Source organism: Pogoniulus pusillus, chromosome 8, assembly GCF_015220805.1.
Source record: "Pogoniulus pusillus isolate bPogPus1 chromosome 8, bPogPus1.pri, whole genome shotgun sequence".
NCBI lineage: Eukaryota > Metazoa > Chordata > Aves > Piciformes > Lybiidae > Pogoniulus > Pogoniulus pusillus.
In genome coordinates this window covers 24022884-24093903 of record NC_087271.1, presented here as the reverse complement: position 1 = coordinate 24093903, position 71020 = coordinate 24022884, and the positions used below count along the sequence as shown (strand labels likewise).

Below are 71020 nucleotides of genomic sequence, written 5' to 3'. Positions count from 1 at the left end.
ATAGAATCAACCAGGTTGGAAGAGACCTCCAAGATCATCCAGTCCAACTTAGCACCCAGCCCTAGCCAGTCAACCAGACCATGGCACTAAGTGCCTCAGCCAGGCTTTTCTTGAACACTTCCATGGACAGCGACTCCACCACCTCCCTGGGCAGCCCATTCCAATGCCAATCACTCTCTCTGTGAAGAACTTCCTCCTAACATCCAGCCTATATTTTCCCTGGCACAACTTGGGACTGTGTCCTCTTGTTCTGCTGCTGGTTGCCTGGGAGAAGAGGCCAACCCCCACCTGGCTACAGCCTCACTTCAGGTAGTTGTAGACAGCAATGAGATCACCCCTGAGTCTCCTCTTCTGCAGGCTAAACAACCCCAGCTCCCTCAGCCTCTTAAGTGTGCTTAAGTTGAGGTACTTGAAGTGATGCTGGAGCAGATTTGGTTCTTCTCTTATGGAAAAGTAAAATCAGAATGAGAATAACATGACAATTCAAAACCAAATCCCTCTCTATTCTCCCTGCATTAGAAAAGAAAACTCAACCATCTTTTCCATGACAGATTCTTAAAAACATCCCCGGGCTTAGCAGTTTCCCTCTGACAAGTCCCCTTTTTTCCTGACTGCTGCAGAGGGAGAGGCAGCTGCACTTCCACCCCGGGCTTTGCTGCAGGTGTTGCGGCTTTGTGTGGGATGCTGGCTCCCAGCTCAGCACCTTTCCCAGGAGGCTGTAATGCAAAGGGGATTGGTGGATTTCCCTCCTCTGCAAACAAGAGGGGACTAGATGCTTGGAAATTTGAGGACTTGGTCTTTTCTGTGTTTGACCGTTTGCCAGCAGAGGTGGGCTGCAGGCTCAACACCTGCCTCTCCTCCTGGGATCCTGTTGGGATGGTGCTGTGTCCTCAAGGAGGACTACAGGACTTTCTAAGCTGGTATCTGGTTGTTCTGTATCCTCACAGAGACTTAAGTTGGTGAAGAAGGGCTAGAGACCTGGGAGAGGGCTCACGTCCCGCTCTGTCTCCAGCAATGTGAGGGCTCACTCTATCTTGCCCAGGGAGGTGGTGGAGGCACCGTCCCTGGGGGTCTTCAAGAAAAGACTGGATGAGGCACTTAGTGCCATGGTCTAGTTGATTGGTTAGGGCTGGGTGATAGGTTGGACTGGATGATCTTGGAGGTCTCTTCCAACCTGGTTGATTCTATGATTCTATGATTCTATCTCCCTGCCTAGAGGGAGAGGACAGCATTGATTGTAGTCAAATCAGCATGCTCAGCAGTGCAGCAGGATAGCAGCTGGAATGCTACTTGCACAGCCTTATAGATGGGGAAGAACTGTTTAATGCTTGGAGAGACATTAAATAATATGCCACAATAAACCCCAATAAAATCTGCTGTTTTCTGCAGGTAAAAAGCAGGTTATATTTAATTAGCTGCAAAATCACTGCTGCAGGTGGTGAAGAAGCTTGTCACCAGGTCTGCAGCCTGACACAACATGAGCAGATGTGAGCAATACCCCAATAATAATTTAAACCTACTGAAGGCTGTGTTGAATTGCTTTGTTTTTAAGTGCATCAGGTGAAGCAGCATAAGGATAGGATGAACCTGATTCAGGACATAGGGCTGATGGATGAGGCAGCACATATGCAGGTGCCTTAAACAGGAGGTGGGAGCATGGTAGAGCTGCACTCAGTCTGCTCAAACTGTGTGGACAGTAGCCTGGCCCTGTCTGAAGCATTTTGTCAGGTCAAGAACTGAAGTGCAAGTTCTTGGTGGGACTGTCCTGGAATTGTCTTCTCTGACAAGCTCCCTGCTCAGGCAGCAGCCTGTTAGAAGCCAAGAAGTGAAGAGCAGCCAAAGAAATTGGACTCCAAATGATTTACATGGAGCATGAGGGGCACCAGAAGGGCAGCCAGCCCAGAAAATGAGATTATAAATAACCATCCACTATTACATGCTGGGACATGGCTACAGGGTGGCCCTCTGGCATCATTCAGGGAGGCAGCCATGGTCTAGTAGTGAAAGCAGAAGGCTTTTGTCTCCTCAGATTGGAAAATCCTCCATTCTGAGGAGTGTCTGAGAATACATTTGGGGTTCTGCCTTTCCTCCTGCATCTCTTTCCTGACCTATGTGCAGTGCCTAGCACCTTTGGAGGCCACAGGAACATCCAAACTGGTCAGTGCTGCATTGTGCTGTGGCATGGTCTGGAGATGTTTGTGAAGTCAGCGTGGGTGCAGCAGTCTTGTGGACTGAGATGGTGAAAGGGAAGAAGCCCTTTCTCCAGCTGATGGGGTCCTACTGAGTGTAGAACCTGAGATGGATCCCTTTCTGTAGCTCTGGGGCGCATAGTTTAAACGTGATCCTGTCCTTGAGACACAGCTGCCACTGAAGAGCAGGAGGTGTCAATGCTTCAGGGCCCCCCCTCCAAGAATGGAGGTAAGATACTTTACTTTGTAGCCCATTTCTGTTGTGCCATTAGAGTTAAGAGCAAGTTTCTTCACAGAGAGAGTGATTGGCATTGGAATGGGCTGCCCAGGGAGGTGGTGGAGGCACCGCCCCTGGAGGTGTTCAAGAAAAGCCTGGCTGAGGCACTTAGTGCCATGGTCTGGTTGAGTGGATAGGGCTGGGTGCTAGGTTGGACTGGATGATCTTGGAGGTCTCTTCCAACCTGCTTGATTCTGTGATTCTTGTAATCTAACATTGCCTCTTCGGGGGAAAGGAGGAGAGAAAATAAACTTGAAAGTGGATATAGGAGCCCTAATGTGGATGCATCCTTCTGCTTAAACTGGGTTCAAGCAAGACCAGTGTTGCATCTTTGCATGCAAAGTAGCCTGTTCATGTAAGTGTGAGACCTACTGGGAGAAGCTTGAGTGCTCGGTGTTCTTCACCTCTGTGACATGAACTGATTGGAGAGGGATAGAAGCACTAAAAGGAGTCCTCGGAAGAGGCAGAGCCCAATGGTTCATCTGTGCTGGCATGGAGGTGGTTAATAAGATAATCTCCAGGCCCTCTAACACAAAGAGAAAGTGAGTTTTCTGATCCATAAAGGATCAGTCTGCAGGAAGCCCCATCAGACTCCTCAGCGTGAAATTACACCACAGCAGGGGGTACCGTCCCGCTACTGTACAACATTAAAGAGATGAATTAGGACTTGACATTCATGTGCTTAATATGTCTATTCCTGGCGTTATCCCACAAGGACCAGTCACTGCCAAGGACTTACGGTCACCAGGTCTAGGAAGGTATTTAGGGTTGCTCATTTGCTTGCTTCCAGAGCCAGACTATCTGGCTTCCCCATCTAATCGGTTGGCATTAGGAGCAAAGGGAGTGCAGCCCAGCTCTTATATCTCACAGCCATCTTGTCCAGTGAATAACCATGGGCTGCACCCTTGTTGCTGGAATAAATCACAGTGGTCCCCTGGACTGATGAGTATCAAATGAAGGGAAACCCACGATGCACATAAAATCACCACTTGCTCCTCAAGAGGCTGAGAAAGGGGGAAAGAGCTGCTGCTGCTAGCACAAAAGTTAGCTTGATATCAGGATGTATGAGCCCAGCTGCTGCTGCTAACAAAAAGTGTCTATTTGCTGGAAAAGAAAGCCTCAGCAGATCTATGTTAGAAGTTATTTCAGCAGGGTTATCCTCTCCAGTGTTAAAATAGTTGGAGGTGTACCAAATGCGGGGACTCTGAGCTACTTTACTGAACAGGCTTTGCCAAGAAGCCAGAGCTTTTCCAAGCCCCAGGTCTGGGCTGTGCGAGAATTCCCGCCTGTTTGAACTCCATGCCAGGGCAGAGTGCTTTTGGTTTGCTTTTTATCCGTGAAATATTTTGTTGAGAACAAAATTTTAGAGGGAGGAGGGAGAATCCACTCCAAATTCTGGAAGAAATAAAAAGGGAAAATGTTGGCTATGAGATAGAATAGTTCTGTTTTGGAGCTGATCATTTTCCAAGAGAAAATCCAATCTTTTCTTTTCTTTTCTTTTCTTTTCTTTTCTTTTCTTTCTTTCTTTCTTTCTTTCTTTCTTTCTTTCTTTCTTTCTTTCTTTCTTTCTTTCTTTCTTTCTTTCTTTCTTTCTTTCTTTCTTTCTTTCTTTCTTTCTTTCTTTCTTTCTTTCTCTCTTTCTCTCTTTCTCTCTTTCTCTCTCTCTTTCTCTCTTTCTCTCTTTCTCTCTTTCTCTCTCTCTCTCTCTCTCTCTCTTTCTTTCTCTCTCTCTCTCTCTCTCTCTATTTCTCACTTTATCACTTTATCTCTCTCTCTCTCTCTTTATCTCTCTATCTCTCTCTCTATATCTTTCTTTCTTTCTTTCTTTCTTTCTTTCTTTCTTTCTTTCTTTCTCTCTTTCTCTCTTTCTCTCTTTCTCTCTTTCTCTCTTTCTCTCTTTCTCTCTCTCTTTTCTCTCTCTCTTTCTCTCTTTCTCCCTTTCTCTCTCTCTCTCTCTCTCTCTTTCTCTCTCTCTCTTTCTCTTTCTTTCTTTCTTTCTTTCTTTCTTTCTTTCTTTCTTTCTTTCTTTCTTTCTTTCTTTCTTTCTTTCTTTCTTTCTTTCTTTCTTTCTTTCTTTCTTTCTTTCTTTCTTTCTTTCTTTCTTTCTTTCTTTCTTTCTTTCTTTCTTTCTTTCTTTCTTTCTTTCTTTCTTTCTTTCTTTCTTTCTTTCTTTCTTTCTTTCTTTCTTTCTTTCTTTCTTTCTTTCTTTCTTTCTTTCTTTCTTTCTTTCTTTCTTTCTTTCTTTCTTTCTTTCTTTCTTTCTTTCTCCTCCCCTTCCTCCCCCTTTTTTTTTAAGAGGTAGCTGTCCTGCAGGAAATTCCTGATCTCATGGGTGTGCCATGCTTCTGGCGAGAGCACTTGCAGTCGAAGCGATTGAAAAGTCATTTCGTTGGAACTGTTTTAAGAACAAAATAGATTTGGCAACGTTAATGGGGTGAAATAATGAAGAGGCCCAGGAGAAATAAAAGAGAAGCAGAGGCCTCCCTAAAGAGGATTTTGCAATGGTCTGGCGTAGAGCAAAGGCAAGATCATCTCTGACACGAGGACGTGCCTGTGGCTGTGATCACATTGTGCGGCACGTGGGCGCTTCGCAGCTCACGATCCCTGCTCCTCTGAGTCTTCTCTTTGACTCTTTTCCCTGGGGAAGGGGGAATTGGGAATAGGGTTGGGTTCTGGGGCTCATCTGCACATGGAAATGTTGCTTAACCTGAACATACTGAACATATAAAAGCAACTCTTGTGTTGGACGCACTGAATGCCCAAATTCGTAACCCATTTCTACAGCACATTGAATACGGACACGACCTCATTTACTCTGCATCAGAAGGGATGTGGCAGAGAGGTCACTAAGCAAATTCATGGGAAAGAGGTGAACTGGGACCCTAAAGCACAAAGCTGCAGTATCACTATGGTGACTGTACTACCATGCCTCTATTTTGGATCGCCCTGCCCTCTGTTAAGCTCATGGTAACCTGTGGGGGTGGAGATAAGGATTTCTATTTGTCTGGTTTTTGTTTCTTGTTGTTTTTTTTTTTTCCCTTAGGCACAGACTTGTTTTTCTACTTAAATGTAAATCAGAGCTAACCTTGTCATGGGTGAAATCAAATAACTTGTACCTGGATATCTTTACTCTTTTCCATGTGATAGAAGTTTTGGTGTTGGGCTCATACATGGAATCATAGAATCACAGAATGGTTTAGGTTGGAAGGGACCTCAAAGATCATCCAGTTCTAACTCCCTGCCTTAGGCAGTGACACCTCCCACTAGAACAGGTTGCTCAAGGCCTCATCCAACCTGGCCTTCAACACCTCCAGGGAGGGAGCACCCACAGCCTCCTTGAGCAACCTGTGCCAGTGTTTCACCACCCTCACTGCAAAGAACTTCTTCCTAACGTCCAGTTTAAATCTCCCCTCTGTCAGATGAAACCCATTACTGCTCATCCTGTCATTACAAGACCTTGTCAATAGTCACTCCCCCGTGCTCCTGTAGACTCCCTTCAGATACTGGAAGGCTACTCCAAGGTCTTCTTGAAGCCTTCTCTTCTCCAGGCTGCAGAGTCCCAACTCTCGTTGCCTGTCCTCATAGCAGAGCTGGTGCAGTCATCTGAGCATCTTTATGGCCTCCTCTGGGTTTGGTCCAGCAGTTCCATTTCCTCTTTGTGTTGGGATCTCCAGAACTGTACACAGTATTCCAGGTGGGGTCTGAGGAGAGCAGAGTAAAGGGGGAGAATCCCCTCCCTTGCCCTGCTGATATCAAGCCAAGCATGGAGGTGATTCTTGGACTTACAGGGCAACTTCTGGTGTAAGCAGTTGCCAGCAGATAAAGAACAAGTGGAGTTATTGGTTGAGATGGCTGAATACCCCATCCCTATGAATAGGACATTACTCCCACCCTTTGCTTTCTCTGCCTAGGGGAACCATCTATCACACAGAATCACAGAATCAACCAGGTTGGAAGAGACCTCCAAGATCATCCAGTCCAACCTAGCACCCAGCCCTGTTCAGTCAACTAGACCATGGCACTAAGTGTCTCATCCAGGCTTTTCTTGAACACCTCCAGGGACAGTGACTCCACCACCTCCCTGGGCAGCCCATTCCAATGGCAAATCACTGTCTCTGTGAAGAACTTCCTCCTAACATCCACCCCACCTGCCAAATTTTCAACAAACTGGAGCACAGGTTCACATAAACACATTCAGGATGAATAAAGAAAGGAACTCTGGCTGCTAACAACTGCCCAAAGTTTTGGTTGTCTCATTGTCCAGACAAGGCAGACACAAAGCGTTCCCAAACCCATTCTGTTGATATAAAATAAACCCCAAGAAAAACAACCCTAACTAAACCAAGGTGTGGAGGCTGATGGAGCACTTCACACCTGAGTGATAAAACCTCACTCTTCAAGAGAACAACATTTTATTTTTGGTATGCTTGACTTTTGTCTCCTATGAAAATAGAAGTCTCCTGCTGAGGGTTAGGTTTCATGTCTGGGTCACAATTTCTACAGAAAGGAATTTTCATTATGGTCTTGGAAACACTTAAGCCTCCCTGTGCAACTGATCTAGCTGAGCTTTTCATAACCAGCAGAACCATGGATGCCATCAGCAATCAGGGGTGAAATCTCAAGCAACCTGAGAAGAAGGTATGAGCCTTAAGATGAGGCAGGATCTCATAGCAAGATTAACATGGACTGTGAGGGTAATTAGGCACAGTAACTATTTGCTGAAGGTGAGGGGTAGCTCCTTGCTGGCAGACTTTAGGCTGAAGCATGGATTTCCTGTTTCAAGGGGGAGTTAATTCACCAGAGTCCTTTGCCTTGTGATGTGCAGGCTAGATTATGAAGCTGGAACAGAGGTTTGGAGATCAGTCTACAATAGCTGAGTCCTCCGGCCACACAAAGCGTGAGAAGTAAACAACTATTCCCAACATATCAAATGACATGGGAGAGAGATTTTGTTCCAAAGAGATAGGAACTACTCAGAGGGCATAAAACCTCAGATATAACCTGGCCAGCAAAATTCAAAGAGCATACATATTTTGAGGCCTGGAGCTTGCCCTGTTTTCTGAGGACACAGTGAAGGGACCCATTCCTGCTCTACAGCAGCCAGCTCTCCAGTTAAAGCACAGTGTAACAGTCTCAGCTTTTCCTTGTGGATGCTGTTTTCCAGCCATTCTCATTATTTTCCTTTGGACTCTCTCCAGTTCATAGATATCTTTCTTGAAGTGGTGCTCAAAACCAGACATGTTTTATCCATCTCAGGTCTAACTAGAGACGAGTAGCGAGGAGATGAATCCCCCATGTCCTATGGGCTCTGTCAGGGTTGTCTGTGGTTACAAAAGTACCTCTTTGGTATCATATGGCCTAAATCAAGCAGTCACACTGAAAATCTGTGACAGCAGTTGTGTTGGCTGGAAATGGCACACTCTTCTGTGAGTGTTTTTTCCCCTTGCTGAATGTGGTGAAAATGTGGAATGTGTCTCCTCCCCCCCGAGAGCTTTCTCTGCATAGGCAAGATGCCAAAACACAAAATGAATTAAAACAAAGCAAAACAACTGTTGTAAGGTGGACCTTACAATGCAGCATTCAAAGGTTTTCTGCATTCAATAAACCAACTTTTGGCATACAATCACAAGACAAAAGAGCTGTGAAGGCTCTACCATACCTCATACCTTGATAACAGGTGAGGACCCATTGCTATCCATCTGGGAGTTGTGAATCTAGAGCATCAGTGAACGTACAAAGATATTCCATCTTCTTTGACAAACAGGAAAACCAGAACCAAGAATGTGAAGCCTTTTCTCCAAACCTCATGCCACGTGGCAGTAGAGACACAGTAGCAAGACAGCATCTTTGATGTGCTCGGAGTCAAGGCTGCCCTGTTTCTTAAGTGAAAGTTAATCCTTTAGTGTGGGTGGTAGGAGCTCTATTTTTAGGTATCTCTATTATTTTACTTTTCTACAGAACCTATTTGATTATTTATATATATGAAATATTTGGCAAGTGAGGAGCGTGCTTGAGTGGTGCTGAAGCATCTCTGGGTCTTCAGACCTGCCTCCTGCCTGGAGCAAGTCTGTTACTGATACCAAGTCAGGTTTACCATGACTGTGTTTGGCCAAGACTTGAAGTTCTCCAAGGATGGACATTCCCCACCTCTGGTGTCCTCCTCCAGGACTGTTACCACCATCACTGTCAGTAATTCCTAATGTTCAGTGTAAACCTCCCAAGATGTGGTGGCTTTTGTCCCTTGTCATGCTACCACCTTATACCAAAAAAGTTTGTCTCCATCATCTTTGTGCCCTTCTTGGAGCAGCTGTCAGATGCAGCTGCTTGAATTGGCTGGGAAGAAAATGCTGATGGAGCTACTGTGAATGCGACTGTGAACCATAGGCAGCAAGAGAGATAGTGGTTCTGGGAGAGCTAGTAAGGGGATGCCTTTGAAGTGCTGGAGATACCTGAGTTCTCTTAGTAACCTGCATTCTCTTTAATAATCCTTTAATCCTTTTGTTCTGTGTCTGGTTGTGAAGCATTTTCTTCTGAATCACTGTACTTAGAGCAGAAGTTTGAGTTGGAACATGTCTTTGGAGGGCATGTGGTCCCTAACTCACCCTGGCCATGCTGGACAGCATCTGGAGCTGGGGTAGAGAGGAGCTCATCCTTCTTCATCAACTGCATTGGCATTGTCCTCAAAATCACACCTTTTTTCTTAGCTCCAGGAGCATAGCAGAAGGTGATGTTTCAGTTACACAGTAGATGAGTCTAATGGCTCTATGACAAATATGAATACTTCTTATCAGCTCAGATGAAGGATCCTTCCATGCAGGAACTCGTAACTTGTGTTGGGATGCTCTTCAGGACAGACCTGAGCACCCCAAGTTTTGAAGCCTCTTGCTTCTGATGGGAATTACTGGGAGATCCCAAGTTGTGCTGCTTCATTTCAATTTCTACAGCAGACTTGTTGCATGCTACTGGACAAGTCACAGGATCAGAGGATGTTAGGGGTTGGAAGGGACCCAAAGAGATCACTGAGTCCGATCCCCCTGCCACAGCAGGACCATACAATCTAGCTCAGGTCACAGAGGAAGGCAGCCAGACAGGTCTTGGAAGTCTCCAGAGAAGGAGACTTCACAACCTCTCTGGGGAGCCTGTTCCAGTGCTCTGCAACACTTACAGTAAAGAAGTTCCCCCTTGTGTTGAGGTGGAACCTCCTGTGCTGCAGCTTACATCCATTGCTGCTTGTCCTATCCCAGGGAGCAAGTGAGCAGAGCCTGTCCCCTGCCTCCTGACCCCCAGCCCTCAGATACTTATAAACATTTATTAAATCCCCTCTCAGTCTTCTCTTCTCCAGACTACAGCCCCCCATGTCCCTCAGCCTCTCCTCATCAGGCAGTGTCCCACTCCCCTGATCATCCTCATAGCAGCAAAATGTCCTTTCTTCTCCCACCTCCATCTTCACACAGTATCACACAGTATCACACAGTATCACCAAGGTTGGAAGAGACCTCACAGATCATCAAGTCCAACCCTTTACCACAGAGCTCAAGGCTAGACCATGGCACCAAGTGCCACATCCAACCTTGCCTTGAACTGCCCCAGGGACGACGACTCCACCACCTCCCCAGGCAGCCCATTCCAGTGTCCAATGACTCTCTCAGTGAAGAACTTTCTCCTCACCTCGAGCCGAAATTTCCCCTGGTGCAGCCTGAGGCTGTGTCCTCTCGTTCTGGAGCTGGCCACCTGAGAGAAGAGAGCAAGCTCCCCCTGGCCACAACCACCCTTCAGGTAGTTGTAGACAGCAATAAGATCACCCCTGAGCCTCCTCTTCTCCAGGCTAAACAACCCCAGCTCCCTCAGCCTCTCCTCGTAGGGCTTGTGCACCTCACTGATGAAAGTGTTATTTTTACACACAGCACTTTTCACCACTGGACTCTTATCTTCTGGGGAGGCTGGGGGGGGGAAGCCTCAAGCAGGCTAAAAAGTAAGTACTAAAACCTGCCTGCTGCTGAGCAGGTTAATGGGACTGCTCTGCAGAGAGCCAGCGAGGCAGCCCTTAGGAATGCCTCCAGAAAAGGACACGGGGCAAGGGGGGAGGCAGCCCTCTGCACTGGCCCCCACCTGCCTCTCTTTCCCTCCTATGTGAACCTACTGTACATTTCTTGGATTTCCCTTTGATGTTTATCTCCCCCCAGTAATTCTCTTTGGGGGATTTGCCAAGGCGACAGTTAGAAGAATACAGCCTGGAATAGGGCGGCCGAAGGGCGAAAGAATGTCAGAAACAGGATTAAGATCATATTCTACAAGCGGTTGTCAGCCGCTGAATGGGGCTAAAGTTTCTTATCGGGCCAGGGTGCCAGAATGCCTTTGGATTCTTCTCTCCTCTTCCCCTCCCCTCTGCACACAGGGCTTTCAGCCTGGCAGGGAAAGCATAATCGTCACCCTCAAGAGGGAGGTCAGCTCTTGGAAGCTTTGCCCCACCACGCAGAGCCTGAGAGAGGGGGTCAGGGAATTGCTGTGGGTGTCATGGGCAGGCAGCCTGCTTCCTTGGGAGAGATGAAAAAGGCAATGCTGGTTCGTGCTGGAGTGGCTGGAGGATTCTAAGGTGTAAACCTCTCTGTTAAGGGGAGACTGTTCCCTCTTCAAAGGCCTAAGCTCATTTTCTTCTATTTTTACTTTCCTACACGAGATTTAATAGCTTTCACGGAGTGTTTTAGTTGTTGTTGCTGTAGTTTCTTTCTCTTTCTGTTTTTGGGGTTTTTTTTAGGTGGGATTGGCATCCTGGTGGGAACTTGATTAGAAATATTTGGGACTTGCTTCTGAATGTTCCAGATAATAGGAAACAGAAGTTCCAGAAAAGCAGAAGAATTTGGAATTAAGAGGGGGGGCAGGAGGAGAGGAAGAAAGTGTATTTTGAAAACCAACAGAGTCAAAAATAGTTGTGAAGGCAAAAAAAATTTGGAAGTTTTTGAAAGTGCTTTCAACAAAAAAAACCCAACAAACCAAGAATACAAACACACAGAACTTGCCTGGGCAAGGGAATGGAGTAGTATCAAGTTCCACTGTATGCTCATTTCAGGAAGCTGAAAGTGTACAGGCTCTATATGCTTCCAACTGTAAGATGCTTTTGTCTTTTCTTACAGGTTAAGACCTTGCAGTAGAGAACATTTTGAAGGGGGACAGTGCCCTTGCCTTTCCCAACCTGCCACACAACAGATCATAGAATCATAGAATCTACCAGGTTGGAAGATACCTCCAGGATCATGCAGTCCAACCTAGCACCCAGCCCTATCCAGTCAACTAGACCATGGCACTAAGTGCCTCATTCAGTCTTTGCTTGAACACCTCCAGGGACGACAACTCCACCACCTCCCTGGGCAGCCCATTCCAATGCCATCACTCTCTCTGTGAAGAACTTCCTCCTAACATCCAATCTGTACCTCCCCTGGCACAACTTGAGACTGTCCCTCATTCTGTTGCTGGTTGCCTGGCAGAAGAGACTGACCTCCTCCTGTCTACGACCTCCCTTCAGATAGTTGTAGACAGCAATGAGATCACCCCTGAGCCTCCTCTTCTCCAGGCTAAACAACCCCAGCTCCCTCAATATCTCCTCATAGGGTTTGTGCTCCAGGACTCCTGTGAGTCCTCTCAGATGTGTGTGTTCCAGTAGGAACAAAGGGTTGCTAGTGAAGTTCAAATTCATCTGGGGAAATGTGGTTTTGTTTGACTAATGTATTTAGTCTATGCGGGTGTGGAATATTTCCTCACTTGCTCTGCACAAAGCAAACAGAAACCTTGCCACCATTTCTGGTTTGTGTTGGAAAAGGAAGTCTTGCAGGTGATATGGTTTCTGGGCTGATCAGAATATCTGGAGGAAAGGACATTATTAGTTTTCTGGATTGTGGCTGCATGTAGGTATTCTGTAATGAGAGATTGCATTTTTCTGTAGCCCTTTCTTGATTTAAAGTGCTGGGAAAGCTGTTGATGAAAAAGAGCTCAGCAGAAGCAGTAGAAATTGAGCAAGAGGAACTGTTTCCTCAGAGTCTTCAATATTTGGGTAATGGGGGGAATGAAAGCCAAAGGACTTAATATTCAGCTACCAGAGACATTCCAATATGAAAGCGTCTCTGGTTTTAAATGTGGTTAACACTAGGGATTAGAGTTAGGGTTAGGAGGGGAAAGGTTAAAGTTAAGAGGTAGGGATAGGGTTAGAGTTAGGAGTAGGGTTAGGGCTAAGGATTGGGAGGGAAGGGTTAAAGTTAGGGGTTGGGGTAGGGATAGGGTTAGAGTTAGGGCTTAGGGTTAGGGTTTCAGTGAGTTAGGGTTATGTTTAGGGATCAGGGTCAGAGTTAGGTATAGAATTAGGAGTTAGGTTTAGAATTAGGGGTTATGGTTAGGGTCAGAGTTAGGTTTAGAATTAGGAGTTAGGTTGTGGGAACTGAGGAAGGGAGTCAGCTAAATGTGATAAATGACTTATCTCTGGAGCTCGTCCCTGTGTACCCTTGATGCAGTAAGACTGAGGTTAGAAACACTGTAAGTTCACCTGCATTTGTGTAACGCTTGTACAGACACATAGTAGAGTTAGCATAGCAAACTTTGAACTGGAAGTAGTCTGTGCCAAGATAGCCAACACCTCACTGTTATCCAGTAAGAATGGTAAAAACAATATTTTACCCAATCAATGTCTTCCACAGCTTGTAGAGTTATCACAATTGGTAGAATGGCATGTAAAAAGACTGCTGCTATAGTAAGAAATAGCTTCAGATTCGACTGTTATGTCCACATAGAATCATAGAATCAACCAGGTTGGAAGAGAACTCCAGGATCATCCAGTCCAACCTAGCACCCAGCCCTATCCAGTCAACTAGGCCATGGCACCAAGTGCCTCATCCAGTCTTTTCTTGAACACCCCCAGGGATGGTGACTCCACCACCTCTCTGGGCATCCCATTCCAATGGCAAATCACTCTCTCTGTTAAGGACTTCCTCCTAACATCCAGCCTATACTTCCCCCCGCACAACTTGAGACTGTGTCCCCTTATTCTATTGCTGGTTGCCTGGGAGAACATATTCTTCTGTTACAGTTATTTTGTCCTTCACTAACTAATATGTACAGCGACATTAGGTTTAGAATTAGGGGTTAGGGTCAGGGTCAGGTTTAGGATTGGGAGTTAGGTTTAAAATTAGGGGTTGGAGTTAGGGTCAGAGTTAGGTTTAGAATTAGGGGTTAGGTTTAGAATTAGGGTTGTTCTTAGAGTTAGGAGTGTTAGGATTAGGAATTACATTTAGTCTTAGGTTTACAAAAACTTAATGGCCAAATACTGAATTCGAGGAGTCGTTTATCCACATGAGAAAAAGCTCATTAATTATTTTGGTGACTCAAGAGAAACTTTGTTGATGCTCATGATTGGTAATATTGTGAAACATGGGGGAAACGCTTGGTGAATGACATTACCATGCCCAAAAGCAATGAAGTTGAGGAAAGTTACAGAACTGTGCTAGTTTGAAGCTAGCTAGAATGTTTTGGTTGGAAGGATTAGATAATAGTGCTGATGTCTGCTTCACACATAGGCTTGCTGAGAGGTATAAGAACAAGAATCTAAACATAGATAAGGGAGTTGCACTTCTTCTTGGGGCTTTGCCCAAGCTACATTTCACTCTAGCCTCTCTGCCCTCTCTCTGATTAATCCACTTTGCTTCCTAACCCCCTGGCTGAACCTCCATTCTTCCTTGGGACTGGGGTAAGGTTGAGAGGGGTGGGAGAAGGTGGAAGGTCAGTTTAGAGCCCTTCCTGGGGACTCAGGTTCCTAGGAATCATAGAATCATAGAATCATAGAATCAACCAGGTTGGAAGAGACCTCCAAGATCATCCAGTCCAACCTAGCACCCAGCCCTATCCAGTCAACTAGACCATGGCACTAAGTGCCTCATCCAGTCTTTTCTTGAAGACCCCCAGGGACGGTGCCTCCACCACCTCCCTGGGCAGCCCATTCCAATGGGAAATCACTCTCTCTGTGTTTCTGTATTACCTTTTACCTTGTCTATTTCTGTCTATAACTGTATATACTGTAAATATCTGCTTGTATATTGTGCTAGCTGTAAATATAAGCTTCATTCAGATTTCCAGAGCTGGCTGAGTCTAGTCTGGGTGATTTCCAAAGTGTGCGGGGGTTGGGGAACACCCAAACCATCAGAAGAACTCACACAGAAGGATGTAAAATGAATTAGATTTTGAAAACTCCTCCGTTTTTCATAGTCCTCAGCAAATAATGCGTCCAGTCCAAACTGCGAGGCTCCCTTCTGTAGCTCTTATTGATTTCAATTGGAAATTTCTCTAAGTAAAATGGGCCTGCTTTTTTTTCTGGCTCTCTAAATCCGTCATTCCTTGCTATTCCTCCTAGACTTCGTCACGTTGCTCCTTGCTATGATCAGCTCTCCTTGCCTGATTGGAATCTGCTTGCATGCCGTAGAGCTCCTGCCCCAAGACGCTGACAAACTGCTGTACTTTTGTGCTTACAGTTCACACTTCCAACAAGCCTCACTCGTCTAAAGTACCAGAATACAAACAATCACTCTTTAGTCAAGGTGAGCACAGGGGAAACAGGGAGCTGGGGTTGTTCAGCCTGGAGAGGAGAAGGCTCAAGGGTGACCTCATTGCTGTCTGTGACTACTTGAAGGGAGGCTGTAGTCAGGTGTGGGTTGGTCTCTTCTCCCAGGCAACCAGCAACAGAATGAGAGGACGCAGTCTCAAGTTGTGCCAGGGGAGGTATAGGTCGGATGTTAGGTGGAAGTTCTTTCCAGAGAGAGTGATTGGCATTGGAATGGGCTGCCCAGGGAGGTGGTGAAGTCACTGTCCATGGAAGTGTTCAAGAAAAGCCTGGATGATAAACTTAGTGCCATGGTCTAATTGATTGGCTAGAGCTGGGGGATAGGTTGGCCTGGATGATCTTGGAGGTCTCTTCCAACCTGGCTGATTCTATGATATATCAGGCAGCATCATGAGGGCTGTTTGGGCAAAATATGTTCTGTGATCAACATCACCTGTAACACCCATTCTGCCCCTGTTTTCTATGTAACTCGAGGCTTTATATAAATGAAAAGACGATGATTGGATTATTCTGGTTAAATATGGTGTCATTAATGTCCACTCATAGGTAAGGAACCCAGAGCACCTTCCAAGCCATGTCAAGAAATTGCAAAAATTCTGCTGAGCCAAGGTACAGGAGCCACCTTAATGCTGCTCCTTCAGCAAGCAACTCTGCAGGAACATGTCTAAGATCAGTGAGCCTGCACCTTCCCTCCAGTTTGCATTTTCTGTGCTGGTACCAGCCTATTCTGAACACTCATAGCCAGTTTTAACTGGGAGACATCAGGGCCACCTCTCTTGGGAATTTTGTAGAAGAGCAACATTACTTTTGGGACCCAGCTTAATGCAAAGTATGACTGGATCTGGCTCCTTAATATTCCTAATTCCAGTGCCACAGAAATGCCTCCACCCTGTGCAAGGGCAGCTTTATGTTCAGTCACTCCTGACAGATGAAGAGATATTGAATCTTTGTTCTATAATAGTTAATCATCTATATAATCTGATTGGCCTTTTTAATTGCCTTTCTTTTTTTAACCAAGGTTGAGGAATCATAAAATTAGGGACAGTACTTTCAAGGGGAGAAGTCTTTTCAGGATCCTAAATGCATTAAGGAGAAAAAGATTGATGAGAAACTTTATTTCACCTAAAAAGCTATGGCACAACCGTCTGCTGCTAGCTCCTGGTTGGTTTGGCACTGCCTGTGTGGTGCTCAGTGTTCTTCATGGATCACTCAGAGTCATCACTAAACTGATGCATGTAGAAACCCAAATACTGAGTTTGTTTTCCCGTGGTGCTGAACTGCACCATGGCCACCAAGGCTAAGGGTGTACAAATACATTAAGGGTGTCAAGAAGATGGGGCCAGTGTCTTTTTGTTGGTGGCCTATAATAGGACATATGGATATGATGCAGTGAGGGAAAACAGATAGAAGCTGGGAACTGAGGAAGTTCTACCATGACATGAGGAAAAACTTTACTGTGAGAATGGTGGAGCACTGGAACAAGTTGCCCAGAAAGGTTGTAGAGTCTCCCTCTTGGCAGTGTGGCTGGAGAGCTGCCTGGCAGAAAGGCATCTAGGAGTTGTAACAGGCAGGCAGCTGAATAGGAGCCAGCAGTGTGCTCAGGCAGCCAAGAAGGCCAATGGCATCCTGGCTTGGATTAAAACTGCTGTGGCCAGCAGGATCAGAGAGGTGATTGTCCCCTTGGACTCAGCTTTGGTGAGGCCACACCTCGAGTGTTGTGTTAAGTTTTGGGCACCGCAATACAGGAGGAGGCGCTGGAACGGGTCCAGAGGAGGGCAACAAAGCTGGGGAAGGGCCTGGAGAATAAAGCTGATGAGGAGTGACTGAGGAAGTTGTGAATGGTTAGTTTGAGGAAGAGGAGGATCAGGGGGGACCTCATTGCTGTCTACAACTACCTGAAGGGACATTCTGGAGAGGCTGCTGCTGGTCTCTTCTCACAGGTAACTGGAGACAGAACAAGGGGGAATGGCCTCAAGCTGAGGCTGGGGAGGTTTAGATTGGATATTAGAAAAAAAAATGTTTTCATAGAGAAAGTGGTCAGGGACTGGAATGAGCTGCCCAGGGAGTCTCTGCCCCTGGATGTGTTTAAGGCTGGTTTGGATGTGGTGCTTAGGGCTATGGTTTAAGGTGAATCTTGTAGAGTAGGGTTCTAGGTTGGACTTGGTGATCCTGAGGGGCTTTTCCACACTGGATGTTTCTGTGATTCTGTGTAAAATCTGTCTGGACACATTCCTGTGTGACCTGCCCTGGGTGAACCTGCTTTGGCTGGGGAGTTGGACCAGATGATCTCCAGAGGTCCTTTACAACTCCTACCACCCTGTGATTTTGTGATAAGCTTGGCAATGGCTGGAGTCAGCAGCAAATAGCTCACTGGCCCTGGGTGACAATCAGGGTGACAGCTGGGAGCCTGCGAGGGGGACAGGAGGCTCTAAACACATGCTTAAACGTGGCTCTCTTTGCCCAATAATCAGTAACATCGAGAGGGTGACATTAAACAAAATAACAAATTGTGTGCTGGGCTTCAAATTGAATCCTCTATTTTTATTTGATTTTGCTAGGATTTATTCCATTTGACAAACCATGCTGTTTAGAATACAATAGTGGCATAATCACAGCCTGGGGCCCTCATTCTTCAAGATAATGGGATACTTAGTCATCTCAGGCAGGTACAAGGCCGTCCTTGGCTTTCATTTTACAAGATTACTTGTATTTGTGTCTCATTTGCAATAGGTGGTATCTGTCAGAAAGCAATTTTCACCCAGTTTGGGGAGTTCTTAATGTTTTGTCTTTAAACTCCTTTTGCTGTTGATTTTTACTTGCCCCCCCACTGCTGCCCAACACATATTTGGCAAGCAACCTGTGGCAGAGCTGCTTTTCTTGCCCCCCTTCCCTTCCTCCCTTGCTCCCCCCTCTTGAAACAAACAAACAAAAAAATAAATGGCACCCCCAGCCCTGTTTCCATAGCTCGAGGATTTATTAGTTAAGCATTGACAACACAGCAGCTTTTCAATGTGCAAGGTGTCCTGGCTGCTGTGTGTCCCGCTTCATTCTCAAGGAAGAGAGAGCTGCTCTCTCACTTTGTTCAGCCTGACAGTCCGAGAGCTCAGCATCCATCCTCCCAGGGACATGCCAAAAAATGGTGGCTTAAAGGCTGGCTGGAGGGCTTGAGCCAAGGGCCCAATTCAGGCTTTAAGGACTTAATTTCACAGAATCACAGAACCATCCAGGTTGGAAAAGCTCCTCATCATCACCAAGTCCAACCTAGAACCCTACTCTACAAGATTCACCTTAAACCACAGCCCTAAGCACCACATCCAAACCAGCCTTAAACACATCCAGGGGCAGAGACTCCACCACCTCCCTGGGCAGCTCATTCCAGTCCCTGACCACTTTCTCTATGAAAAACCTGTTTCCTAATATCCAATCTAAACCTCCCCAGCCTCAGCTTGAGGCCATTCTTCTTGTTCTGTCTCCAGTTACCTGTGAGAAGAGACCAGCAGCAGCCTCTCCAGAATGTCCCTTCAGGTAGTTGTAGACAGCAATGAGGTCCCCCCTGATCCTCCTCTTCCTCAAACTAACCATTCACAACTTCCTCAGTCACTCCTCATCAGGTTTATTCTCCAGGCCCTTCCCCAGCTTTGTTGCCCTCCTCTGGACCAGCTCCAGCACCTCCACATCTCTCCTGTATTGCGGTGCCCAAAACTGAACACAACACTCACCAAAGCTGAGTCCAAGCAGACAATCACCTCTCTGATCCTGCTGGCCACAGCATTTTTAATCCAAGCCAGGATGCCATTGGCTTTCTTGGCTGCCTGAGCACACTGCTGGCTCCTATTCAGCTGCCTGCCTATTACACCCCCCAGTTGCCTTTCTGCCAGGCAGCTCTCCAGCCACACTGCCCCAAGCCGGTAGCATTGCCTGGGCTTGTTGTGACAACGTATTACTGAAGTAAAGGTGAATGACAAGTGAGTAGTTTGGATTGGTTTTTCGGTTTGTTTTGTTTTGGCAGGAGCACAGTGATTTTTTTTCCAGGTATTTTTTGGTAAATGAAAAGAAGAAAAATTATTGATCCACAAGCAAGGTTCTGCTTAGTGCTAAAAGGAAACATTTGGGTTTTTTTTCAGTTAAAAGTGAAGTGAAATGGGGAAAAAGATGTGATAATCTGCTTGGACCTGTGCTAGTTTGAGGCTAATTGGAATATTTTAATGAGAAAAAATAGATTATAGGCTGTGAAAAGAAAACAGTGTTGATGTCTACTTCACTCATAGGCTTGCTGAGATGTATAAAAACAAGAACACAAATATAGGTAAGACAGTGTGTGTGTGTGTCTCTTGTCAGTGCCTGTGTTTCTCCCTGGGCTGCCTCTCTGTAACTAATCTTTCTGCTTCTAACCCTTCTTGTTGATCCTCCAAACTCATCTTGTATGCAAGGTATACTCTGGGTTAAGATTGAGGGGTGGAAAGAAGGTGGAAGGGTGGTTGGGAGCCACTGCTAGGGACTCCAGTTTCTGGGAGGGCTGCTGCGTTTCTGTATTACTTTTAACTTGTATATTTCTCTATATAGCTGTAAATACTGTGAACATCTGCTTGCCTATTGTGCTAAACTGTCAATGTAAAGCTTCATTCCTCAACATCCAGCCAGCTGAGTCTAGTCTGGGTGATTCCATAAGAGGTAGGATGTGGATATCTCCCAAACCATCACAGGACCTTAAAAATATTTAGATAAACCCCTAGCTATTAGAGATTTCAGCCCTCTCAGATGCCCCACATGAAAGTCTCTTCTATTTCTTCTGCTTTTCCATCTCCCCTTGCTTACCCCTGCAGTCCCCTGTGCTGCTTTTGAGTACCTCAGGCTGATTTACCCTTAAATTTCAGTTCTGAAAATACAAAAGATCCGTCTTGGTTGATGATTTTCTTTCCTTTCCTCTTTCCCTCCTCATTCAGGCTGAAAGCTATGAGATGTGAAAGTCCCTTTCCTAGCCCTACCTCTTGTGCTGAGACCTGATGGAGATGTGACACATTCCTGCAGGTAACACAGCCCTACAAATATCCTGGGAGGTGGAGTGGCTTAAAAATGCAGGTGGAAGCAAAGCAAACAAACAGAAGTGGAGAAATGGGGCTGAAATCAAAAGCACACCTCTCAGCTCTGTTTAAGCCAGGGTAGAGGCTTCTGTGCAAAGAGGAATTACTTTGAGATGTGTCAGACACCTTTCTTATCTCTGTGGCTGTCTCTGAAGGCAAAGTTAATTCACTTCTGCTCCATCAGAGCTTTCCACCATTGTTCCCTACTAATGTAATTTTTGTGCATGTGTCTTACTTCAGGAACATTCCTGCCTGAGTAATTGTCTACAGCATGGAGAGCAAGGTGAGGAAATTAAGATGTTATTGAAAGTTTGAGAGATAGCTCATGTTTCAGGGTGGAGCACAAGACCTTTCTCCTCCTCCCTCCCTTTAAGGTGCCTGTCACAGGGAGGTGAGGCAAATATGTTGGATGGCTTAGATGAGGGGAGAGGTCTAGATGAGGCAAATATGTTGGATGGCTTAGATGAGGGGAGTAGGACTGGTCTTCAGGAAGCTGTGATGTTTCTCTCATGGCACAGCAGTAAATACATCCTTAATTCCACATACAGGTCCATCTGCAGAGGTAATCTCTCAGGGGAAGAGTCTCATCTTTGGTGGTCTCCACTGGGCAATCACAAGAAGGTTTGAGTAGGTGGTTCCCAATGTTACTAGTGGAAGGGAGGAGGGTGAACTATGGGAGGTGTAAGACAAGGTTATTTTATTTTTGGTGAGGTGAAGCAAAACTGAAGCTGATGTATAACTTTTGAGCAATTTTTTTTGGCCTTCATCTACCACAAACTGAAGGGAACTGAGCTGCTTCCAGCGGGCAAGTGATTTATCTTGTTATAGGAAAGTTCATTTTTTAACTCAGGAACGAGACTGCACACATGAAAATCCATCAGCAGAGGTTTTTCCAGGGTAACACAGTGGGTTACAGTTTTTTTCCCACATCTTTCCCAGGGCAGCTGTGGAAACCCTGCACGGAGATTTTTAAGTCAGCTTAAGAACTGCTTGTTTAATTCTGCACCTTTTCGTAGCATCCTTGGCTTTCTGTGCCCAACAGACGCTGACCACAGTCACCAAAACACTGAGATTCACCACAGGACTGAACTTGCTTTCGGTGCTTGTGACCTATTAAATGACTCCATTAGGAAGAACTAACAGGGAAATTAGCATAAATATTGCACTTGGGAATAAAATGTACTTACAGCTGCCTTAGTAAGGGGTGATGTAAAGTTTACTGTGCAGAAATGATCAGAGGGTTGGAGTAGCTCTGCTATGAGGACAGGCTGTGAGAGTTGGGGTTCTTCAGCCTGGAGAAGAGAAGGCTTCAAGGAGACCTTGGAGTAGCCTTCCAGTATAGGAAGGGGGCTACATGAACACTGGGGAGGGACTATTGACAAGGTCTTGTAATGACAGGATGAGGAGTAATGGGTTTCAACTGGCAGAGGGGAGATTTAAACTGGATGTTAGGAAGAAGTTCTTTGCAGTGAGGGTGGTGAGACACTGGCACAGGTTGCCCAGGGAGGTTGTGGCTGCTCCCTCCCTGGAAGTGTTCAGTTAGGTTAGATGAGGCCTTGAGTGACCTATTCTAGTGGGAGGCGTCACTGCTGATGGTGCAGGGTTGGAGCTGGATGATCTTTGAGGTCCCTTCTAACCTAAACCATTCTATGTTTCTATGAAATGATAGCTCTGAAGTCAGTCTTGGAATAGCAGGTGCCTTACTTGAGCTTCCTGACAGTGGTGTGACCCATGGGCATCTTTTCATATGGAATAGCTTCAGTTAGATCCAATACCATATGACTTTTAGCATCCTCATGTTCTGAGGAAAGGAATTCTTCCCTCTAGTGATGCAATTTGTCAAACAGGGCCTCCTTAGTTTGCTTCATAGGTGATGGAGTGACCTCAGGTTTGTTCATTCAGTGCCTCAGTTTCCCCCAACGCAAGAGAACAGCCTCACAGTTTGGGATTTTGCATACTAAGAACTGTGCTGGGAGCTGGATGATCACAGCACACAAGGTGAACTGGAAACCTGTTTTGCTTAGTGTCACCAACATGGAGCACTTGATGTCAGTTTGTTTCATTTTATGCTGACTGTTATAAACACACCCAGATTCCTCAGGCATGTCCCAGAGTGGACCGGTCTGTGTGATGTGTTGTTTCGTTATGATTTCTCTAAAAAGCATAAAGAAGAAGTCTGATCTCCAAGAAGAATCCAAATCCTACCACAATCACCTTTTACTGGGCCTTTTGTTATGGTTGTTGACTGACCTTGCACCCTTGTTTATCAGTTCACCCATGTGTTTTCTTGTGGATACAGTGCAATCCAACACGCTGATATTTAGCTTTACTAATGCAGAGAGAATGTGTTTGAAAGACAGCCAAGCTGCAGGAAATCTGTACCTTGCTGGTGGACTGGATATGCTTTTCCCCCTTCTATGCTGTTTCCCTCTGTGTGGGAGTGAATTAACTTGGCATTTCGTGTTCATCTTCCCGAAAAGGATCTCAAAACACTGCAGAGCAGATGCTGCTGAAAGCTTGAAGGTCTGTGATCACACCCTCAGGTCTCGTGACTTCTAGGAAGATCAAAGTGGAGGACTGGACTTGGCTTGTCCCAGCATTACCCTGATCCCAGCAGGAAAAGAATTTGGTGTGCAGGTTTGTGAAGGAAGAGTAGGTAGTAGGGCTCAAAGAGTATAATACAGGCACCTTGCTCCTAGCCCTGCAACACAGAGATGTCTCGGTTCTGATTACTATTTCCCAGAGACTCAAATATATTTGACAGAACCAATAACAATTGATAGGATGCCCTTCCCTCTTCCCCTTTCTTTCCCAAAGAAAAGGAATTAGATGGAGAGAGAGGAAAGGTATGCAGACCCAAGCAAATAACCTCACTGTGATTTGGAAGTTAAAAGAAGGAAAGTTTAACGATAAATAAAAGGCGTATGAGGTAGGGAAGTTACAAAGGTATAGGGAAAGGAAACAAGATACAAAATGTGTGAATATACAACCAGATTTGATGGCAATGGGTTTTGTCTGCCTCGTGGTGGTGATGGCCACGTGGTGAGACAAAGAGCAGCAGGAAAACAGGAATGGTGATTTCTCATGAGCAGGCAGGCAGGGGAGAGCAGGAAGAGAGCGAGAGCAGGAAGTCCACCTGCCTTTATGGATCTTTAGACAGGAAGGGGGAGTGGGTTAATCATCACCTGGTAGTGTTCAGACCCACTCCAGGGGAGGGATCAAGACCACCTAGGGGTCATGTTCAAAATCACTCCCCCCAGGAGGGTTGACCCTGTACAGAGATGAGCATGGAACAAGTCACAGGTCTTAGCTGAACTGCCCAGATGAGTCCCTGGTGGATCAGGGCTTGGAGAAAACTATTTCACCAACATCTGTTGATTTCTGTGGAGCTCAGACAGGTGGACACCTCCAGGCTCTAGGGCTAACCAGGTCAGCCTGGATGTGAGATGCAATCCTACAGCTTCTGTGCTTGGCCACTGTCCTGCTACGATACAAAGGAAAATGCTTTCCTCTACCACCTACAAAAGGCAAAGGATTGGTTGCAGTCTGACAGTGGAGAAGCTGGGATTCATCCTACTGGGCAGTCACACTCTCCTAGGGGTCTGGGGCTGACCTTACTGGGTGGTGGGAGAAACAGGGGAAGGGAGATGAAGAATTTCCCAGCCTTCATGCAAAAAGCAGCTGGAGAAACCAAGCCAAACGTAAGCACAATCTCAAGTGGTGTTCAGAGAGAAGTTGCAGGTAGTTAAGTCGCTTAGCATTATCAACATCTGCTTTGTCAAAGGGAAGATAGGATCAAAGAATCAGTCAGGGTTGGAAGGGACCACAAGGATCTTCTAGTTCTGACCTCCCTGCCATGGGCAGGGACACCTCACACTACATCAGGCTGTCTAGAGCCTCAGCCAGCCTGGCCTTAAACACCTCCAGGCATGGAGCTTCCACCACCTCCCTTGGAAACCCCCTCCAGGCTCTTACCACTCTATGGTGAACAACTTCTTCCTAACATCCAATCTGCATCTACCCATTTCTAGCTTTTTTCCATTCCCCTACCTAACATCCTAAAAAGTCCCTCCCCAGCTTTCTCATAGGCCCCCTTAAGATACTGAAAGGCCACAATGAAGTCACCTCGGAGCCTTCTCCTCTCCAGACTGAACAGCCCCAACTCCCTCAGGCTCTTTGACTTGTTTCTCTGACATGTGCCCTGCAGCAGGTTGAAGTAAAAGACCAGCATGGTCCCTTCTGAATTTGCAGCTCCTGAAAACAGAGCCAGCCTCCTCAGTGTGTAATAGGATCTTCACTGCTCTTCCAGACCTTGAATAACATTATGGTGACTTTGCATAGATTTTTGCCCTTAATGCAAACAGGGAAATGATTTTCTAATCAGGTAAGATAAGGCTGAAACATGATAGATAGAGTTGGGCTTGTTAGTGAAATACAAAGAAGTGGCCTGTAGGCTAATCTTAAAAATAATGCAACATTACAATATATATAACTAAAAAATTAATTTCTTTGGCTGAGAGTGGTGTGAGAGAGCCTTGATGCACATCTTTGTAACTGAGTGCATTTTGATGAGCATTTAGAATATATATATATATATATATATATGTATGTATTTCTTTGCATTGCTATGTTTATATGGCTTTACATACCAACTTAGTCAGGAAAAATTGAAGAAAATGTCTCAGGTCTGGGGAATGAGAAGAGATTATGAAAAGCAGATTTAATATAGCACCATTTTTTTTTTGATGTTTGTGGCACATTTCATCACATTGCCAGAGACACCCAATTACACAGCCTGCAGAGTGATCAGCAAATGGGGGGATCCGAAGGAGAATATTAACTGTGGCCCTTTTCTTCACCACCCTCCTCCTTCTTTAGCAAATATTATGTTATGCTTTATGGAAATGGATCAAAATGCCACATGTGCAGTTAATACTGAGCTCTGGAGCTCTTTCAAATCTTATTTTTCCCCTCACATTGTATTTTTCTGGAACAAACCTCCTGATAACTTTTGGACATGGTCTTTAAGACCAAACCGTCACCTAAAACTTCCTTCAAGTTTGGATTCCACTTTTAGCAGGTGGTTGACTTCACCTCACCTTGTGCAAGGGGAACAATCAGACTTATGGTTAATTGAAGACAGCCATGTGCAAGGACATGATCACAGCTCATCTTGAGTACTGTGTCCAGTTCTGGGCCCCTCAATTCAAGAGAGATGTTGAGGTGCTGGAATGTGTCCAGAGAAGGGCAACAAAGCTGGTGAGGGGCCTGGAACACAAACCCTATATGGAGAGGCTGAGGGAGCTGGGGTTGTTTAGCCTGGAGAAGAGGAGGCTCAGGGGTGACCTCATTGCTGTCTGCAACAACCTAAAGGGAGGTTGTAGCCAGGTGGGGGTTGGCCTCTTCTCCCAGGCAACCAGCAATAGAACAAGGGGACACAGTCCCAAGTTGTGCTGGGGGAAGTCTAGGCTGGATGTTAGGAGGAAGTTCTTCCCAGAGAGAATGATTGGCATTGGAATGGGCTGCCCAGGGAGGTGGTGGAGTCACTGTCCCTGGAGGTGTTTAAGAAAAGCCTGGATGAGGCACTTAGTGCCATGGTCTAGTTGACTGGACAGGGCTGGGTGCTAGGTTGGACTGGATGATCTTGGAGGTCTCTTCCAACCTGGTTGATTCTATGATTCTATGATCTGTTTGTTTTCCTTCTGGTGAGGACAGGAATTCACTGAGCTGGAAGGTGTCCAGAGAAGGGCCACGAGGATGATCAGAGGGCTGGAGCACCTCTGCTATGAGGAGAGACTGAGAGAGTTGGGGCTGTTCAGTCTGGATAGGAGAAGGCTCTGAGGTGACCTCATTGTGGCCTTTCAGTATCTTAAGGGGACCTATGAGAAAGCTGGGGAGGGACTTTTTAGGATGGCAGGTAGTGACTGGGGGGGAGTGGAACAAAGCTAGAGATGGGTAGATGCAGACTGGATGTTAGGAAGAAGTTGTTCACCATGACGGTGGTGAGGCCTCGGCTCTGGGGGGGGGGGTGTTTCCCAGGGAGGTGGTGGAAGCTCCATTCCTGGAAGTTTTTAAGGGCAGGCTGGCTGAGGCTCTAGAGAGCCTGATGTAGTGTGAGGTGTCCCTGCCCATGGCAGGGAGGTCAGAACTAGATGATCTTTGTAGTCCCTTCCAACCCTGACTGATTCTATGATTCTGTGATTCTATGATTCTATTTGGTAGTCTTGAGGTTCACAGACATTCCTGACTCACAGGATTCTTAATATTCAAAGCAAAACTGTGACTGTAGTGAAAAAGGAGACTTAGTGATTAGCACTCGTTGTGGAAAAAAAAACAACCCATAGCAATGGTTTCTGTCTAGGATAGTTGTAGCTGGCTGGCATTTTGGGTTCATGTGACCAAACAGCCCTCAAAGGCAATGATGGAACAGGGTAAAAAAAAATTTGGAACTAAAAATATTGCAGGCAGGGGTGTTCCCAGGCTCTGCTCATATTCCCACTGTCCCTGGCTCCCTGCCTGGTTCAAGACAAAGTCACTTTTTGGAGACTGTCAGAAAAGTTATTAATCATTATTACAAATGCACTTGGTTTTCCTCCCCAGTGACTTCTTTCCTACCACGTTTTTTTTCCCTCACCAATGTTTCTACAGTTGGGAATAGAAAGTAGGAGGTCATCTTGGTAGGGGCTGACATTTGGAAACTGAATAATTTGATTATTTTCCAAGAGCTTCAGGAAAATCTCAATACATTCAGGATATGTTTTCCCCCCATCAGCTTCATCAGGCATCAAATGGGGCCCATAGCCAAGGTGGAAAAGCCCTTGATATTGCTAGCAACTTCTTGCCCAAAGGCAAGTTTCGTCATCAAAATGATGTTCAAACTAGCTAAGGGAGCAGCACAATAAAGGGACAAATTTGGTTCCTCTCCTTCTCTGACTGAAGCTTCTCTGACATCTTCTTGAGCACTGCCCACCACGACTGGACCTTAAAAAAAGGTCTTCCATCAAAAGAGAAACATCCCTAAAACTGCAGGAAGCCCCAGATCATTTGAGAATGACCAAATCTATCCTGTATTTCTGACTTTAAAGACAAGCTCCATGGCCAGGCCTTTGCTGGCATCACCTCTTCAAGAATGAATTTGTCTCCTGGCTTGTGCTGGAAGTTGATGGAGAGCACTTCCCTCGTGTTTGCCTTGCACAAGGTGCTGCAGTAATTGCTCTAGTGTTTTGCAGCCAAAGGGGCCGTTTCACCCCCACCCCAGCTGGAGACAGTGACCCCAACACCAAGATGCTGATATTCTGCACCTTCCCATGCAGCCCTCCTGTGTGGTGCCAGACTCCCCTGGCCCACAGGCGATGGCACTTGCTGCCAAGGGGAGGGATGTGGCAGTGCTGCAAGGCGAGGCAGGGCAGCAGAATGTGGGCACCATTGCTTCACCCATACTCTGCATCCAGCTCCTCACAGCCACTAGTGACAGGACTCAAGTAGAAAAAAGGTCAGGCTGCTTGTACTTACACCCCTGCCAACTGGTCCAGGTCCTTGTTCATGAAGAATTTACACAATAAATTATTCTTGATGGTTTTTTTTCCTTTCCTTTTTTCCTTTTTTTTTTTTTTTTTTATTAGTGAAGTATGAAAACAGGCAATAATTTTACAGACAGCAGGACTGGCACAATTGGTACATAGCATCATGCTGCAGCTTTTTGGAAATGAATATAAACTCTTTTTTTTTTTCTTTCTCTCTTCTTCCTTTACCTAACAGAATAAATAAATATGATACACATTTGAGTTCCTTAATAGTGAATTCTAAAGCACGAGGTCTTACACTACAGCTCAATTTTACAGCGATCTGTACAGTGTTTTACTTTGACTTCCTTTTTGTTCTCCGTTAAAAGCCTTTGTTCCTTTGCAAGATAGGTTTGACACACAAACACAGTTACACTCTGGAGCTAACTGTATGCCTTGGGTCAAAAGCTGGGAGGGGGGAAAAATGAATTGATTGCCTCCTGGTGTGAGAAAATAAACCAAAAAGTTATTTTCCATTGCATGGACACATCTCAAGCTCTGTTGTGTGAGGTGGCCCTGCTCAGTTGCTAGGGCAGTTAGGAAAGGCTTTGGCCATTCCTAGGGCACCAGATGCACTATTTAACTGACAGAGGGTTTAATGTGTGTTTGTCTTAGAGACCTTCCACTGAGGGCTTTCAGCTTGAAGATCAGACCATTAAAGCCCCAAATTGTCTGGGTTTGTGTATGAAAAATGGTGCATTCTTTGAAAATGCATCTGAGGGCTACTTTGCCTTAGCTGTGGCATTGCTCCAAAGTGTAATCATTCCACTGTGGTGTCACAGCAGTGAAGAGGGTTCTACTTTCTGTAGTGTCTGAGCCTGACTTTACAAACCCTAGGAGATTCCTCTGAAGCCAGTAAGATTGCATGACCTGAGACGAGTCCTGGACTCTGTATAGGGTCCTGAGGCCACTCTCAGCGTTGACATTAATGAGAACCTTCATTAGTGAGAGGCATCCATATATAAAAGAGGCGACATTAGCATCTCAGCTTTATAAACTCTTCCTCAGGCAGCCTGAGAGCAGGGGACCATGCAGACATTGCTGCTATATGTGCAGCCAGGAATGGAGTAGCACATTTACAAAGTCCATGGAAAACAGAGGACATCAATCATGATGTGGTGGGAAAGTCACACACACACACACCAGAGCAGGGGGGGGCTGTTATTTTGCTTGTTTGGTCTTGCTTTTCTTGACATTTATTTGTTTGGGGTTTGTTTTGGGCTTTGTGGGGTTTTCTGTCCTGTTTGTTTATTTCACCAACCTTTCCTTATCCCTCTGCTATGGATTTGGGCTGAGAGCAGCCATACTCAGCTTTCTTTCACTCTATAGGAAAAAAAAATCAGAAGATGAATTATTTGGCTCTAGAACAGATCATAAAAAAGTCATCAAGGGACACATGGAGGGGTAAGGAGGTAGGAAAAGAAAAATCAACATAGCTTGTAAAAAAATCAGCAGGAAAATTCTGTAATTGACTTCCCCCCCCCCAAGCTTAATCGAGTTATGTTTCATAGCTGCTGTAATTAAACTAGGGTGGATTTGAACTTGCAGTTCCTTTCCACAGAAGTTGACTTAATCCTTTACATATGAACTCTTCAGAAGTGTCCTGAAATCGCTCAGAGCTGTCGTGTCAATGGAAGCACCACACGTGGCACACAGGGACAGAAATAGCTCCAGTTCCCTCTTCTGTATCCACCCATTTTGGTCTTTCTCCAGCAAAAATGGGCATCTGTTCAGCTGGCTGTGGTGGCAGCAGGAAGCTATTGCTGGGTAAAATTATTTACATGGGGAAATATCTAAATGAGAGATGGGATGCGGGGAGGAACTGCTTGTTGATGGTTATTCCTCTGTTTGGGAGAGCTGGTGTGTTTTCTGCAGGCTGTCATGGATTGAGTTCAAAGCACTACAGGGACCAAATAATGATTTCCCATATTTGCCATCAAGGATATTTCTACTTGTTTGCCAGAAAAGAAAAAAAAAAAAAAGAAAGGAAAAGGGAAAAAAGAGGCTCCTCTCCTGCCCCTCATCATCATTACTGGATGCTTTCTCACTGGCATTATTTACTGTTACTCCTGCACTGTTTAAATATCTCCTTGATCTTATTACAGGATCCCAGAATGTTAGAGGTTGGAGGAGACCCAAAGAGATCATCGAGCCCAACCCCCCTGCCACAGCAGGACCATGCAACCTAGCTCAGGTCACAGAGGAACACATCCAGGCAGGCCTTGAAAGGCTCCAGAGAAGGGGACTCCACAACCTCTCTGGGGAGCCTGTGTCAGTGCTCTGGGACCCTTACAGTAAAGAAGTTCCCCCTTGTGTTCACAGAATCACAGAATTAATAAGGCTGGAAAAGACCTCTAGGGTCATCAAATCCAACCTATCACCTAACCCTTCTAATTAACTAAACTATGGCACTAAGTGCCTCATCCAGCCTCCTCTTAAACACCTCCAGGGATAGTGACTTCACCACCTCCCCAGGCAGCCCATTCCAATGCCAATCACTCTTTCCACGAAGAACTTCTTCCTAACATCCATCCTAAACCTGCCCTGGTGCAATTTGAGGCTGTTTCCTCTTGTTCTGTCACTGGGTGCCTGGGAGAAGAGACCAACCCCACCTGGCTACAACCTCCTTTCAGGTAGTTGTAGAGAGCAATCAGGTCCCTCCTGAGCCTCCTCTTCTGTAGGCTGAACACTTCCAGCTGCCTCAGCTGCTCTTTGTAGAGTGTGTTGAGGTGGAACCTCCTGTGCTGCAGCATGTTAATATCTCCCAGACTTTTCTTGCAGAGTAGAAGAAATTTAGCTGCAAATTCCTTCCCTGAATATTGTGACTTGCTTGGTCCTGAGTCCTGATCCTGCAAGAACCACAGCTAAAACCTTTAAAAATTTGGAAGGTAGGGGTTGGAGTCGTAACTGACTCACCAAACCCAGGCAATGGAAGCAAAGTCATAGGAGGGGGAAAATACTGGAAGAGGAAGTCTCCAGATGCATAACCTGTGTCAAAATAGAAATTAGGGAGGTTTCCCACACACACCAATTTGTCTCTATCACTGGTTTTAAAGGATTGGGTGTATGCTTTTTGCAGCCTCCATGCTATGCTGTGCATTTATTGACTTTCCCTCTGCATTACAGAATGAAAACTTTGCCTCTCCTTTATTACCTTTATCTCCTTGCAGCTGAAACTGTACCGCGGATGCCCTGTTTTAGTACGAGGGTGGCACAGCAGTCAGAGAAGATAGATAGCAGCACTGTTTTTTCCCTGCATATTATTTCATCCATAGGATGAAGCAGGATCTCTGGGTTGTTCTTCAGGCATTTTATGCCTGTGGCAGAAGGAATTGTGTTATGTCCAACTGCCATGTTTGTTATAATATATTAGATCTCTGCCTGGACAGTGAGGAGAGGGGAACTTCATGGCATTTGGTTTCTGAGATTTCATCAACAACCTCATTTTCCTAAACAGCTGGGGTTGGGGGGGAACAAGCAGGTCTCACAATGCAAATCAGAGGAGATTTGCAGTTCTTACTACCTGGGAAAAAAAAGTCTTCTGGCTTGCAAAGTTCTGAGAGGAGTGATGCAGAATCACCCTCATTTGATTTTCCAAACACATTTTTAGTCTGGAACTGGATGGGGAGGGGGAGTTCCCCCTGTGTTTGGTCTTTGAGGTTTTTTAGGGGGATGGGGTTTTTTTTTGGGGGGGGGTGGTTATTTTCTGTCTGAGGATTTTTGTGAGGTTTTTTGTTTTGTTTGGGTTTTTTTTGTTGTTGCTTTGTTTTTGTTTTGTTTCTTGTCAGAAAAAGCCCCAAAGCTCAGAAGCATTAGAAGCATATATGCAGGAATCACTTTGTACAGCTAGTTCATTAGTAAACCTTTCTCAAGTGGAAGACTAAATTCTTGCTTTCCCCTCCCCCCCCCCCCCCTTTTTTTTTTTTCCTTTCTAAATAAAAAAAAAAACCAAAACATTAAACAGAACAAAAAATGAAACCTTCCACTGCAGATGTTTAGTTTTGACCATGAGGAGATAAAAGCCAAACTGGCTATAAAATACTTCAGGGACATATAGGATCCCTGAAGTATGACAGAATCTGTGATTCTATGATTCTCTGACATAAAATACTTCAGGGACATCTACATTTAAGGCAATATTTTCTTACCCCTCTGTAGGTATTTTCATCCTGATTTAGAATGGGAGAAATCATCTCCATGTAAGAAATATTCACTACTTGCCCTGATCCAGGACCAGCTGCATCTCAGTCAGCTGCTGTGCCATGCACAGGCAGATGAGGATGACAGTGAACAGTCATCCCTAGGGACAAGTGGAGATCTGGATGTCTCCTCACTTCTCTCTGAGATGTGCTGACCTCATCCTGATGTTTGTGGTTTTATAAGCGGGCCAGATGCGCTCTCTGGGAAGTTTCTAGTAGCAGCTCCAAGCCTTCTGTGAGGATATCAGCCATACCCTGAGGAATGAGGAGGATGAGGCATCAGGGTTGGTTGAGATGCGTGAAGATGGTGAATGTTAACATTAGTTTTTGCACCAAGGCATGAAGAGGAGTTTCCCTCCGTGGCTCAGTGGGGAAAGTTCTGTTTCCCTCCAGAGGATCGTGGCAGATATAGTCCTGGATCAAGTGAGCTTATCTCCTGCACTCCCTGTCCCTGTCTTGCAAAAGCAGGGCATAATTCCAAGTGATTTGACCTTCCTGTGGTAGATGCTGTGGTATCCATCATGACCTATGGTAGGGCTGTGCCTGCCCTGATCTGAGCTGACATTTCCCTTTTCAGTGCCAAGGTACCCAGGCAGAGGAGAAATGCTGATCTTATCTGGGATGCCACAAGGGCAACTATGACCCTTTCTTCTCTGTCTCAAACACCCACTGACAGGAGCTGCAGCTTCATGGGCATCTTTTATTATGTAAAGAAGAGCTGAAGTCCAGATCTGACCTCACTGCCAGTTACCACAACCTTGTTCACTTGATCAGCTCCATCGAGACTGGCACCGGGGAACAGCATCAGAAGGGATGTTAATTAAATCTGCAGTTGCTCTGCTCTGGCAAAGCAACTCCATAGCCTGGAAATGTGCTGAGGTTAGCAGGAAGCAGGAAAAATAAAGGTGAATGTAACATTTTGGGGAAGGAGGCACCGTCCCTGGGGGTCTTCAAGAAAAGACTGGATGAGGCACTTTGTGCCATGGTCTAGTTGATTGGATAGGGCTGGGTGCTAGGTTGGACTGGATGATCTTGGAGGTCTCTTCCAACCTGGTTGATTCTATGATTCTATGATTCTAAGGAGGCAGAGAAAAATTAAAGCTTTGTTCTGTTGCCCCTCGTTTCTTAAGCATGAGGTGGTAAGACCCTGAAAGGAGTTGCCCAGGATGGTGGTGGAAGCCCTATTCCTGGAGGTGTTTGAGGGCAGGCTGGCTGAGGCTCTAGGCAGACTGATGTAGTGTGAGGTGTCCCTGCCCGTGACGGTGGGGTTGGAACTAGATGATCCTTGTGGTCCCTTCCAACCCTGACTGATTCTCTGATTCTATGATTTGGCTGATGGGCTGCAAAACAAAACAAAACAAAACAACCAACCAACCAAACAAAAAACAACAAAAAACCTGAGACCTTCAGAGGATCTTTTTGGAGACAATAAATGTACTTTGGTGGGTTTAATCTGATCAGTCTCCTTGAAAGTGGAAGATAAAAATCTGCTTCCTACAAATGCATTTTGGATTGGGCAAAGTGAAGAACTCTGTTGGCAACAGGGACTGATTTGGCAAAGTTGGGAAAACTAAAGCAGGAGAAAACCCCCAGAATTAAGCATTTGGCACAAGAGAAATATTTAATGAAGAGACTCCATTTTCCTTGGGAGCTGGTGCAGTTGATGAGCTTTACTCTCCAAGGTTCTGCTCCTGCTGCGACTTTCTAAGGAACAAAGCACAATTTGCCATCAAACTTGGCTAGTCCCACAAATCTATTTGCATGAGTTAGATGTGTTTTCAAGGAGCATTAGTGGAGTGGAAAACACTCTCCCATGTTTAGTGAGGTAATTCCGGCCCTGGTTTCTGCCCTGGTATGAAGCAAGGTGAGAGTGAGAGGATCTGGAGGCTCTACACTTCATGCTTAAATCAAGTATGGGACTGCTGATTACCTGCAGTGAATTAGCACAGCTTTGTCCAGTGTGTTGGTGGCAAACACAGCTGAGAGCCTTGGGATAGAAACATAGAAACTGCCTGGTAATATTAGAGCTTAGATCTGGACACCATCCCTCCCTAATCATGGCCTTTCAGTATCTCCAGGGGGCCTACAAGAAAGCTGGGGAAGGACTTTTTAGGCTGTCAGGTAGTGCTAGGACTAGGGGGAATGGAACAAAGCTGGAAATGGGTAGATGCAGTCTGGGTGTTAGGAAGAAGTTCTTCGGCATGAGGGTGGTGAGAACGTGGAATAGGTTGCCCAGGGAGGTGGTGTAAGCCCCATACCTGGCGAAGTTTAAGGCCAGGCTGGATGAGACTCTGGCCAGCCTGATGTAGTGTGAGGTGTCCCTGCCCATGGCAGGGGGGTTGGAACTAGCTGATGTTTGTGGTCCCTTCCAACCCTGACTGATTGATTCTATGACTCTAACGTTCAGGATAACAGCAGCAGGTTTAAAGGAATTATTTGCTTTGGCAAACCCCCCATGATTTAAGTTGGCAGAAACATTGCCTCTCAACAAGGAAACCCACCCTAGGTTGAATGATGGATTTCCCATGAATTGAAGCTGAAACTATTCACTAGAATAATTTTGTAGCTGGTACATTTTGAATGCTTGCAAACTTGCCCTTTTTGCAAGCATCCCTTCCACCTCAGCTCCAGCGAACACAAGAACATAAAGCCCCTGCTTATCACCTGCTTTGCACCCTGCATTGTGGCATTTTCTTCTTGATACACTTTCAGTTTTTGAAGCTGCAGGGCTTGAGAGTAGAATTTGGTGATCAGAGCTTTGTTTCTTTAGCCTTTTTTTTTTCCAGACACAGCTTGCATTAATCAAGTTTTGCCAAAGAACCATATCATTCATATTGTATGAACGCTCCAGGAGTTCATACAACGTTCTTATTGCTCTCTATCATCAAAGTTAGCTCAAAATGCTGCCCAAAAAGAAAAAAAAAAACAAACCATCATTTGTAAATAGAGGAGTTTGCACATCACTGAAGATCAAAGAGGCAACAATCTAGATCAGAAATAGTCCTGTGAATTTGGCTTGCATTTTCCTCCCCAGCCAGCAGCGTTTGGTTGATATTTTGCCCTCTGTCTTTCAACAAGTGCTTAAAATGTAAACAAAAGATGCTTGCCTTATAGGAAGTGCTTAAACGGGAAATTCACCTTCATATCATTTTCCAGCTGTTATAAAACCAGCTTGAGCAGAGAAGGGAGAAGTGGAGCGGTGAAGTGCATGATCGTTTCTCTTCGTCACAAACACCTTTGGGATGCTGACCCAAGAAAGAGCAACTAGCTACGGGCTGAAGGTAGGAAGATGGCTGGTTTGTAACTTTGACACTAGCTCCTAAAATTGAGAAGGAAGGGGAATAAAAGCAAAAGAGGTCACAGTTCTGTAACACTGACAGTAACACAGGGGTGCTGTCAACATTATACAAACTATATACAAGACAAAGCAGGGCTCTTTCTCCCACCAAAGAGCGCAACGACAACGCAAAAGGGGTGTGTAAGAGTTGGCACATTGTCACAGGGGTGAGGAAAAGGGGGCTTCTCCTGAACATTACAGGCTCAGCTCACAGAGGACAGTTCATCTGTCTAAACGTACATCCTCTCGCCCTTCCTCCTAAATGTTTAGTGAAGACCAGGCCAGTAGCAATGTCTGCTGCGATCGTGGTGCTAATAGGATGTCAATAAATGCAGACTTTTCCCTCGAAGGAGCACCTTACTCCAGGAAGAGCTGAGGAGCAGTGGGGTTTCAAGGACTGACATGTCCAGTGCCAACCTCTGGTGCATCTTCTCATGGGCAATGGTCGCTCATCTGGCAGTCAGTTGGGTAGGGTGTCAAGCCCGAGGGATGCTGCATGCTGCTTTGCCCGGAGCCTTAGGTTCTCAATACTTGTTGTTTTACTGTTCAGGCTTGGAAGGGAGCTGGAGGCCTGCAGGATAGGTGAGGACCAGACCTGTTGAGCGTGGGAGAGCGACTGGTAATAGGACTGACAGTGCAGAGAGCTCAGCGGAGCCATGTTGACATTCATGCCCAAGTAGGGCATGGCAGATGGTGTCCCCATTTCGAAGGAGGAGTAATGGACCAAGTTGTTGGTAGCTGCCATGTGCTGGCGGAATTGCTCCTGCAGGCGGAAGAGGCTCAGGGGTGAGGAGGAGTAGGAGTGGGTCTGAGCCAGGCCACTGCTCGACGAAGGCGTCATAGTCACGCTGATAGGGGACTCTGAGGCAGGAGGCAGAGAGGTTAGAAGTTATTTCTACTGGCTGGATGCAAGTGCTGATCTGCACCCCAGCAGGATTCAATCTGCAGCATCAGCTTCACTCTCACATCAGGAGGGCAAACAAGAAGGGTTCTGTTAGCTCTGTTCTGCTCCATACTTAGCATCTTACAGCACGGAGATGGAGCTGACCTCTTTGCTATGTCTTTCCTACTGCTGCTGGGCACTGTTCCCCCTGAGCTCTAAACTGAGCAGAAGGCTTTTGCTCTTTCTGTGCTCCTGCTACAGCAGACATCATGCCCTCTGTGAGTCCTCTTTAGTGCTGGACAGCCTACTGCAGGCACCCATGCCATATGGAATAGGGACATATGGAATGGGGTGTGTTAGAAGGGCTGTGGTTAGCAGGTTGAGAGAGGTTCTCCTGCCCCTCTACTCTGCCTTGGTGAAGCCACATCTGGAGTACTGTGTTCAGTTCTAGGTCCTCCAGTTCAACAGGGACATGAAGCTGCTCGAGAGTGTCCAGCAAAGAGCCACAAAGATGATTAAGGGAATGGAAAATCTCTCTTACAAGTACAGACTGAGGGAGCTGGGGCTCTTTAAGTTGGAAAAGAGGAGACCGAGAGGTGACCTCATCAGTGGTTCTAAATATGTAAAGGGTGAGTGCAGGAGGATGGAGCCAGGCTCTGCTTGGTGGTGCTTGATGACAGGACAAGGGGCAATGGGTGGAAGCTGAGACATAGGAAGTTTCATGGAGACAGGAGGAATTTTTAACCTGTGAGGGTGACTGAACACTGGAACAGGCTGCCCAGGGCAATTGTGGAGTCTCCCTCTCTTGAGATATTCAAAACCCACCTGGACATGTTCCTGTGTGTTCTGCTCTAGGTGACCCTACTCTGGTAGAGGGGTTGGACTGGATGAGCTTTCAAGGTCCCTTCCAGCCCCTGACATTCTGTCATTCTATGATTCTATACCCAAACACCAGTTTTCCCCCTTGGAAATTCCAACTCCCATTCAAGATGCTGCTTCTCACCTGATTTTGGGCTTGCTCTCTTGCAGTTCAAAGCCTTGCTGTCCACACCAGGGCTCTTGTCCACTTTAGCTTCATCCAAGGTGCTCTTAAACTCCTCCTCTCTGTCAGTCTGGTCCTCGGGTGCTGACTCACTGGCTGACTGCTCCGACAGGGTTAGGTTGAGGTCTGCGCTTACTTCAGTTGGGAGGCTCTGGACCTTCTCAGTGTCTGGGGTGGTGGCCTGGGTCTCCAGCACAGGTGGCTCAGCCTTTCCCTCACCACGGTTGCCTTCACAGTCCTTCTGCTTCTGCAGCTGCTCCTTCTGCAGGCTACGCTGCTTCTTCCGGAATTTGGCTCTCCGATTCTTGAACCAAACCTTCAATGCCACAAATGGTAAGGGGGAAACTGGTGAGAATCCTGCTTCACACCAAACTCAACATCATTCAGTCTGGGGGCTTCAGGGAAGCCTTCAGCCTCTGGGCAACCCAAAGCAGTGGAACACCTCTGCTATGAGGATAGGCTGGGGGAGCTGGAGTTGTTCAGCCTAGAGAAGAGAGACTTTGAGAGGACCTCATAGCTGCCTTCTGATACCTGAAGGGATCCTACTGGAAGGCTGGAGAGAGACTTTTCTTAAGGATGTCCAATGATAGCACAAGAGGGAACAGTTTTAAGCTGAGGGAGAGTAGTTTTAGTGTGGATCTTTGGAAGAAGTTTTTGAGTACAAGGGTGGTAGGACTCTGGATTAAGCTGCCCAGGGAGGCTGTGGATGCCGTAGCCTGGGGATGTTCAAGGCCAAGATGGGTGAGGCCTTGAGCAGCCAAATCTCGTTGAGAGGTATCCCTGCCTACAGAGGGGAGGTTGAAGTAGATGAACCCTAAGGTCCCTTCCAACCTAAGCTGTTCTGTGATTCTATGATTCTGATTCTAAGTAACAAGGTACTGCAAGCCCACTATGCCCAAATGCCATTCCACTTGTTGGATCCTCCAACTCTGCCTGGTTTAGTGTTTCTACAATCAGCACAGCAAGTAAATCCCCCCAGATGTCCAGCCTTTGTATCGATTCTTTAAGCCACTCAACTGGATGGTGGTTTTTTGGTGTTATTTTTTCCCTAAACTAGTCAGGTATCTGCATCCAACCAGAACATCTTATAGTCAAGTCTGATACCATTACATTGGCTTACAGCACAGTGCTCTGTTGGTTAGTTTCTGAAGCCATTCATTTACATGTACACCAAAACTATGGTGGCAGCACACAAAACATCTCATTACAGGCTGTTATCTTGGAAACTAATTTAGGGAAGAAGGAGAGAATCCATACCTTTAAAACTCAAATTCATGAACTGAAAGAAACGTTTGCAAAGTTTTTTTCAGTGTTGTTGGATTAGTTAGGGGAGGAAACTAAAATCTTTAAGATAAAAATGCACTGAAATGTATAGAAAATTTTCTACTCCTGCTGTTGTGGTAGGCCTGATAGGCCCAGAATAGGCTTATACATGTCCTGCCTTGCCTAGGCTTGTTTTTCTGCTCCACCAGAGAGGCAAGCATGGAAAATGGCCACAGAAGAACCTGGAGCCACTGAGTCTGGCCTGCCCAGGGTCCTGTGGTGTGGGGTACACACACTTAGCTTGTGCCTGCCTAGTGCAAGGCCTGTGCTTTTCCCAAAGGAGGGAAAAGTGAGCCTGTGGCTTTGCCTAATATGGTATGGTTTGGCTAACTGCCATCCTGATTGGCTATTCTTGTGTCCAAAGGGCAACTAATCTCGGCCCACATTGATAAAAGGAGATAGGCAGGTGAACAATGTGCATTTGCTTCCCTGCTTTGCTCCCCTGCTCTTTGCCCTGCTCTCTCTGCTGTGCCCAGCCCTGCTGCTCTTGCACACTGCCTTAGTGCTTGCCTGCTAAACTCCACTGCCACGAGTTACCAGGAGCAGACCCTGGATGTCTGCACGTGATTGGCCTGTGTGGCCAGCGTGACATCGTGCTGAGACTGCACAACATCTGCCTTCTGCACCTGAAAGTCCTGCCTAGAATTCCTGGACATAACAGATCGTCCAGAAGAAGCCAGGAGACAAGGTCAGAGATTGCCTGCATCCTTTCCTCAGAAGCTGGGAAGATTCAAGTCTCAACGTCCAACAGGACAGAGTCCTCTGAGACCACTTGGGCACTGTCTGGACTGTGGCTAGCCCCTGCCGGGGTAATAATAATAATCTGTGAGTAAATGCTTAAATGCCTCTTTGTAATTCCCTGCTGTCTTCTGCCATAGAGCAGAAAGAGCTTGAGTCCATCTACTGGGCAAGCAGCATATTGACCACAAGTGGCACTTGACCGCGGGAATAGTCTCTTCCTGTTCAATTAATGGTTATGTATTTTGCTGGTTATAGTAGATGTAGATATTATCCACAGAATGATTCAGTGACCATATAAGAACCAAAATATTATTAAAATTAGTGGTCAGGTGTGGCAGAGTTCTGAGTATCAAGATCAATGAACAATATTAACTTTGGGAAAATATCATCTCGCATCAATTATTTTCCCTTCCCCAACACCTGCTTATTGACTTCACATTGAAGAACTTGCTGTTGAAGGCTTTTAAAGACCAGCAAGGCAGGAACCTCACCACCAGCAGGTTGTGAAGCATATTGGGCTAATTGAAACAAACAAAAAAAAAACCAACCAACCAAAAAAAAACCCCAAAGCCCAAATCAAACCTTGGCCTGAGATGTTACGACTACTGACAACGGTGGAAAAGAGCAGCTGGAAACACTTGGGTTCCTGCTCTTCTGAGAAAGCCAGGCAAGCCTTGCAAATAAATAAACAAATAGGCTCCTGCTGAGGTTTCTGAAATTCTCCCCAAAGAAATGTGAAAGAGCAAATGAAAGCCAGTGTACACTGCAGACAGTCCTCAATGTGAAAAAACCTGCATGTGGATTAAGAATTTCTTTAGCAGATGTGTGACTTTGGATGATTTTATTCCCCTCTGCCTTTAGGCACCTTTTTGGGGTCTTACTGCCCCAAAATCTTTGGTTGCCCTGGCAGAATCTTGGAAGGTGAAGGTCAGCCCTCTTGGAACCCCCCACTGTATTCCTTTAAACATCTCCACTCATAGTTAGTACCTGAACTCTGGCTTCGGGTAGGTTTGTGCACATAGCCAGCCGCTCTCTCATCACCACATCTGGGTAGTGAGTCTTCTGGAAGGTCTTCTCCAGTGCCTCCAGCTGCTGGGCAGTGAAGGCTGTGCGGCTTCGCCTTTGTTTGCGGTGCTGGGATCCATAACGTGCCTCCAAAATAATGTCTTGAAATGTACAGCCGTTGGAAGACAAGAAAAGTGGCCAATTTAATTATTGGAATTTGTATGCTGACAGTTGAATACAGCACTTGCTAACAGCAGGCAAACTGGTAACACTTTCTGCTTCCCGTGGTTCTAGATCAAGTAACACACACACATTTTGCTGGCTAACTGAGGTGTTTGAGGAGGTAAAACCTCTGACTAGAATGATGGCTGTGCAAACTGTTGAGCATCCCATGTTAAATTTGGTTAGAGCAAGCCATGTTGAGTACTGCGTTTGGTTTTGGGCTCCCCAGTTTAAGAGGGACAGGGATCTGCTGGAGAAGGTCCACCCGAGGGCTATGAGGATGAGTAGGGGACTGGAGCACTGCCTGATGAGGAGAGGCTGAGGGACCTGGGGCTTTGTAGTCTGGAAAAGAGAAGACTGAGAGGGGATTTAATAAATGTTTATAAATATCTGAGGGCTGGGGGTCAGGATGGGGGGGACAGGCTCTGCTCACTTGCTCCCTGGGATAGGATAAGGGACAATGGATGGAAGCTGCAATACAGGAGGTTCCATCTCAACACAAGGAGGAACTTCTTGACTGTAAGGGCCACAAAGCACTGGCACAGGCTTCCCCAGAGAGGCTGTGGATTCTCCTTCTCTGAAGCCTTTCAAGGCCCATCTGGATGCTTTCCTGTGTGACCTGAGCTAGCTTTTGTGGTCCTGCTCTGGTATAAGGATTGGACTCGATGGTCTCTTTGGGTCCTTTCCAACCCCTGACATCCTGTGATCTGCTCTAGCATTGGTGAGGCAGGACATGAAGATGCCCAGATGTCACTGTGGCATAAGCATCTTTCTTGAAGAAACAATATTAAAAGCAAGTTGGGAAGATTTACTGTCATAATTGGGAGAGGGTCCTAACTTTATCATAGAATCATAGAATGTCAGGGGCTGGAAAGGACCTCGAGAGCTCATCTGGTCCAACCCCCATGCCAGAGCAAGATCACCTAGAGCAGATCACACTGGAGTCCATCAGATGGTTCTTGAATATCTCCAGAGAGGGAGACTCCACAACCTCCCTGGGCAGCCTGTTCCAGTGATGTCACCCTCGCAGGGAAAAAATTCTTCCTCAGGTTCACATGAAACCTCCTATGCCTCAACTTCCACTCATTGCCCCTTGTCCTGTCACTGGGCATCACTGAGAAGAGACTGGCTCCATCCTGCTGGCATTCCTTACATATTAATAACCATTGATGAGGTCACCCCTTAGTCTCCTCCTCTCCAAGCCAAAAAGCCCCAGCTTCCTCAGGCTCTTCTCATAAGGAAGATGTTCATCTTCATCATTTTTTGTGGCTTTATGTGTTATGTTCTCCTTGAAGCCAAGGGCAGAGCTTTAGTAGGCTTCACTGCTGCCATAATGCTGTGCTGATTGGTGGGAAGGGTCCGTGTAGCTTAAAGACAGCTGCCTCTAGCTCAGCTGCAGCTGCATTAGTAGCCATGCATCTCTCCAGGAGCCAGGTTAAGCTGGTCCTTCTTCAGTGTCTTATATGATGTTCACTGTAGCCTTCAAAGCATATTGGAGTGCTTCTCTGGACTCCAATTTAGGAAAGCATTTAAACTCATGTGCTTGTTTAGCTCGAAAAGATGTGCTTTACCAAGCTATGGACACTCACCAGCATCTGGGGTGGAAATGTCAGCCAGGACCAAGTCCAGCCCCGCTGACTGCAAGCCCAGAGCTCGTGTGCTGAGTTCTTCTCAGTGGAGAAGCTATTCACAAGGTCTGACTTTGCAAACTATGCTTGCAAAATTGAGGGCAGAGAAGAAATTCAGACTGGGGAAAATCTGAGGCCAACAGAAAGGGCTTATTATTTTCCCAGAGGCTTTGTTATTGCACAACACTTAGTGGGAGTACAAAGATCTTAAATCAATGAAAATAAGTTATTTTAAAATGACAAAAAAGAATCCCTTATTATGCAAGTTAGGACATGCTGTGCTACAGTGCTGGAATTAAACAGTCTGGCAAGAGGTTTTCCTCTCAAAGAGGAAATGCAGAAAGAGCAATGTCTGGCATCATCTTTAATTCAGTTAAGAATGTGACTTCCAGTAGAAGGGAGAAACAGACACCCTAGGAAGCAAAACCCAACAGGGAGAAAAGTCAGCATCATCAGCCAGACCAAGGCTCTTGCTGCTGTTTGTTTGTGCCTTTGTGACAATCGTGGCACGACTCTAAACAATAAAACAAAACCTGCTGTCAGACCAGCCCCAGAACCACACAGGCAGGTTCCAAATGCGTTGGGTAATGAGCGTGGCAAATCAGCTTTGCACCGCTCAAACATTCCTCTTCCCGACTTCCAGCAGTTTCATTCTAGGTCAGCATTTGCAGCGCCTTTCTGAGCCATTGCCAAGGCTGCGTGGGTTTGGCAACCTGGAAAAGACGTGATCAGGATAGAGGACTTTGGCCAACTACAATACAGCGTGGGTCACATACCAGAGACTTTTGTGTTCGAGGTATTGTAGCTCTTCAGGGCGTTAAAATGCTGGCATTACCTGCTGCTTTGGAGGCAAAGAGGCCATCCTTGGAACGCTCAGACACAGCTTACAGTGCAGCCAGGGGGTGTCCCAGAACGAGACATTGATGCTACCCCAGAATGTTTTACAGAGCTACTGTTTGTGTTTGGAGTAGGAGAAGTCAGAATAAAGGACACTGGTTAAACACCCTACCTGCAGGCTGGAATATTCCTGAATTTCTGGAGTAGAGGTTAGACCTACTAGCTCCCTGGAGGCAGCAGCTCATGCATTAAGTTTGGCCACTCCAACGAGAGCCAGTCAGCAATTATTTTAATGTTTTAACTATGTTTTCAGGCTTTGTGCACGAAGGAGAATATAAATTGCAGGTGAGGCTTTGCAGCTACAATCAGAAACCTCTGTTTTCTGACTTAAGGTCATTTGCTTTTGTGCTGCTTTATTCTGGCTGTCCCTGGAAGGCAAATGAGATCTATAACCTGCGCTGAAAGATATTCAGAAGTAACAGGATGTGGAGCAACTGCAAAGAAACCAGCTCGTAGGTTTGTAATACTTACACTGCCAATGATCAGCAGAAAAGGGGACTGTGGGATTTCGTTTGGAAAGCCTTTCAGGTGGGTTATTAATTTTAAAGATAAGAGGTCAGGAAACCTACTGAATCTCCTGGTCAAGAATATGAGAATAGCTTTCTTATTTTATTCTATTTTAGTTTTAATCTCCCTCTGCTTTTACCCCAGGTAGGGTCAAAGATGTTGATGCTCTTCTGTAAAGGGTACAAGCGATCTTTCAACAGATCCTTGCACCTTGGAAAGCTGCAGCTTGAGACCTAAAGTCTGTAAGGTATATTGTGCAGTTGAGAACTGTCTGCTCTCATCTCACCACCTACACACTGAAAGGGTGAAGGGAGGAGTGGGTAGATAACCAGGACAAGGAAAGTGTCCACCTGGCACTGGTTTGCAGCCCAGTAGCAAAGACAGGATTAGGCTCTGGGTCTCCTTGATCACACTGATTGTTTTTCAGTGAGAACACCACCCAGCTCTGCCTTGCAGCCCCTAGAGGTGCCACAGTTCACAGTGCACTGTCTGAGGAGCTGTGTTAACATGTGGCCACTACTGGAAGCTGGGTAAAGGAAGGTTGCTGGTATGTAGGTCTGAGAGTTGGTTGTGGTTTGCTGATCCAAAGAATCTGAGACTGTGCTGGTTTGAGGCTAATTGGAATATTTTAATGAGAGAAAGTAGATCATTGGTTGTAAAAAGAAAATGTTGATGAAGTCTGTATTATTCATTGGTTTGTTGAGAGGGATAAAAAGCCAAAATGTAAACAATTGGTGCCACTCTGGTCTGTGACACTGGATCTATTAGCTTCCTCCTCACTCCCCTCTAATATCTCTCCACTAATCTTGGCTAACACATAACAACGTAAGCTTTGCTGGTTGTTTTGTTTGTCTGTCTGGGAAAGCAGAGAAAGAAAGAGGGGGTACCTTTGACACCCTTCTGGGCAGTTTCCTTTGTCCAGGAAAGAGTTTGGATTTCTGTGTTATTTCTGATTTGCATATAATTGTAAATACTCATAAATATATTCTGTATAGTTTCATCTTACTTCCAAGCCCTCTGAGATAGTCTGGTAACTTTCAACAGTGTGGGGGGAAAAAAGTTCCTAACTCATCACAGAGACCCATGTCATCATACTTTTATAGACTACCCATCTAGGATGACTGCCTTAAAACTTCTGCATTCTTATTTTGGCTTAAGTCCATATATCTCTTAAATTAAGCCCACTATAGTTTTCTGGGTAGATACTTTTTCCCCCCCCACCTGCTTTAGGCTGGAAGGAATCACCACACCTTTTTTCTTTCTGTTCTGTTTTGGTTTTGATTTGTTCTTATTTTTTTCTCATTTAGTTATCAGATGCCTAGAAAGATAGCTTAGAGCAGGTGTGTAATGTACACTCAGGGAAGATTGTTCTGTAGAATCACCTCTGCAGCAGCATTTTGATTTAGCTTCAATATAGTGATGGCCAGATCTGCTCTATCACGCTGCATCCAAGCCCTGACTGAAATGGTGATGTTGCAACTGTTGACCATTTGCATTGCAGTAGCATTGGATGGTCTCAGACAGGTCTGAGTGTTTAGTGGTGGGCTGAAAAGTACAACATATCATAAAGTACTACCTGGGATTTTCACCTCCTTGTAATGACAGTATCACTGTGGGGCTGTTAGACTCGTGGCTGATGCTCAGGTAGTCCACAGCAGCAGCTCTTTTTCCCTGTTCCATATCAACAATGCTGTGTAAATAACCCTCTCTGGATAAAATAATATGAAACTCTGAGCATAGAAAAGCTCTTTTATGGGAAGGAAAATACAAAAGCAACAGAGAGAGGGCCTGCAATAAAGCATCATAGAATCAACCAGGTTGGAAGAGACCTCCAAGATCATCCAGTCCAAGCCATGGTCTAGGAACCTCAGGAAGAAACAGGTCAAGATGAGACCCAAGGAAGATCATTTTCCAGAATGTTTGGTAGGACAAGAAATGGAAAATAGCTATAAGAAAGAGCAACATGGAAGAACAAACTGTGGCTTGAGATGGCAGAAGATGGTTGTTAGTGGGTGCAAGTCCTGGGGCCTTTGGTGGGGGAATGCAATTCATTCTGTGCTGTTATTTACTAACACAAAGGTAATTTTTTTTTTCTTAATTTGAGTCAATTTCCAGTGTCTTTTTAATTCTCTCTTTTTTCAGTGTCATATAGTGGGGCTGCATCCCTTCTCATCTCTGGGCTCCCCAGCTGTTGGATGCCAGCCTGCAGTGAGGTGCAGCAGTCTGTCAGCAGCAGACACTGGAGGGAATGTCACCCAAGAGCTTGGCTGCATGACCACTGTTCAGGAGCACCCCATCTCAGTTGGCTATGTCACACTGCAACTCCTGATTTGAATGAGTAGAGAGGCTCTTCAGAGGGACTTGATTAGGCTAGATCAATGGGCCAACATTAATGGGATGAGTTTCAAGAACGCCAAATGCCAGGTCCTACACTTGGGTCACAACAAACCCAAGCAATGCTACAGGCTTGGGGCAGTGTGGCTGGAGAGCTGCCTGGCAGAAAGGGATTTGGGGGTTGTAATAGGCAGGCAGATGAATAGGAGCCAGCAGTGTGCCCAGGTGGCTGAGAAGGCCAATGGCATCCTGGCTGGGATTAAAAATGCTGTGGCCAGCAGGAGTAGGGAGGTGATTGTCCCCTTGGACTCAGCTTTGATGTGGCCACACCTCAAGTGTTGTGTTCAGTTTGGGGCGTGGCAATACAAGAGAGATGTGGAGATGCTGGAGCTGGTCCAGAGGAGGGCAATGAAGCTGAGGAAGAGCCTAGAGAATAAATCTTATGAGGAGCGAGGATGAAAGTGGGGATGGTTAGTTTGAGTAAGAGGAGGATCAGGGGAGACCTCATTGCTGTCTACAACTACCTGAAGGGACACTGTGGTGAGGCTGCTGCTGGTCTGCTCTCACAGGTAATTGGAGACAGAACAAGGGGGAATGGCCTCAAGCTGAGGCTGGGGAGGTTTAGATTGGACATTAGGAAAAAGTTTTTCATGGAGAGAGTGGTCAGGGACTGGAATGAGCTGCCCAGGGAGGTGGTGGAGTCTCTGCCCCTGGATGTGTTTAAGGCTGGTTTGGATGTGGTGCTTAGGGCTATGGTTTAAAGTGAATCTTGTAGAGTAGGGTTCTAGGTTGGACTTGGTGATCCTGAGGAGCTTTGCCAACCTGGATGTTTCTGTGATTCTGTGAAGTGTTTCACTCACTGCAAGCAACACAGTTTTGTTGCTTGTCTTCTCTCAGGGAATGGCAGAAGCCATGAGTTGTTCTTACCAGCCAGTCTCTCTGCCAAGGTGAGGGCGTGCACCGAGGGCCTGTAGTCAGGAGCATGCTGGGCTTGCTGAGCTGCCTGCTGGTGGAGGTTGTACATGGCGCTCAGCGAATTCATGGCGTGGAGGGAGTAACCATTCACTCCATAGTGCTGCATGGTGACATAAACCTGAAAAACAGCAGCCAGAGGAGAGAGGTGCTTAGGAAAATGTGTCCTGAAGTCTCAGCAGACCTTTGGAAATGACAAACTCACACTTAAACTTCTGCATGTGAACCTCACTTCCAAATACCCAACTCACAGGATCACAGGATGTTAGGGGTTGGAAAGGACTCAAAGAGATCGAGTCCAACTCTCTTGCCACAGCAGGAGCAGCTCACACAGGAACATATCCAGACAGGCATTGAAAGGCTCCAGAGAGGAGACTCCACAACCTCTCTGGGGAGCCTGCTCCAGTGCTCTGCAACACTTAGCGTTAAGAAGTTCCCCCTTGTGTTGAGCTGGAACCTCCTGTGCTGCAGCTTCTGTACATTGCTCCTTCTCCTATCCCAGGGAGCAAGTGAGCAGAGCCTGTCCCCCCCCCCCCCATCCTGACCCCCAGCCCTCAGATATTTATAAACATTTATTAAATCCCCTCTCAGCCTTCTCTTTACCAGACTAAACAGCCTCAGGTCCCTCAGCCTTTCCTCATCAGGCAGTGCTCCAGCCCCCTCATCATCCTTGTAGCCCTCTGCCAGACCTTCTCCAGCAGATCCCTATCCGTCTTAAACTGGGAAGCCCAAAACTGAACTCCAACAGGTTCAAGTACTAGAAATCAAAATACCTCCTGTAGAATTAAAACATCGTTGACATCAGTCTGGTTTCCAAGCTTAGAGTCCAGTAAATGTATCTCACTCATAATATGCTGGACAAAAAAATGGGAAAAGATTGGATTTTTTGTTTGGTTTGGTTTTGGTTTTTTTCTTACATACCATAATAAAGTTTATCATATTATTGTGACCTGTAATAAATTAATCTATCTCCATCCCAGGGCTAGCCAGGATTTTGTCTCTGTCATTGTCTAGAGTGGGCTGTTCCAGAATCCCATTGCTATAACGTCTGACAATCTGTCTTATCTGAACCTACTCATGCACAATTTGTTTCCATTTATTTTTCTTGAGGTTCCTCCTCACAAAACACAAATGATGCAGAAGGTGGTGTAAAATAAAACCAAACAAAAAACCCCAATGACAATAAATATTAAATATAAAATAATATAAATCATAGAATCAACCAGGTTGGAAGAGACCTCCAAGATCATCCAGTCCAACCTAGCACTCAGCCCTATCCAGTCAACTAGACCATGGCACTAAGTGCCTCATCCAGGCTTTGCTTGAACACCTCCAGGGACAGCGACTCCACCACCTCCCTGGGCAGCCCATTCCAATGTCAATCATTCTCTGGGAAGAACTTCCTCCTAACATCCAGCCTAGATCTCCCCTGGCACAGCCTGAGACTGTGTCCCCTTGTTCTGTTGCTGGTTGTCTGGCAGAAGAGACCAACCCCCATCTGGCTACAACCTCCCTTCAGGTAGTCGCAGACAGCAATGAGGTCAGCCTTGAGCCTCCTCTATTCCAGGCTAAACAACCCCACATTAAAATATATAAAACATAACAAAACAACAAAATGTGATAGCTAAAGAAGGAACTAAGGTTTGCAATAACTACTGACATGTCATAGCAAGAAAATGGTTTCCAAAAACTAATGTTGGATTTTGTTTTCTCCTGTAGGCTCTACATGGAACTTCCTTACAGCTGTATTTCCTTATGGACCATCTGTAAAACTGAGCTAATATCGGCCTCAAAAGCTGTGTGAAGCTCCAATCCATCCCTGTTATAAGTGATTGAGGGCCTCCAGGATACCATTTCAGCTGTTTGTGCGACGTTAGAAAGGGAGGTGTGAAACATTTGCCGCAAAATGCAGTTTCTAAAGCCCCATTTACATCAGCAAGTCATCATCTGGAAAAGTCAATACAAGGAATGAATGCTCAGAGAAAGGGGTCTGGCTGGGCTAGCCTAAGGAAAGCAGACAGGTTATCTAGGCAACCTCACTGAAAGCAGTTTGCTCACTGGAAGAAGGTGGTTCAAATACCATGATTTCAGGAGAAGCCTGATGTATTGAACTGTAGAAATTTAATTGCACAACTCCCTGTTGTATTTTCTGTGCTAAGGAAAGCCCTCCATTTCTCCATTTCTCCTGTAGAGGATTTATACCACGGAGGACAGAGTCTTGGTGAAGAGGGAGAAATAGAAATGAGTTGTTGCCACTAACCCTCTTGCTCTGAATTCCTGTTTTCTCTCAAACCACCTTGGTGTAGGAAGCACAAATGTAGAGTGACCTTGTTTAATGTCCAAGCTGTTGCACATGGGAAAATCAGATAATTTCCAGACTATAGGGTCTGGAAATTACCTAGGGCACCCTTTGGCCTCACCCTGGCAAGCATTTCGATGTAACAGTGCCCAGGAACAGAGGAGGGAAGCCATACAGCTCAAGTTTGGTTAAACACTGCCAGAACTACCTGAAGGGAGGCTGTAGCCAGGTGGGGGTTGGTCTCTTCTCCCAGGCAACCAGCAACAGAACAAGGGGATGCAGTCTCAAGTTGTGCTGGGGGAAGTATAGGCTGGATGTGGGGAGGAAGTTCTTCCCAGAGAGAGTGATTGGCATTGGAATGGGCTGCCCAGGGAGGTGGTGGAGTCACCATCCCTGGAGGTGTTCAAGAAAAGACTGGCTGAGGCACTTTGTGCCATGGTCTAGTTGATTGGATAGGGCTGGGTGCTAGGTTGGACTGGATGATCTTGGAGGTCTCTTCCAACCTGGTTCATTCTATGATTCTATGATTCTCAGGGATGGTACTTTCTGACTGAGAGGTTTTGTGTCATGAGTGTGAGTTCTGATTTTGGGGTTGTTTTGTCAAAGAAGCTGAAGTAATTATAAAACAACAATGTGGGATTCTAGCACTTAGCCTCATTCCAATTTCTCTAAGGTCCCATTTGCTCCGCCACTACATCATTTCAATGCCAAGAGTGCTGGTGAAGAGTGGCAGACACAGGTATGATAACACCACAAAGGTCAGGTACACGCTCTGGTGTATCTCCTTTGTGTCTCCTTGTTTGCCCACTTTGGATTCACTCTCCAATTCTTTCATTTAGACTTGAAAGGAAAAAAAAAGTATCTGTGGCTATCCAGCACCTACACAGAATTATAGAACGAGTATCACACAGTACAAGGAAACCTCATCCCATCTTATGACCTATGAAGAATATTGCCAGTCACTCTTTTAATTCTCACAACCTATATAAGAAAGAACAAAAAACAAACAACCAAAAACCCCCCAACCTGCCTCCTTTTTCAAAGTACAGACAGGCAGACTTTTATCTGAGTAGTTAATTTATTGAAAAAATGTATTTAATGATGCCTGGGACATATTTTGTGGTTAGTTCAAGAAAGTAGGGAGCAGTAGATTTGATTTGGTTTATGGTATCCAAGCAATTACCTCTTTAATTAACTTTCAAAATGTTTCAGTTCAAAATCTACCCTTAATTTTAGGTAAAAAACCCCAACCACCTCCATCACCCCAAAATGAACAAACAAAACCAAAAAACAAGCAAAAAAAAACCCCAAACCAACCCAACAACAATTAAAACCACAAACCAAATCGACAACCCTAAACCAAAATAATAATCTTCATCTATACCTTGCTTTGGGTTTATTCACTCTAACAGTGGAGAGAAATGATGATGTTGTAAGGTGAAGCACTATGACAATGGAGATTTTTGGTTCTGATGCTGACCTCAACACAAGAGCACTGTAACTCTGCTCTAACCAAAAGCTTAGGGAAGACTTAAGCAGTGCCATCATTGTTTACAGGTTGTCTGATCAAGTCGGGGGACTTCACACGTCAACAAACAGAGTTTGTTTGATGGATGCACAGAGAAATTACATCAGAGCTGTTCCTTCTCTGTTAGTGGCACATGCTAAGGGACAAGAGCACGTCTCAGTGACCTGCGGCTTATATGTTCACAGAGGACACCTCACATTACATCTCCCTGCCCCAGATGCTACCTTGAGTGGTTTTGACAGTGTCTATAACACAGCCTTCCCCCGTCCTTGTCACAGTGTGTTTCTGAAGAGCATCGTCACACCCCAGCCCGCAGCAGAGCAGCACTCAGTGTGAACCTAGCCAGCTCCACTGGCAGTGGTGCTCAGCTGCCCATTGTCAGTGAGACCACCACAGTCAGCTGGAGAGTTGTTCACTGCTTTGCTTTCGTGGTCCATGAGCAGGACTGGCTTTTCTGGCCAATGGAGGTAGTGAAGCAGAATTTTACCACTGTCTTTTGCCTCCTCCCTTCCCGCTCTCTGACTTGTGAACTGGCTGCTGCCATGATTTTATGTAGAGCTGGCCACTCCCACCAGCTTTGGCCAGCAGGGTAGTGGTCTCAAAGCTTAGAATCATAGAATTGTTTGGGTTGGAAAAGACCTTTAAGATCATCAAGTCCAACCATCAACTTAAGACCACAATGGCCATTAAACCATGTCCCAGAGTGTCATGCCCACAGGCTTCTTGAATACCTCCCAGGCAACCTATTCCAATGCCTGACCACAGTAAAGAAATATATAAACACACATATAAAAAAATTACATATACTTCAGCAGCAAAGGTGCAGTAGTCACAATACACAGGAAGGCAGCCCTCAAGAGCAGCAGAAGGAAAGGGAGCTAGAAAAGGCAAAAGCAAGGCCAAAACAAGAGGTTCTAGCAGAAGGCTCCCCTCTTCGTATTAGGTTCCTGTGCATTTCATGAAAACCATTTGAGGACACAGAACCTATGAACTGCCCTGGGCTGCTGCCAGACCTTAATAGATGCTGAAGAATTCACATGGGGCTCAGCCTTGCCAGGAGAGGCATGGAAGGCCAAGTGTCTTTGACTCCCAACTCACAGAAATGTCTGTTTCTTTTCTAATCCTCCTTGCACAACATTGGTTGTGTACCAAGCTGGCACATTAAGGGAAAAATGAAGAAGGGGAGGAGGGGAATTTTCCCATACTATGCAGTCTTCTGAGGACACTGCCAAGGATGTTATGTCTGGAGCCCAGTATTCCCACTGAAACACTTGCTCCAGGAAGATTTCTGTTTGATTGTTAAAACAAACATTCGATTGTTTGCTTTCAGTGTACATGTGTGTCTGATCAAACTCTTCTGGGTGGCCTAGTGTGCTAGATTGATGCTAGCTAGAATGTTTTGGTGAGAAGAACTAGATTACAGGCTGTGAAAGGGAAACAATGGTGATGTCTACTTCACTCATAGGCTTGCTGAGACGTATAAGAGCAAGAATCCAAACATAGATAAGAGAGTCACTCTTTGTCCGGACTGTGGATTGCATTTCTCTCTAACCTCACCTTCCGTCTCTTTGATTAATCCACCTGCTTCCTAACCCCCCTGGCCAACCCTCCCTTCTTCCTTGGGGCACAAGGCAATGTCTGGGGTAAGGTAGGGGAGTGGGAGAAGGTGGAAGGGTGGTTGGGAGTCCCTCCTGGTGAGTCAGGTTTCTGAGAGGGGAGTTGTGTTTCTGTATTACCTTTTACCTTGTATATTTCTGTACATAACTGTGTATACTGTAAATAGCTGCTTGTATATTGTGCTAGCTGCAAATATAAGCTTCATTCAATTTCCAGAGCCAGCTGAGTCTAGTTTGGGTGATTTCCAAAGTTGGGGGGGGGGGGTCAGGGAACACCTAAACCACCACACCTAGGAAAAGGTACAGCAAAAAAAAAAAAAAAAAAAAAAAAAAAAGATAAAGGAATTAAGATGCAGAGGACTTAATGGTAGACTTCACAGTATCACAATATCACAGTATCATCAGGGTTGGAAGAGACCTCACAGATCATCAAGTCCAACTCTTTACCACAGAGCTCAAGGCTAGACCATGGCACCAAGTGCCACGTCCAACCTTGCCTTGAAGTGCCCCAGGGATGGCGACTCCACCACCTCCCCAGGCAGCCCATTCCAGTGTCCGGCAGCCCATTCCAGTGACTTGGGATGGGAGTCAACACCCACAAAGTTTTAGGGATCCCTGCCTGTCACGCTGTGGTGTAGATAACAGGCAGAACTTCCCACCCACTTGTGAAGCAAACATAACAACCCCTCCTCCAAGAAAAAAACAAAAAGAAAAAGAGGGAATTTACTGGGTGAGCAAAGTTAACTGAGGTCAGAAACAGCTCCTGTTCAACTGTCAGCTCTGCACAAGCTCCAGCCCCAATAAATTAAATATTTAAAAGACATCATGCAGCAATTTTTTGTAATGGAGAAGGCCATTCATCAAGTCGCTGCTGTGTTTCACAAGCTGTCGAATAGTGCTTACACTGGTTAAAATAATCTTTATATTTCATTAAGCAACCAAATAAGCTGATCCCTTCCCACTGGCTGTATAGATGGCTTTAATTTTCAAAATCTGCAGATGCATCTTTTATGTCTCTGGCTAGCTGGAGGGCCTCAGGGACAGTCGCAGCTGGGAGAAGGATGCAAGTGAAGTTTTGAGCTCCTGCTTTGTTGGAGGATATGGGCTTGAGCAGCGGTTGGTAAAGCTGGAGGGTAGCATAGGTTCATCCTGAATTTGGACACTGGAGATAGCTGCAGAGGTGGGAGTGGTGGAGAAGTGATGGGAAGCTGAGGAAAGGTGCAGGAGTCAGAATCATAGAATCACATAGTCAACCAGGTTGGAAGAGATCTCCAAGATCATCCAGTCCAACCTAGCACCCAGCCCTAGCCAATCAACTAGACCATGGCGCCAAGTGCCTCATCCAGTCTTTTCTTAAATACCTCCAGGGACAGCAACTCCACCACCTCCCTGGGCAGCCCATTCCAAAGGCAAATCACCCTCTCCGTGAAGAGCTTCCTCCTAACATCCAGCCTAGACCTCCCCTGGTGCAACTTGAGACTGCATCCCCTCATTCTGTCGCTGGTTGCCTGGTGGAAGGGACAGATCCTCACCTGGCTACAACCTCCCTTCAGTAAGAAGCCAGTAGGTGAGAGGGAAATCTCTCTGTGGAGTGAAGCCAGTCTGGGTTTGCTCTTGATGAGAGCATCCAGGATCAGAGCAGGGGGATAAATGCCTCCGAACAGTCCCTGGGACTTGGTACTTCCTGAGGTTTCTTTCTGCACAGCCTTTCAGTGCCACGTCAGTGACTCTGCCATCTCCAACATCAGCAGTCTTGCTGCTCTCTCACAACTACCTATGTTTTGCAGCACCAGGCTGTGAGGGCTGCACCATGATCTGTGCCACACCTGGCTGAGGCTTCTGCTCCTTCTGCTTTTGCAATCCTGTCGCTATTGTTTCAGACTCAACAACTCTCCTATGACTTTTACCTCTCATTTAAATTCTCACCATGAAAGCTCATGGATGCTGTGCTCAGTTTGCTTCCCAAGCCTGTAGACCTTTCAAACTGCGGGGGCTGCATCCTGCCAGGACCCAGTCTCACAGAGAGGACCAGGAGTTCCCATTACCTTTAACTGCAGCTGGCAGTGAGAAATCCAAGTTTTTCCATCCACTGTGTTGCTTAGAGGCCAAATGATGCAGGTCTATGCCCATCCCAGAGTAATCCAGAAAGTAGACCCTTTTTTATTCAGCTGTTGCTGTTAAATCTGATGTAAAACGATGTGTACATTTACCAGCTGAGAGTGTGAACCTTGTTATCCAAGAGCAGAACTGCAACAGAGCTCCCATCTACTTCTTCCCAGTACTGGCCTCCAAAATCTCAACTTGGGCCTCCAAAATCTCAACTTCCCATCGAGCCATATAGCCCAAGAGCAGTGTAATTTGTTATACACCACTTAAAAGTGAGTGTACAGGTGAAATCAAGCTGTGGGATTTAATGTGATCATCTTTGCCTTCTTGACTTTTGTATAAGGTTCTAAAGTTTCTCTATACAACTGGTAACTGATTTTGCATCCTGGCACAAAGTTCCAGTCTGAGACAAGATGCAAAGAAGAGAGAACCATTCTGGCATTTCCTTGCCAGATGAAAACTCCTCTTCCTAGCAGCTTGTGTCTGGGTGTGGAATTGAAATGGATCAGGGAACAATAATGCATCTTTTTAAAATGAGATGCCAAAGTGTTTTGGGAAAAGTTCCATGTGACAAAACATGCATATTTCCCCCTTCTATCAAGGAATTAAATCAATGAACAACAACAACAAAGACAGAACAAACAGAAATACCATAAACCACATGCTTCAGCTGTGTTAACTGCACTGAAGAATTTAAGATCGGAGATATTTTCTTCTCAGTCCTCATTTTACCCCCTTACTCCCCTCATAAAAATGTCCTCAGTCCACACCTGGCTTTACCTACCAGCCACACACAAAGTCCTTAACAAAACCACGGAACTGACAACACTTATTAAGGGAGAAATGTTTGACCCCTGCAGCCTGTAAGCTCAAATGGTACTTGTGCTGGCCACAGAGCTCCTGTCAATACTGGAGAGCTTTTCCCTGTGTTGAGATGTCCTGAATAAAGACATCCATGGCAGCTATGAAGGAAAGGAGTTTTAAACCAAGACAGTGGTTTTACTCAAGTGCACTAGTCTGGAGTAAACACATTCCCTTTCTCTACCAAAATCTAAACTGAGTAAGGGAGGAATGTTCTTCAGGAGCTTATTCTGTCTGATTCTCCCAGGTAGAAATGAAAAACTGCCTAGAATGTGACACTTGTCTCTCTTAAGCAGACAGCATTTGGGCAAAATGAGTTTGAGGATGGATGGGAGACTTGAAGCTTTGCAGGGGTATGGACAATTTTCTCCTTTCCCTTTAGTTGATCTCTCTTAGTGCTGAGTCTCAAACTTGAAATAGTACTGAGACTAAAAATGCATTGACTTACACAAGATGCTCAGGTGACATTGAATGAGATAATAGTATCTGTGACTTTAAAAGACTAATTTTTTGCTAGATATGATGATGATGATATCAGAATCTGACTTTGACTATTGGGCACTGTAGGTCTTCTGTTATCTTTCCTTTAAATGTGATCAGAAATCGGGAGGGTAGGTGATGGTGGATTTTATGAGACCTTCTTTCCATTGGAAATTAACAGTACTGAAAAAGTCACATCTGGATTTTGGCAATTCACTGGTAAAAGTGAATTGCAATACTATAGTTCATCACCTAATGAAGAGAGGTTCACTAGAGATGCATTTAATATTTAGAAGAGTTGGACACCACCTGAGGTCTGTGCTCTAATTGCAAGACACAGCTTGGACATGGGAAAAGCACCAGTTAAAAGAAATTGTGAAAGAAAAGTCTGGTGTTCTTCTCTAGTGTTTGCTGTCCTGCAGGTGACAGAAGAAAATAGGAGCAGCCCTGTGTGGCAGACAGGAAAGCTGTGGTCCTCATTGCCTGCTCAGGCGGTGTGAACCTCCACCTGTACTTATGCAAAGCACAGGGACCCGCTGGTCATCACTAACGGGGAGTAACTGCAAAAGGATTGTGCTGACAATGTCCCCCTTATTACTGCTGGCAATAAACACCACTGACAATGAAATTACAACAAAACCTTCACTCCCTCCCCATGCTGGAGCTGTTCTACTTAATGATTTTATGGTTTGGGTCCTTACTCACAAACACTTCAAATCAGCAAGATGAAGAATGAATCTCTGCCTCTGTTTACCCGACAGTCTAGTGAATTAGGCTCACTTTATACATAGACATTAGGTTTATATCATACCTATTTGGCACTAAATGAAATATATACCTGGGGGATTCTGAATAAATGCTTGCAAGAGGCAAGAGGGTTTTTTCCCATTCTCTCCCCCCCCCCCCCCCCTTATATCCCTAAATCTTTAAGATATAGTGAAGTCCAAAATCATGTGAGGTAATAACCAGCACATTATAAACCAGTTTTGCTTCCACATAGGATTGCTGAATGTCCAAGGAAGCAAGCTCACCTTTGCAATGGATTAAATATAAATAAGTTGAAATATTGCAGCACACCATATTTTCTTATTCAAATGTTAAAGTCCAAGCAACACACACCATAAAAAGAGGCTTCCAGAGGACTTTTCAGACCAGTGAAATAAAGGAATTGAGAGCAACCCTAAAAGGGCTTTTCATACCAATGAAATAAAGGAATTGAGAACAATGCTAAAAGAAAAAAAAAAATCAATCAAGTTTCTCCGTTTCTGTATTATTTTTACACCAATGTAAATCCCTGGATTGAAGTGTAGTTGATTTCTCAGTGCAGAATGAGCTCTTAATTAGACCTGAACTAGTTGAACGTGTTGCAAGCCACCAAAAGCAAAAAACTGACTGATTACATCAATTCTGGCAGCTCACGTTCAGCTACTTCTGCTGACCTTGGTAGAAACGAGAAAGATCTTTTCATTAGAACAAATAGGTGAAATTTGGAAATATTTCCAGTTAGGAACATTGCCACAGTTTGTGTGTAGACAAAAATAATTGCCTGTGCCAGAGCTGCATTGCTGAGAATTGCAACAACTGTATTGGTAGCACTCATTTATTTGTAGCAGAAGTGTAATAGAATGTGAAGAGAGTTGGTAAGTTCTAAAAGCCAATCCTCACAACATCTTGCTGAGATGGGGAAGTTCTGTTGCAGGGCCCTACAAACTCAGACAGCAAGTTGCAAGTGGCTGAGGTAACAAGCTTTGCCTGCAGAGGTAACTCTCATCAGTTGCTGTGATTTTTGTTTTAATGCTTTTGTGACTTCATGATTTCCACTCCCTCAAAGACCCAGATAACAGAACCAAGTGATTGACTAGACAGGTCCCAGCAATAGACTTCCCAGTGTCATTCTTCACAGAAGCATGTTTCAAAGGGCAATCTCACAAAGTCCAAAATGAAATTAAATTAAGACATGCCCACAGTCTTTACTTACAAGTCAGTTTTAAGGCTTGGAGCTCGGCAATTTGCAATGTAGAGCTGGGACTGGGATCACTATGCATCACTGTGGTGCTAAATCTCTTGCTTGCCACTATTTACACATGACAACCAGTGCTTACAGATCAAACTGGGGCAAATGCAGCTCACTTTTCTCCTTCAGAGCCATGCTCAGCCCTCAGCAAAACCTCTTGCTGTCTGTATTGAAGCAGAAACGTTTTCCTGGGTAAATGAGAAAAGCTTTTAATAGGAACATCACTTTGGCTCTAGTTTCAGGATCTGCTCACAGCTCAGTTGACAGAGAAAAAAAAAACCCAACACACACACACACGAAATTATATTTCTTATGATTAATAGTACAACAGAAATGAAACCCTGCAGCCCAGAGTGACCCTGAGGAGTGCGGGTACCTACAGCCTTGCTCTGTCAGCGTTGCTGCCACACACTTGATGTTCGGGGATGTGAAAGGCAACCACACCACGCTGCAGCCAGGTTCTTCAGGACCCATGCTGCCTATCGCTCTCACATCTAGGGACCTGACAGCATCTCTGCCTCCAGATCAGCCCTGACTTCAGGACTCAGAGTCATCTTAAAGTGCTGTACAATCAAACTACTGAATTCACAAACATGCCTCAACCCTTCCAATACAAGCATGTTTTTGGCTTAGTTGTATTTGCTCAAGGTTTGTCTGGCTCAGCCCTTCCTCTCACTTTTGCAGGAATGGCTTTCCTTGAGAAGCATCATTTCATTTGCCTTAACACTGATAGAGGGAATTTTCCAAACTGGACAATGCAAGAGATCTAAACTTCCCAAACTCTGCCCTTTTTCAAGGATGCTGGCATTCTGAGGGGAGGCTCACTCCTTGCTCTCTGCCCCCAAAGCAGTGCTGCCTGTGACACATTTGACTGCAGGCATGAACGAACTGGCTTGAAGGCAGCTCCTTGGGACTGCTGATGGGGATTCATCCCTGTAAGATAGAACGGTATACTGAAGCATTTCACCCATGCTATAGTGTCATTAACAAGGCCAGGGGCTGCAGTTCTCTGTTGAAGTATGTTTTTAAGCCTGTGACATTACTGAACAGGACTCATCTGTTCTGGGCACCACAATCACAACAATGATCTCACAGTCTAGCCCCAAGCCATAACGGGGGAGATCACTCACTTCAAGAAGTGCTGGCAGAGGACAGCCCTGACAGATAAGCTTTGTAAAGATTTGCTGAGGCAGTTAAAGACTATCCTGCTGTTCGAGGGATCTGCCAGCCTGGGACAGCAGAAGGAAATGTGTCCATGTTCTAGATGCTCCCAGTTTAATGCCTCAACTGAGATCATAGGATCAAAGGATGTTAGAGGTTGGAAGGGACCCAAGGAGATCATCGAGTCCAACCCCCCTGCCAGAGCAGGGCAATACTATCTTACACAGATCACAGAGGAACACATCCAGGTATGCCTTGAAAGTCTCTAGAAAAGGAGACTCCACGGCCACCCTGGGGAGCCTGTTCCAGTGCTCTGTGTCCCTTACAGTCAAGAAGTTCCCCTTTGTGTTGAGGCGGAACCTCCTTTTCTGCATAGGCAGTGACTGGGATGAGGCACGGAGTAAGGGCAATTTCTCCATGAACCATCACTATTCATCGGGCAAATGCAGGTTTGAGTGGTAAGTGTAAGTTCTGGGTGCTAAGCTGAGAGCAGTTAGATATGCACACAAGGAGCACAGCGTCGTGCCTTTGTGAAATGCAGCGGTTTGTACTGCATCACTGGAGTTTGACCTACTTGGCAAAAAATTACTTTCCCGAGTTCTCTTGCAGATGGTTAGCTGAAAAGCTGCTAGGCTATGACACTGAGTGCAGTATTGTTTGAAGTTGATGTTGGAGGGAGCAAACAAAAAAGAAAAAACGCAAGATTTGAAGGAGACAGAAGCTAAAAGCCCAGGATGATTTTGCAGGTACAGAGTGACCCCGAGTCTGCCCCTGCAGATAATACTTAGAGCACTCAAAACCAGAGTCACAAAACACATTGTGGCATTTGTTTCTGCTCAGACGAAGATCGGCTAACAAAACAAAACCAAACCCCAAAACCCAACACACAAACAAAAAAAAACCCAAAACCCCAGGCAAATCCTACCTTGATCAAAAAAAGAAAAAAAACAACCAAACCCAAAACCTGAAAGGCAGCTCCAGCAAGCCATGCAATTGCAGGACACTTTTAGAACCCGAAGTGCACAGGACAGAAGTTTGAGTTTTCCTTCTGTACAGCTGATAACACTCATTTTTAACCTATGATTAAGATGGTTGTTTAAATGCAATGGTTTCACAAGGAGGGGTATGACACTTTAAAACAGGGCCACAAACTGGAGCTGGCAGCAGAAGCACCAGGCTCTGGGGAGCACCATGGTGCACGTAATGCTGCTTTCCCGTAAGCATTTGGATCCATGCGTTGAATTAAGCACAGTTGCCAAGGTAAGCAGTAGATTTTGGCTGCCAGCAGGTGATTTGTGCTCTAAAGGGGCTGCATGCTGCAAAGCAGGCAGAGCAGCCAAATATCCTTTGGGTTTTGCTGGGAGATGTGCAGTTCTTTAGCAGAAGCACGTTTACCCACCTCGGCCTAATGCATGCCATGAGCCTACAGAGGTGCTTCCCGTTTGCTGGTGCTTCATACGGTTAGCATCAAACAGCTGGAGGCATGAAGCTTCTGCAGTTGTCTGGGCAGAAGCATTTTCTAACACCAGAGATCCACCAGTTCACCTGTCCCAGACAAACCATTCCATTGTTTTTTTTTTAATCCAAGAATCACCCTACATCCCCATCCTTTGAGTTTTAACATCTGCAGAATTTAAAGCATCATTTCTCATGTGTTTCATCCTAGAAGTTGTGCCAGCAGCTACCAGGAAGAAATCACATTTGCAATGTAGCTCACCCACAATTCCTGGCTGTAAGCACATATTTGCCATCATTTGTAGAACTGCTAGTCCAAAACAAATTAAATTTCTGTAACTTTTGGACTGCAACAGACCGGCAGGAAAGGACCTAGGGTACAGCTAACCTCAGTGCTCCCTGGATATTTAATTTCATTTCTGAATTCTCCACCCTCTTTGCAAGATTTTGATGGATGCTACCCTGTAATGGTTCGTTTTTCAGCAGCTGCATGGAACTGGAAATTTTAGGCTTTACTGAAGCCTAAAGTTCTGCAGTATTTTTCCTACCTCTATGATTTTGCCAAATTAAGCAAGGCAGCTACGAATATTTCTGTTTGAATGTGAGTGGTAGAAATCAGCACTCAACATTTTGAAAGGGTTTAAACTCGACTGACAGAGCCCCAGTAGAAGCAGTTCCACCTTGACAAAACGCATTTTAGTTTGCCCCTGAACAAAAACCCCTGGAAAAGGAACTGCTGTCTCCGAAAACATGGGCTGCTTCTAGTAAAGGGCTGAGCGAAGGCTTTACCAGCAAAACCAGTAGGTAACCCTGTCAGAATAGCTTGGTCTTCGACCTTCTCTGCAGCACCTTTGCTGGTTCTGATGGTGGTAGAAGGGAAAGAAACTCTGTTCACTTTGGCTTCTTTTCATGCCATTCTCCTCTTTCTCAGCAGAGTGTTCTTTTAACTAGTACAGACATAAGGAACAAACCTCACTGCAGTCACTGCCTCTATGATTGTGTCGTGCAAAACTTGCCTGGTCAGATTGTCCTTCTCTCTGACCTGTGGGAAGCTTCTCGGACTCTGTTTCTTTGATGCAGGTGGAGACCCCGGCACTAAGAAGAAACAAATGCGCTCGGCTCGGTCAAACAGAGCTCCGTCTTCCGAGATGACAATAATGTCACTGCAGGAGCCTGCTGATTCATATGAGCATGAGAAGACCGTCCCACGGAGTCACCAAGATCTCTTTAAATTAGCAGGGAAAGCAGAAAAGCCAATCTAAGCTGGCGTGCTGGGTACTGACATATTCAAGTATGTTGGTGTAATCTAATACAACCTCTCATCAGTCATAGGGTAACTCAGAGTTGAAGTCACTTTTACCCTCTCAGGAATTTTCTGCCTTTACAGTTTTTAGTGAGAATGGAAAAACTGAACATAGAAAAGCAGTCTGAAAGCCAAAGGTTTGTAAGTCCAAGTCTGTCTGGGGCAAAGGAAGAACCAGAATTGATTTAGACTGACTTACTCCTGGGTGAAATGCGAGCATAGAAGGCAAAAGCTAAACAAAGTGCTACCTCTAAGATGCGGTTAAGGAAAACCAGCAGCAGTGAGAAATTGCAGATTCACTCTGTTCCCCAGTTGCATGGGGAATTAGGGAGGACCAGCGTGAATGTAAATCCTCTCCTCCTCGGGTTGAACTTCATCCAGCATTTCCTGGGACAGGCAAAGCAGGGGGACAGCCTCGTCTGCATTGGGGCATCCCTTGGGTGTTAGCCTTTGCCTCCCGTCGAGGACGGGATTCACGTCCCGTGGGACCACGAGGAACTCAGCACTAACTGGGGACGCTGGGCAACCGGGCTATTTCGGGTTAGCTCTTCACGGGTTAGCATATCGCATAGAGGAAGGAAAAAACAGCAGGGATTGCTTGAGAAGCTGGCTAAGAGGAGTGCAGGAGGTTATCCCACAGCCCAACACGTTGAGCACTCAGTCTCTGGGACCTGCCGGAAGATGGTTCCCCACACAGAGCCAACAGCAGATTTCGCTTCTCATTTGCTTTGTGCTTCGTGCCTAAGTCAGAGGAAAGAGGACTGCCTTTGGGGAAGCGGGAGGCTACTTCAGACAAAACTGTTATCCATTAACATCCAATTATCACTTGGTCCAAGCCATTAATTATAAATCAGCCTCCTAATTGGGATAATTAGCTCTCTGCTACTTAATGTAGTATGACTGATGCGTTTGGAAAGAAGGTAATCAGTCCATTTGTTTAGCGCTAGGCGAACAAATCCAACTCTCATGGTTTAATTTCAGCCTTAGAATTCCGCCCCCTCGGCCCCCCCACCAACATTAAAAGCTCTTTACAGTCCCATTAATTGTTTGGGAATCACGGCGGGGATGGGCACAAGCAGCTCCTCGGGGCTTTCGGGAGATACAACCGGACCCGCCGCTTGCCTGCGGACACAGAATCACGCCCCGGGGGGGGGGATCGTTAGGGTTTGGGGAGGAAGCTAATTAGAGGGGATGGTTTAGACCCACAGGTGCGATAGCTCCGGAGGATGTGGGGGGATCCGCACCTCCCGATTCTCCCTCAGCCCCTTGCTATCGGGCCTCGCTTTTATAAACCACTTCGGGGAGAGCGGAAAAAAAAACTTTCCTCCTTCTAAAATTTCTCCCACTTGCCCCGGATGTCTTATTAATGCTAGTTGCTCGGCGAGCCGCCGATAGCTGCGGGACATGATTAGATATTTATTGCTGTCATTTACATGGAAAACTTGAGCTAACCAAGTGGAACAGGAGAGGGTCGCCGGAGGGGATGGGATGGGGCGGAGGAGGGGAGAGTTCTTTTTCTCCGGCGCTGGAAGCCGGTGCTGGAGCGCGGGATACAGTCGGAGCCGGGCCGGCTGGAGCAGCGAGCACGAAGGGGAATCCGCAGAGCTCCCCTTTCAGAAACTCCTCCCCGGGTCCCAGGTTTTGATATACTTTAGCTCAGTCCGCGTTTCGTTTTGAAGGCGATCGGGCAGTACTTTGTACGCGCTTCCCGCAGGGAAACGGGGTGTTGCTCTCTCCCTTCTGCTTCCGAACTCGTCGAGGCGACCCTCGGGAACGCCAAAGACAGTCTGGGATGCGCTGACCCCTGTCTATGTCGTTCGTGTTCCCACCCCCCTCCTCCCCACAGCTGCCGAGGTCCTCGCCTGGAAGTAAATGAAAAGAGCAGCCTGGGAAAGCTGCGGCCGTGGGGACTGGAGGGGTCCCGTGGGGAACGTTGCTTGCTCCTTCTACTCCGCCACAAAAATGGGCAGCCACACAGTCTCACAGCCAAACCTCATCTCGGGATAAAAACTTCCCCGAGGGCCTAGTTTTGGACTAGAGAAGCCTGCGTCCCCATCGCTTTCTTTGAGCTAAAGGACCCCTCGTCTGTTCCCACAAGTCTTTTCTCAAGGGGGGACCCCCCCGACTCAGGGAGGGTGACCGTAGCCCCCTGCAAGAAAGACGTGTGCCCCGTGCCCCGGGCAGCCGGCAGCGAACTGGGACAGAGACTTTTCTCTGCTCAAGTGCTGCCCGCGATGGAGTCTTCGCCCCCTCCCCCGCTTCCCGATCTGTTATCCCATGGCCCGAGGGGCGGCTCTGGCGGAGATATATGAGATCTCTCCCGGTAAAAATATGCATGCTGATCCCCATTTGGTTAGCCCCGTAATGGAGGTGTAAATAGGTTTCGACTGCGAAGCCCTTAATTTATCAAGTCAGCCTGACAGCGCAGGTCCGGGATTTATATACCTCTTGGAGCGTGAGAGCACGAAAGGGAGGCGGCACAAACGGCCTCCTCAGCCCCTTGCAAAGAGGGTCCTCGTCTGTTTTGCAGTCTAACCTCTCAATAGGGCTGCTGTGCGGGTATAATTTTTCCCCTTGAAAGAATTTTGTAGCACTGCAGGAGTCCTGCCGTCTCTTCCGCACTCAACTTCCAGTCGTACCAAAAAAACAACCAAAAACCCCCCACCCAAACCAAGAAACCCAGCCCCAGAGCCGTCCTCTAAGCGGGGCCATGGTCCGGCCTCTCTTGTGATCCCAGCCCCGCTCGGGGCGGTTTCTGCCTCCAGCGAGCTCTCACCGGGCTGCGCGGCTCATCGAAACTTGATTATGCAAATAGAGAGGGAAAGTTGCGCTCCCAGCCGCTCGCAGCCTGGCAGACGGAGGGATGTAGCTCCCTCAGCTTTCCCTCCGCCAGAGAGTACCCTTCTTTCCCACACCGGAACGGACCCAGGGTCCCAGCACAATCCCCGTCTTGCTTGAGCGAGGTCCTGGGCTGCGAGTTGGAGTTCAGCCTTGCCCCCGCCTCCCCCTCTCCCTTTTTTCTTTCTTTCCTTTTTTTTTTTTTTTTTTTTTCAGATGAGAAAATGGAATATTCGCCAACCAAACCGTGAAAGGAAAATATTAAAAAGGAACAGGAGATGATGGGACTTGCTCTGAAGCTTAAGCTGGGCTTCCCCTCTTCCGCATCCCTGCTACTCTACTGGGCGTTGAATTCCCCACGGGGAGATTCCCTCACTTCTCAAACAAGCCCCAAAGTCGCCTTAATTCTCCCCCCGTTCCCCGGGCGCACCCGGACCCGCGCTGCCCGGGGCTTTTTGGCTCATGTAAACGTGCGGGGGATTCTTACCTGGGCCACTCCGCCTGCTGTGGGAGCGGTTCCACGCGTGGGAGCGCGGGGAGCGGGCGCGGCGCTGCGCCCCGTCCCGCCCTAAGCCATCCGCGCTGCGCGCTGTCTGCGCGCTGCCTCCGCGCCCGGCGCAGCTGCCATCTACCGGGAGGCAGTATTGAAGAAGGATTTTTAAAAGGAGCTTCATAGAGACCCGGGAGCTACCCAGCAAGATTTTCAATGGTCCTCCACCCTGTCAATCAAAACTGGGCTGCTGATACACCCCCTGCCTTCCCCCCCCCCCCCCCCCCCCCCCCATTCCCTCTCCAACACTTCTTACCAGTCATTTACTCCAAGCCGAGGTGTAAACGCCTAATTAAATCCTTGGGAGCGGATGGATGCCGGTGGAGGGAGGAGGGCTAGATCCAGACCTGGGTGGGGGGTGATGGATTCTGTAAGGAACAGGGGAGGGAAGTCATGCCCCACTCCCGTCCTCCGCGCCCCCTGCTTAGCATCACGATGGAGCAGACCCTGAAGTTTCTCTCCCCCGACAGCCCTCGTGCTGGTGGAGGATAATTTCCCAACGTTAACTACAGAACGGCCGCGGCCCCCCACCCTCTTCCCGGGCTCCTCGCTGTTCCAGCTCAGTCTGCTGTACCCCTCGACTGCTCTTTTAAAGCGGATGGGGTAGGGGGAGACACAACGTAGAGAGATAAAATTAGGAATAACGGAAGGAGCCTAGAGGAGCCGAGGGGCAGCAGGTCTGAGGCCCGCCCCATCGAGAAAGCTCGGCTCCGGAGGCCAGGAGCGCACAGGAGCATTTGCAGGGACAGGAGCGGACGGGGAAGGCAGAGAGAAGGCAAAGTGGTCAAAGAGGGGGAACGACCTGTGAACGAGTCCCCCACTTATAATTATGTATTTTTAAAATATAAAATACTTTTCCACCTCTCCCCCTCCCCCCCCCCCCGCCCCCCCCCCCCTTTTTTTTTTTGTATGCGTTTGTGTGTGTGAAAAGAGGAAAACCAGCTTTTCATTTCATTTACTTCTTTCTCTGCGGGATTTCCTCAGGTACCCTCCCGTCCAGCGGTCGGGCTGGTTATCTGGCAGAGCTCACTAACTGGAGCGGTGGTTGTGTTTGCTTTTCAGCTTTGCCATGCCTTCGCAGCAGAAAGAGCAGTTTAAAGCCTTTAGAGAGATTGCTAATAGATGCCAGTTCCTTGCCTTTAGATTCTCTCCCAGCCCAGGAGGATTTAGGATGGGATTGGGAGACGAGACGCCATTTCAGGCTCCAAAACACCCTGTTTTAAAATGACTGCGGGTAAGAGGATTAAAACAATAATACCCTTCTCTTCTTGAAGGTTTTTTTTCCCCTTCTCTCCCTCCTATAGAAAAGATTTCTTCTCCCAGAGCAAAACCGTTTAGACAGGAATTAAGGGAACAAGAAAGAATAAGGGGGGTGTGGGGGAAGAAGAGGACCTTTTAATTTGAGCTTGATATTTTTTACAAATTCTGACCAAAGAGGGGGAAAAAAAATAAAAGGAGATTGATCTGGCTAAGAACACCAGAAGGCTTCAAGTGTCACTTTCTTGCATTTATTTTTATTGTGTGTATATGTATATATGCGCACACATATTGCATATATATATATATTTATATATGCGATTGTCTCGGGAAAGAAAAGTACGGGGTGAATCTATTGAGATCTATTTCAGCCCTAGTTCCTCCAAAGTCTCAGTTGCTCTCCACGAAGGAAGGGAGCCCCTGGCACCTCCTTTTCCCCTCACTTTCTAATTAGTAAGCACCTGCTTTGGGCCGGGAAACCCGGGTTGGCGAAAATCGGCACTTTAATTGCCATTACCTTTTTTCGGGGTGCCGTGCTGGGGCTGTCCCGGGCATCAACCTATAAATCTCACAGAGAATTGCCCTTTTAGGTGTTTTTTTTTTTTTTTTTTTTAGTTTGCTTTGTTTGTTTGTTGGTTGTTTTTTTCTGGGGGGGGGGAGGGAGGTGGGGTGAGTCTACAAAGGAACGCTTCCCCGAGTTTGCCGGCACGTTCCCTATTCCGCTAATCACAACGATTTGAAAAGGGGTAAAACAGGGAGCGGGCAGGCGATGCTTCCCAAAATTCAGCGAAACCCCAGGGAACCTCCCGTTGCCCCCCAAAACCCTGGCTGAGAGCAGCCCCGCAGACCTGTAGCTCTCAGGTTCTGGGGCACAAATTCGTAGCGCCGGGGTGCAAAAACCTGTCCGAGTCACCGACAAACTTTGCCGGGCTCTTCCGTTTAAGCGCAGCGGGAAAGGTCTCTCTGTGTGCCTGGGGGGGAAGCTGTGCCCGGCGGGGTTGGGGAGCAGCGGGGAGGCAGCGAGTCTCCTCCGTTGTTTCTGAACTGTCGCTTGTAGCCCAGGCACAAATCCCAACCCCTCCGACCGCGATGTCACCATTGTCTCGCCTTTCTGCTCGCCGAGCTATTAAGAACAGGAGATTTTGTGATTGTTTCGATGAAAAAAAATCCTTAGTTTTAATTCCCCCCTTTCCCTCCTCCTCCAAGAATTAATAAGAATTTTCCTGTCTTCAGGAAATCTTTCCAAGCTTTCCAATGATGGGATTTCTGCTGTTTAACCAGCCCCTATAAATAAATAATTGCGTCTAACTCAGAGCTTCTTCGCAGAAACGAGTAAAAAGTGGATTTAGGGCAGCTCGGAAAAGTAACCCCAGTTTCGTCCGCAGAACCGATTTATCACATTTACCCCCCGCCCCGAGCTATCGATGTGGGCAAAGCAGCAGCAAATCGGTACCAGTTGTGCCGAAATTACAGGAGTTTGGTCTCCAAAACGCAGGGAACCGAGGGAGGGATGCTAGCTGAGGTGGGAGGGGGAAGTCAGCCTCGGAAAGAGGTGGTTTGCAGCGGGGCGTCCCCCCCACGACCTACCTTCTCCCTTTCCAGTCGCCCCGCGGCTCCGCAAAAACTTGCGGCCGACATCGACCCCGCGCTCAGGCTGGGTTGGGCTCGGAATGGCTATTTCCATCCTCGTCAGAAAAACAGCAATCATAACAATAATTAAAAAAACCCCAAACAATCAAGCAAGCAAACAAACAACAACAAAGCACCAAAAAAAATCAAAACAGCAGGGGAGCAGGGGGCAGAAATCGGGCAAATTTTTGTGTGCAAGTTTTGCACGGCAGAACAAGATGAAATATGAAGATAGATAAAGGTCCCACCTTTCCTTGATCCTGCAGTTCAAGATGGGACGGGAGAATTTTGTTAGTTCTCCAAGTGGAGAGGACATTTCAAGTTTCCGTGATATTAACGGTAATATTTTGGCTAAATGGCTGGGTCTATACATGCACCAGAAATTCTCCTCCTTCCAAGAGCATTTTTAATGTCCTTTCTAGGAGAACCGGGAATTTCGGGCTCCCATGTTGACTCTGAGTACTCTCACCTGCATGACGGGAAGGGCAGCTGCTATTCTTAATTAGAAAACTGCCCTTTTTTTGGGGGGGGGGGGGGGGGGGGGGGGTGGGGATTAAAAAATAATCAGTATGAAGATCGAGGAATAACCTTGCAAGAAAATTGTGCTTTCCTCGTTTTGTTTAGAAACACATGTAATTTTTCTGACTCGGGTATTTTACACATCACCCCCCCCACCTACCATTTACACTCCCCTTTCCCCCCACCACCCCCCATCCTCATCACACAGAATCGCGTGTTTGCATTTGCACAGAAATCATGACTCTTTCCTATAGAACAGCTACGACCAAAGCCAGGCTGGTTATGTTTTAAACAGTTAATGCATTAACTGCCTCTTTCTCTCCCCCTTCATTTTGTGTTTTGGTGTTGGGTGGAGGGGTTTTGGGTGTTGGTTTAGGTGTTTTTTTTTTTAGGGGGGGGTGTTGGTTGGGTTGTTTGGTTGTTTTTATTGTGGCTTTCCCACTCCCCCCCCAGTCATTTTTATCATACCTCTTAGGAAAGTAAATTGTGCTAGAGATGTGGACATTTAATTTTAGGTTGAATAAAGAGAAATAAAGCTCCATCGTTGGAAGATAGACAAGGAAGAAAACTGCAAACACTGTCATGACAAACCTCCTTAGCCCTGGATCTACAAAGATATAGCGCAAGACGATTCCTCCTTGCCTCAAATTATAATGGAAACAAGGTCTTAAAATAGCTACTTAACTAAATCAAGGCCACTTTGCTGGCTTTTGTTTTGGGGTGCTTTTGGGTTTGGCTTTCTTTTTTTTTCTTTTTTTCTTTTTTTTTTTGGTTTCGGTACGGGCCATCTTTTGGGGGTTTGAAATGTTCCAGACATTGTCCAGTACTTTGTCCCCGACGCCAACCGCATTCGTGTGAGACCGAAAGGGGATTAACTTGTGAACTTTTAAAAATCAGAACTTAAATGAGAGGCAAATCTAGGCCACAGCTCATTGTGGGAACCGTTTCTTAAGCAATTAAAGCGAGAAGAAATTCCTCGCAGCCTTTTTCCTTAAAGCAGCTTTCTGAAGGATTTAAGGAGGACTAGTGTCCGGTCCATCAAGAAAGATTTAAACTGCACAGTGATATAGAAAATCTCCACTTGCTCTTATTTAAAGGGGCACTATCACCATTTCCATAAGACCCTTGACATTGTTTCTTTAATCTTGTTTATAAACTTAAACAGATTTAAAAAGTTTTTTATTTTTTTTTTCTCTTCCCTGCCTCCTTTTCCCCCCCACCATGAATTCATTGAAAATATATTTGATGCAGTATTTGAAAAGAAACCAAAACAGGCTCACTTTTAAGGATTTTCTGTTACTAAAAAGTCTCAAGCCACAGCTTGCCACATTTCTCCTTTTGCTCTTGGAGGTTTGGAGCAAAGCAAGATTAGTGGGAAGAGGAATTTATATATATATATATATATTTTTCCCCTCCAGGGTCAACTATGCAATAAAAGTTCCTTTCTCCCCAAATTAGGAGGACACAAAGCACCTTCCCCCACCTCCCCCCCCCCCCGTCTTTGCCCCAAATCGACTCAAACATTCATGCAGTGTTTGCGATTTAGCACATTTTCCCTTGACTGAGAGCAGAATTATATCCTAAGCAGCCTCCTGCAATGTCAGGCTTCTTTCTTTTATTCCCTCCCTTCTCTTTCTCTGCCCCACTACACTTGTGCTCTCTCCTGGCTGTTGTGGCTGGTTCCTGCCCATATTTAGAGGTCAACCAGTATTTCTTACAGCTTTTCCAACATGAGCTACTTGGTAAGGTTTTCTGCACAGCACTAAAAAAAAATGCCTGCTGACCTTATTCCAGCAAAACCAGTTGTTCCCCCTTAAGTCTTAAAAAGAAGAGGGGGGGAAGGGGAGGGAAGTGAACACCTTGGAGTCACCAAAGCTTTTGGTGCTTATAGCTAATTAATAGCCCTAATGATATTTTTTCAAGTCCATGAATACATTATGTTTGCAATCCAGAAAGGTGTTAGCCCCATTCAAGGGTACTTCAACATCTGCTCATTTAAGGGCAATTAATCATTTTGATATATGGTTTAAAATTGACTGCTTCCAAGGGACTTTCTTTTTCTTTTTTTTTTTTTGACAAGAATAACAAAGCAATTTGCCAGGAGCCATCTTCTGGACATGTTATTAGCAGAGCCTTCATCTTAAAGAGGGGTTAAAAAAAAAAATCCTCCGATTTAGGTACCTGCTTTAAAGGGAACTCAACACCTGCTCTCCCCTGCTTGCTTTCTTACACTTTCTGCAGTTCCTCATCGAGCCTTTCATTCCTGTGACAAGAGTTAGAGATCTCTTCCATCTCGGATCTGAAGTTTAGACCTTGATTTCAGAGGCACGTGGGTTTATAATTTTGCTTCTCAAGGGGAGGGTGAGCTGAATATCACAAAACACAGAACAAGCTTAGCTCCTCTTCCTGTTTCTACTCTTTCTTAGTTGTGATAATAAGTAGGCTTTTGGTGTTTAAGTCAAAATACTTCACATTCCCTCATTGGCTTCATCCTTCTCTCAAAAGCAGCCAGAGGATGTTTTAAATGGTTTTGGGTTGTTTTGTTTTTTTTTCCTGTTTGTTTGAGGGTTTTCTGGGTTTTATTGTTTGTTGGTTTGGTTTTGTTATTAA

The 71020-nt window shown here is 46.1% G+C and overlaps 1 protein-coding gene across 2 annotated transcripts; it reads right to left on the bottom strand.

Moving 5' to 3' along the window:
• Positions 1–34534: 34534 nt before the first annotated feature.
• DMBX1 (diencephalon/mesencephalon homeobox 1) lies at positions 34535–65552 on the bottom strand. Of its 2 annotated transcripts, XM_064147622.1 has the most exons (8): positions 65452–65552; positions 65262–65352; positions 64943–65083; positions 47568–47648; positions 46750–46915; positions 40217–40395; positions 37127–37481; positions 34535–36101 (listed from the first exon to the last, which is right to left on the bottom strand). In XM_064147622.1, exons 4-8 carry the CDS (start codon positions 47640–47642, stop codon positions 35701–35703), a joined length of 1176 nt encoding a protein of 391 aa, XP_064003692.1. In that variant the 5' UTR covers positions 47643–47648; positions 64943–65083; positions 65262–65352; positions 65452–65552; the 3' UTR covers positions 34535–35700. The 2 variants fall into 2 exon arrangements, with proteins under 2 accessions (XP_064003692.1, XP_064003693.1); XM_064147623.1 differs by lacking the exon at positions 47568–47648.
• Between the last annotated feature and the right edge of the window lie 5468 nt (positions 65553–71020).

Bases quoted from the DNA above. Each gene is read 5' to 3' on its own strand.
- DMBX1 (XM_064147622.1), bottom strand. From the start codon at position 47,642: ATGAGTGAGATACATTTACTGGACTCTAAGCTTGGAAACCAGACTGAT. The intron at 46,916-47,567 runs GTATTTTGATTT...GCTGTTTTTCAG, and splicing joins ATGTTTTAATTCTACAGGAG to GTTTATGTCACCATGCAGCA. The intron at 40,396-46,749 runs GTAAGAACAACT...GTACATTTCAAG, and splicing joins CTTGGCAGAGAGACTGGCTG to ACATTATTTTGGAGGCACGT.